The sequence below is a fragment of the Clavelina lepadiformis genome, chromosome 1, assembly GCF_947623445.1.
Source record: "Clavelina lepadiformis chromosome 1, kaClaLepa1.1, whole genome shotgun sequence".
In the NCBI taxonomy this organism is placed as follows: Eukaryota; Metazoa; Chordata; class Ascidiacea; order Aplousobranchia; family Clavelinidae; genus Clavelina; species Clavelina lepadiformis.
Genome location: NC_135240.1, coordinates 27,628,329 through 27,681,195, shown reverse-complemented (window position 1 = coordinate 27,681,195; position 52,867 = coordinate 27,628,329). Strand labels below are relative to the sequence as shown.

Sequence of the window (52,867 nt, the reverse complement as noted above, 5' to 3'; positions counted from 1 at the left end):
TGCATATGTAAGAGGAACCGGTGTCCTGGCCTTCAAAGAAACGGCTGCAGCCAGATATCGCTCTAAGTTCTTAGAAAAATTTCTTCAATCGAAATTTGTGGTTAACATTAGCGCTGGATCCATTCATATTGTCTGCTTGCCTGAGACAGTTTGTACGGCAAACAGTTCATTGATTGTCTAATTCTGTTGAAATTTACCTTTCTATATTTAGCTAGTTCCCTTTAAAATTAGATTTCTTTTCATTTGACGGGATCTCGATTAGAATTAGGTTGAACGGAATATGCGACCTGAAGAGTGCAAGCCAGGTCCTTAAAAGGCGTAAGCGTCCGGTGCGAAGGTTTAACTCAGCTCCAGTCGCGGTGGGGCATGGAACGATGCCTTATTTCGACTGGGAAAAAGTTGTAAGGAAACATCGGAAAGATTGCGAAATACTGACCCGACGTTCTGCGGGGTGACAAGTCAGGCAGGAGAATTGCAGCACCCGCAGCGAGTATGTAGGAAGGTTGTAACGTTTGGCCGGATTAAAAAACGTACAAGAACTGATGAGTGATATTTCGATATGACTCGATCGGCATCGACTCTTCGTCTGGTTGATGGTGAAACTATAGCTTTAACATTCAGCATCATATGCATCAATGCACTGCAGGCGCTTTACTGCAGGCTGTTTATCAGGAGTGCTAATTTCGCCCGAGTTGTTTAAGTTTTAAAGCGGCGAGTGAATCGATTAGGATGACGTAATCTTTAATTTCAAGTCGCGCTTGGATCGACAAAAACTTGACAGGACAAAAGGGACTTTACGACAACATGTATTGACACGAATCAAACGCATTGGGCCAGTTGTCGCGATAGTGAAAGGGGGATAGAAAGTAAAGGTGGTTTAAACGCTTCGCGTCGGCGGCAAGTGACCGACAACAAACAAAGCGAAAAATCGACGTAGTTCTAGTACCAGGCTTCGAAGCAGTTCGACCGCAGTGGCGCTTTTCGTTCAGGGCGTGTGAATAAAACCAAGCGTTCTGTCCATGAGTCAGCAGCGGCAGCACGCGCGCGGAGTCGTCCCGAGAAATTAGTAAAAGCGAAGTGACTTGTAATTAATCTGTTTTGAGCGCGACCCGCTGGTTAGAAGGCCTGGTGTTGAGTTGCGGAGCGATAAAAGTGATCGGAGCTTCAGAATTAAAGATTCCGAAACTGAGGCAATAATGGTTGACTAAGTGTGAAATTTAAGATGTTGCTACTTCACAGAAAGGGGCCGTCACTCTAAAATTAAGATATAAACAACCTTTCCCTTATACGGGAAAGGTCGCAGGCGTAAGCTTAGTGGGTCGCATGGTATGGGCAATTAGTAATAGATTTGATATGTCATTGAGTTACATTCTTAGATGGTGAAATAATCAAAAGCCCCAACTACGGTTTGTTTTATTGAGCGATTGGGTTGTTTGTTCCGACAATTAGGGGTTATCGTGACCACATTTCGTGTCCCAAATTTGACCGATTATATTTATATTGAGCTATGAGTAGGAAGCAATAGATCAGGCCACCATTGTTACGCCAGAAATCCTTTGACTTCCACGAAACAGTCGCTGGTCAACAAACTCTTTACTTTTGAGTCAATCTATTTTTTACCGTTCACAAACAAAGGGTGAAGAACATTTGTTGGTTGTCGGTATATCAACAGAAGTCTATTTCTGGTTGCCTGTTCGCCTGTGAGTGTTTCCTTTGCCTTTATACCGGGAATATGGCGACTCATATAAAGCGGCAACAAGAACATACCGAGCTCAAAGCAAAGTGTTTAGCCAGACAGCAAAAGCAGTGATAGAGCGTTCATTGATGGAAGTGTTTGGTGAGAATCCGAGGCAGAGTTCTAGAACAGCTGTTGGTGACAGGTGCGCATCTTTTTGGTTACTTTGAAATCTCCTCACCTTTTAGCGCTTCTCAATTGATTGTTTACCCACTTTTCCCCCCAAATTTCAAAAAGCGCTCCCGTAAACGGGCGTGGGAATAGGGCAAGTTGCAAGTGGATTGTAGAACTTTCTTAACTGGAAAAACGAAAGGCTCCCCGCCCCTTTGTCTTATCGAAATTTGTTTTTCACCCACGTCAATGGGTAGGCTTATACCTATATATAGGACATGTCTTGGCGTACGTGCTTCTACGTTCGGTTCAATAAACGCGGGAGATCGCTTTAAAAGTTACTGCAATGCAAACATGAGAAATCGCAGTTTTGCTTCTTCTGCTTGAATCGACTTATGTCTCAGACCGAAGCGCAACCCGCAGGGCCAAGACTTTTGCTCGTCTTCAGAAGTAGGTTTTGTTTTAAGTTATGTCGACATATTTAAAAGGATTCTGATCTTTCATCGAAATATTTCTGGTTATTTTAATGCCCGCTATTAAGATAGGATTATTTACAAAGCTCGCTTCGTTTGCCAATCGCCGGTAAACCACGCGTCATAAAACCGTGCGAGGCGCCACCTCAGGTCGACCAAGAAGCAAACGAATCGTCACCATAGCGACTTTTACTGCTTCTTGGCACGCTTGGGGCTTGCTACGGTAAACACGTAAAAGTGCTTCGGGGTTAGACAAGGCTTCGCACGTTTATTAGATACGTCACATACTTTGCGGTTTGAGTCGAGCGCGACACTGTTCTACATTTAATAAGCGCTGGGCGGAAATTACTGTAAACAATCAAATGAAGTCGGTTTATTGAGAATCACTGGCACGTGCCCGATTTGTCTCTATCGCGTTCATCTCGTCTTGAAAATATCCCAAATTTGAGTCACGTCGCGATAGCATTGATCCTGTCATTTCTCGTAATGGGTCGAATTTGAGAGTCGCTTCATGCGTCTGTGACGTCACTGAGAAACGCGGAAATCAGCCATTATTAGCCTTTTGTTGAGGAGATTAGAGCGCGAGGTCGAAGAAGAAGGAAAGTCGAACAAGCGGGCTGGATGGGGGGAGGGGATCACACGCGTATTAATATTGTAACAAAGTAACGACCCGGATTAGTTTCCCTGTTAAGTGTTCTCACCGCGACCACGAGTTTCAGATCGCGCTTTTTCGTCTTTTCGTCGGCGATGACTTTTGTTGCGATTTTTTTTCGCTTCGCTCTCGACGCCTACTTTAACGCGCTCGAATGATGTTTTGATGAAATAATTTTATTAATAATATTGATTCGACGACACTACAAGCTGCTGATTTTTTCAAGTAAACTCGTGTTGAGACGAAGTCTGTTTCTAATCGCAACCAAAGCAACCAGGAGATAACAAGTTATAACAAATGTTTTAAATAGCGATTTAACACAGAAGCAATTATTATTTCTTCGGTTTAATGTTAAGAAACCGCGAGATTGTTTACGTCAGGTGAAACGTATATCTTCGTTTAACTGATATTTGCGTAGAAACAGTTAAATTTGAAAGACACCGTTATCTTCTTTTAATGTGGCGACGTGGAAGCGACCGAGCTTGTGCTAATGTGGCGACGTGGAAGCGATTAGTTGAAGAATAAATTCAGATTATCCGCTCAATATCAGACAACATCTGACTGCAAAATCACGAGGACTTCATGCGCGCCTTATCATGCCAATTTTTTAAAACATCAGGTTTTAATTGAACATTGTGTCGTCATAATTCATCGTTGGCGCCAGATGGAGCCCATTTTAGCGCCCATTATGAAATCAGCTATTCACAGATAAGGTATACGTCATTGGTTATTTTTCTGCCGACGACAACGGCCAAAGAGCATTTTGTGTCCGATTCAGAAGACGGCGCGGCCAGGTCAGTGAGAAGGCCGTCGTCCAGTCTATCGACAAGTGAGAGCGCGCGGTTGCGACACAAAAGGTTTAAAAATTCAGTTATTCGAAAAGAAAAGGCAAGAATCACAACTTTAGTGACGAGGAATTCGTTAATTGTGACGTCACTGGTACCAGAGTTGGTTGTCAGTCAACAAAAATAAAATGGAGCGATTCAAAGAATTTCATTCAAGGTTGGGTCGAAACATGTCATAAAGAGACCGGAAGAAATGCGGCTTGTGACATCACAATGGCTTTATTATGACATCGATAAAGACGCCTTTGTCAAAATCGAAACCTTAGTTAAGTCTCGACGCAAAGTCGTCGCCGAAATGCAGACAAAACACGGTAATTATTTAGCTAGAACTTTGCGTGTGAGCCGCTCCAGGTAACGTTGAGATTGTAAGCATTTTCGAAATTCGACTTCTTCAAAACTTAGCCGAGGCCTTGTGGCGTTTCCGATTTGCAGGTTACGTGACAATTGCGTATTATCGCGTTAAAATGTGTTTGAACTAAAATTCCTGGGCGTGATTTTGTAAGAATTTGATTGTCTGCCAAGTGAGTGCGAGTTCAACGTCCCCGACAGCATGGAAACAATAGAACTTACCGACATTATCCTGTGAATATTGCAGTCTTGTTTGCATTGGCAACGTCAGCACCTGCACGTAGAATAGATCGGCAAATAAGGTGCATGCCCTTGCGTGACGTAAGAACGTGGGAATAAACGAACGCAAAAATCGCAGTGAAATCGGAAAGAAATTAATCTGTAGGACTTTTGTTTTAAATTGATTTTCGTGAAATTTTCTTGTAAAATACTTGCGATGGCGAATATTCCCTTTTACACCAAAGTTATCGAGGTTATATTTGAAGATCTCAAGTTGCTTGATAAAGAACGCCAGAGATCGATGCTGTAGAAATTTGTAGCAAATCGTCCACCAGCATCATGCCATGAGCGTGTTACAGCCTCGTTCCAATAAACCTGCGTCGCGCGTTGCTCGATTCAAAGCAGCGTGAGGGGCCCTCAGTGCTGGCAAACAAGCAGTGTGCGAGGTGTTGATTAGAAGTTGGGAGTCGTCTGTATTGGAGCGCTATAGTTTGGCTCAAACCAACACAACGAGGCAGAGTTGATAAAGGTATGAATCATTGCAGTGAAAATTATATGCTCAAAGCCCAGATGAGATAAACTTCAGCTTCACATACAGAAGCGTTGAAAGCGTGATTCTAATGAAAACAATTATTGGCAATTCTGATGGAACTATTTCATGGCCGTGGTACAGAAAGCGTGTAATGGAGTGACGGTAGGTTTCAATCGCTGGACCGTTTTCTAAAAACCCTGAAGTTGAATTGTTGCAAATTGCGTTTTTTTATCACTCCCCACTTATCGAGCTCATTAATCTTTACCGAGAAGTTTTCTTTAAAAGTTTTACTTTAAAAGTTAGATTCGGTCGGTCACTATCAATAGCGCAGGTGCACAAGATTGCATCAACTCCTACACGACACAAACATTGACGTCGTTTCGAAGTAAAAGTTTCCTTTAACTGGAAGCGTTGGAAGCCTAATAGGCTTGAGCATTGGGAAAGGTTTCGTCTAATCAAATGTTGTTGCGTTGACAGAGCAGCCAAATCTATTTGTTCAAAAAATTACCAACAATAGTAAGTCTAGCTTAGCACGCTTTAAAGGTCGCGTCTGACCGCGATCGTTGGCAATCGTCCAACAATTGCGCCGAAGTCCCGCTGTGTTTGCCTTTCAATAAAGTGTGACGTCATTAAACCAGCAGTATTTATTTGAAGATGTGCTGGTTGCTAATTGTGAATTTTAAGGTGAATTCCTGGCGTATTTTCATTGGCTCTTGTTATTATTATTGGATTAATTCGCAGAAAAACTTTGCTGCTGTAGAATTGAAACATAAGTTGATAGAAAGTGAGCGAAGAAGTCTCCGTAATATGTTTGTGTTAAAATAAAGCAATGAAAGTTTGTCTGTTCAAAGATAAAGGAACTATATGACCTCATATTACAGAGGTCACAGAGGTTTTGTTCCGTGCGAAAAATGTTGCCTGGGAATCAAGGTCAAAGGTCGTCGCTACCGCGAAACATTTTGGGTCCAACGCATTGTACTAGTTTTGAAGTTCAATCAACCAGTTATCGTACGTTTCCATTTTTTACACTGTATGTCAGACGATTGTCGTGAGTCGTTTTTTTTTCGATTGTCAACAGAGCGAAAACGCTTCCTTCCATTTTGCAAAGTGGTTCAGCCACGTTCTTGTCTTCTGCGTCACATGAATCACTCAGCTATGACAACGACATTGCCAGTTATGATTGATTTAAAGATGTTGATAACTACGTCAGACCCGGACAGTGGAGCATACCTGTAGGCCACTAGTTACTAGTTAGAAGGAATGTCGAGTAAAATTTACCAAAGTAAGTTTTTTATAGATAGACCGGTTTTTGCTCGACGACTCCGTAGTGTTTAGATCTCGACCGATTGGTGGAGAGATAACTCAATCACGTTGTAACTGGACTGGAATTCCTAGAATTTCTCGCAATAAGACTTCGAATAGCTCGACACTAAGAGAGTAACGAACGGCACTGCTCTCCATAATAACAACACGAAGGTAAACACGATCCTGGTTTAGAATTTTAAAAACAGCATAGAAAGTCGTACTCGCTTTAGAGTGGGAGGGTCGATAATTAAACCCGTTCATTGTCGACCGAAATGTAACATTGTACCATCAATGGCGCATTCAATGAAAAAACAGAAGGAAATAAATTGCTTTGAAAAAAATGTTCTTTGTGACGGAAAACTGACATTTTTGAAGTCACAATGGAGTCGTTCGATCGCTGAAATAAAAAACAACTCCAAAAAAAGTTGTTTCATTCCTTCAATTTCATTTTGCATACATCGCTTTCAAGTACTAAGATAGAACTCTCCGTTATACGTACGAACACCATCTCAATAATTATTGCTGGCAGATGAACACAGCATTGTCTTTATCAAAGTTGCACGATCTCCGTATTTGAATGTCAAAAAGGTTTGAATGTTTTTCAGCGCCCTTGACGTTTGTCCACGTTTCAACAAACATTGAAGTAAGCGGACGTTAGGCGGCTCCCAGTTGTTAAAATTGTGAAAATCAACTTCCAGTAAAGCGCCTTTGTTTTGACATGATTTACAATTTATTTTCCTAATGGTCGTGTTATATTTTCTCCAAGTTTGTACAGATCGTACTTGCTACGTTTACGAGGAAATTCAATGTCAAGCTGGAATGCTTGGTAGCGCGGTAAATAATTGATGCCTGCTCATTTCTGTGGTCAATTATTTTCTAATCCGCGGCATTAAACCGTAAAACATTTCCGCGGCTTAATTTAAGCAGCGAATTGTGTTTGCTCGTAACCCTTGTCCGACCCCAGTCACCCAAAGGCGCTGGACTTAAACCAAATAATTATCAGCTTTTCTATAAATTGATTGTTGTGCTTTTACAGGAAATAGGCGGCTAGATGATGAAATAAACATGACTGGTATTTTTCGGATCAGAAGCTCATTTTGTTTCATGGAATCTTGCCTGGCCAGCACGTAAATTATTTGACAACGAGGTTGTTGTCGTCGTCGCCTGTTAGCCAGTCTCGTGCACAGATATGTGTGCGGCCTGCCTTCAAAATATATGCACTTGCGTCCGTTTCTTAATTTGTATTTTGATCGGGTTTCAGCTTGTTTGCTGCAGCGACCAGCGCCAGATCGCCCCATCGCGCCATTCTCTGCCGTCATCCAAGAACTCGAATGACCTGGCTGAGACCAAGATAGTTCCCAAGTACAATAGAAATCAAAACAATTACCCGCGCATGGAGCAAAGAAAACATCGCACCGTGCGGGAACAATTTAACGCTAGGTTTAGAAGAACCTTGCAGCGCGATATGCGCATCATTTATTCCGATATCTTCGACCCTTCGTCTTACGAGCAATCGACAAGACGCGATCGACATCCAAGGAGTGCTGGCGATGACCCAAACCGTCGCCTGAATGAGGACTTTGAACATTCTCTAACAACCGGCGATGCAGTGATTCGAGGGCCGGTCACACAAACCAGAACATACGATGGTTTGGCACCGAACGACTTGTCAAGTAATACAGGAATTAAGCAATCGATTGACCGGCGTTCTCATTTCAATCAAAGTCCTTCTCGAAGGAAGGCGCATGGACGGAGCCACTCAGGCCGAAGTCGTGTCTTGGGCGACAACAATCGACGAAATTTGGCAGAATTCCAACGCGGACCGAGAAGTAACCGGACCATTTTCGGTGACAAGGGGCTGACGGAGATAGATTTGTGGCTTCGCGATCTTGACCGAATGCCAAGAGGAGAAATCCCAGATGATGTCATCGATTTGATAAAGAAAAAACTTTTGGAATTGAAGAATTCTTCTCACCGAATCAGTCGCCGACGTCACGTCCGGCGTTCGGCACCAGGAAACGGCGGCTCCGGCGAAGCTACAACCTGGGGCGAACTTTTAAGGAAACTGCAAAAAAATACACTGACGCCGTCGCCGAACAGAAGAAAACAGCGAAAGAACCGCAGGAAACATCGCGTTTGGTCCGACCGACCAATAGTTGCGGCAGAGCCCGGTGCAATTGGCACAATTCCACAGGAAAGCGAAGACCAATCCGCCGGGGACGGAGGAATTTTGGTCGAGTTCAAACTCCTCTACATTCACAAGTCGGGAAGATTCGTTCGAATCGACCAGAATGGCAAAGTGGAAAGCCGTTTACGAGAAAAGTGTGACAATAAATGTATGTATGTTACCATTTAGCATTTAACATTTAACAAGTAACTGTATAGTGATACGCGGTAGTGTAGGGATCTAACCTAGACCCAAAATTAGTTGTGGCGCATACTAACGCATCGACTATGTTATTGCGTCATTAGTTCGCGTGGCTTGGTTGAACATGGCCGTTTTCTCCACTTAAAAGTATTTGCAGTTAGACCAAACGCGATCTTTCAAAGTTGCCCTTTGTAAAAAATGATAATATTTCGTTGACATTTTGGTGACAAGTTATCTTTGAAAGAACGAATCAATTTATCATGGGGCAAATTTTGCTCTTTGTTTTTTCAACTCCTGGTGGTTCCCGGTTGACGTGCAATCTGCAATCTGCCCATCTCACCGAGCCAATTTCTACGCAAAACCTCTTCGTATTTCTAGTCATGCAGAAGCAGTATCCAGGGCGCCGTAAACACACGCAACTTGCGAGCAAATTGACCGAAGTATTGGACAGATTTACCAGAATTGAGCCCTGAACAAACTCGAACGCTCGCTCGATACATATTTTGACTCTGCTTGTTTCTCTACTCAATCAGTCGATTCTATTTTGAGCAATGTTGACAGTTACTTGAAACCTTCCGCTCCCGTTTTTGATGTTTTAAAACAGGATGATGTTAATATCCTTCAATTGATAATATTATAACAAGTTAATGATAAGAGCACACAGATGTTACTGCGCCAGGTAAAACCCTAAGTCGGTAGATCGCTAGTAAACGATTCCACTGTAACGAGGACGGTTAAGGTTATTTTTAGAAAACGTGTCGCGTCCCTACGAAATCTTTCCGCAAACACCTGTTGCGTCGGGCGTGGCATCAAATCAACAACTCTTCCGTTTTCATATATAGCGTGACCCGACGCCAAGCCACATCTTTTGATGTCCGTTCGCTTTGATAATGTTGTTACCACTTGGAAGCGTCACTTTTTATTATGTTAATTTCCTCAAGGAACGGCAAAAAATGTCGCCCAAAGCGACAATTCTTTATATATTTGCTTTATTTTTCTCGATATCCTGACGTAGCAGAGAAATAATTGTTTTGACGTCATATTGGTCAGTTTGGGACAATTATATAATAATGGCCTAAGCGGAGTCTGTGTAGCAGCGAAGAAATTTAATTTTAAAGATATTTTGCTTGCGGTAATGAGGTTTGTTGACTGAATGTCCCAGTAAAATTTTAATAGCGATAACTTTGTCGAGGGAAAACAGTCGCCTGCTGCCGCGACGGCTTAATCAGGGCGGGAAAATGACAAATACGTGATGAAAATGTTAAAAAAATGGTGTCTACGTATCACGAGACGATGGAATATTTCGAGAAGCTTCACTCAATTCAGTGGCTTTCGTCGACATAACTGTGACGTGCAGGCCCCGTAACACCTGCCCCTCGATAGTTTTCGATCCAATTAAGCGATGGAAACAGAAGCACTTAACAGCCCCCCTTGCCATTTGTGATAATGACAAGTGCTTATTTCAATAAATTCATATCGTGCTTCCAATCGAGTAAGCGATAAAACTGCTTTGAAGTGCCCAGTCAGTTTACAACGGAGACAGAATTGTCGGACGCGGCTGCATTTCCCACTTCTCTATGTGAGAAGTCTTTTTGAACAAAATTGAGCTCGATAAAGCCGTTGTTACAAGCCGCATCCTGATAAACACAATTAAAGAGGTTCGGTGAAGAAGAAGCAACTGAAGTAAATTGGTTCGCGACTTCCAATTATAGCGCACACTTTTTTCAGCGCACAAACAACTTCAGTTAAGGGTTTTATGTCTTGTACGACTGGTCATTGTAATCGTTTAAAGCTGGCGCAACGATAACAAGCAAACGGCTCATATCTGAAAGATAAGCGGCCTATCGTGTCTCCTATTATGTACGACACGCGAAACAGCGGTGCATCGCGCGATTTCAAAAGACGACAATCGATGCCACCATGAAACCCAACACAGCCGAGCATGTTTTGGCCTCTTATCGTCCTCCGCCTCTTTGACAAGAAGCTCCTGCTTGTGTGACGTCACAAGTGTAAACTTTCTCATAGAACCCCACTTGATGTTGGGCACGCATCACTGAATGACAAATAGCGATGTTTGTTTTTATACGTCACAATTACGGGAACGGGCCGGAAGACTATTTTGGTTTTTGCAAAAAGTTTGCGGCACCTGTTACATCGTTCTAGAATGTCTGGAACGATTTACGACGTACCGACGTAACCCTTTGAACTTCAAGTTCACCCGCCATGAACCCCATTGTTCAACGCTTCCTCTCCAAAACGTGATCCGCCGTTAGGTGCATGAGAAAATATCGCTTAACTGGTGTTTTCTCAGCACCTGGACTTGCATCTATTGCAGTTTTAACCGGGACCTCTTTAACCCAGGTGTCATCCGTTTCAAGACGATCGACCTAAAGCACGGGGACATCTTCGTTCAAATCAAAGGCGAAAAGAGCGGACGATACCTCGCTATCAACAAAAGTGGGCGACTTTATACAACGGTCAGTGAATCATGTCAATACGATTTATACGCTACTTGTATAAATGCAACAAAAATTTTTACTACTTGCGCAAATCTTTATGTGGTTTTGATGAAATTATTTTCATCGCTCACTATCTTGCTACATAGGTCAGTGCGAAAAATCCTGATACACACTTCATACACTTCTTCAACCAATCGATTGGCGACACCTACCGGTCTCGTCACGATTACTTCCTGGCCTTCAGAGGGAGTGGGCGTCCGTATCGACGCTCGAGATTCAAGCAACCGCACAAACACTCCCATTTCCTCGAGCTCAAAGCCGACAAGAGCTTGGTCCGCGCTCTCAAGGAACCAGATGTTCCTTTGACGGTTACGTCGTCATCAAAGCGAAAATGTCCGCGGAGCTGTAAAAAGTTGACTGGTAAGACGCGGAAGAGTTGTCAGAGGCGGAGGAAGCGATGTAGGCAAAAGAGGAAAGAAAGACGAAGACGGAGAAAGAGTAAAAAAGCAAACTCAGGATCATCGCGTTCCAGAAGATCGATTCTAGGATCTCGCTCTCGTAGAGTCCCTAAAGGCCTGATGAGAATGCTCTTTTCACGAGTATCGACAGCTCGCCGAGAAGGGACCCAAAATATTTGGACTTCGGGAGAAATCCCTGACGTCAGCAGTAACTTCGATGCTCCACTCGATGTGACGTGACGTCATAGGAAGGAAAACAATGAACTAACAAATAATAATGCGACGGCTCTTAATAGAAATCCAGTTAATTGAGTGCGGTTGGCTGATGGCGTGTTCTATTGTAGGTTCGTGGTGGGCATTCCAATGTAAGCGTGGGTTTGAGTGCGGTTACCTGGTGTGCTATATAGGCGGCTATACTCGGCGTATAGGCGAGTGAACGACGCACATTACCTCAAAAACGTATAAAACTGAAAGAATTGCTTGATTACGGTCTTTGCTATTAGGGTTATTGCGTGAAACGTGACGTAACTGCTCTCATCCGTTGAATGCTAGCAAGACGTACTTTTCTACTTGTTTTTTGTTCAGTATTTGCTTTATTTATTACCTTTGTACGTTTGTTGTCATACACGTTCCTTACTTTCCTCGCTTAATTGTTGTGTTCTTTGTGTTCTATCTTGCCAAAACGTTTATCAAATTGCTTCTTGTTGAAATATTTTAAAGAATGACGCAAAAGCGATCAGGTTTGCGGTTGAGAAAACAGAAAGAAGTCGACGGAAAAAGCTTTTTCTTGTTATCTCATTCTCAAACTGACGGCAATCTTTTTCTTATAGCTCTCCAGTACATTTATCTTGTTCGAAGCCATTATATGTCGATTTTTGTTATCTTTGATATGATCTTAAAACAAGATGAAAAGTGTTCGAAAGTTTTTCCCTTTTGAACAGAAAATGTCCTAGAAATATTTTTGATATTCTTCCACAAATTATCAATTTACACCTTTATATTTTCAATGGGCACTTTGCCAAATCACCTCTACACTTCAGTCGTTTCGTCTTCTTACTATGACGTTATTATTATTACTATTGTTATATTACCTATTTTTCTATACTGTCGAACGTTTATCCTTATGCGGCAAACTAGAATATGAACGTACAAAAATAAAGACAAAACCAGTCATTATTTCCAGTTCGGCAATTATTTGAGGTGCAGAAGTACCGGGCCATCTAATAACATGTCTCGCTGTCAACAGGAGTCGTTCGAGTTGTTATTTGTGTCAAGGGCGTTTACCGAAATGTCATCAGCGGCATCGAATTCTCACTGATCCGAAAAGATCGGTGCTATCACTTTTCAAACTAGTTATCGATGAGATGACATAATTTTGAGCAATTGAGAAGCTTGCTCCGTGACGTCAGCATTGTGTAAGGATGTTAAAATTACAAAGCAATTCGTTCCTATATATCAGATAAGTTTAAAATATCATGAAATTGGAGAACTTTTCCTCAAAAGCTTGAGCTTCAAATTTTGACGTAAATCTCGGTGAGCTTTTCAGTTGTAGTGTAGAAAATATTATTTGAGAAAGGAATTTTTTGGTTTTGCGTTTCTTGAAATAAGTTTTAGATTTTAAGTCTATATAGGTCGCCACTTTACACTAAATCACTGTTAACATTGAGGCTGGTTGTTTTCTATGGCAGAATAATGTTTTTACCTTTAAGTTTAAAGCTGCCCAAGTAGCTCAATTAAAAGAATTACTTCGCCTGTGATTTCTGTATTAAGTGAATATTCGCTCCTAGTATTATGCAGGTGTTAATGTGTTGCGATGATTCGTTGATGGAATCAGAATAAGTTATTGTTAAACATTATTGCGTCAAGACTGTTATTGTTACTTGTTCTTAACAGTAACACTTATTAATAGCGCTACTTGTGAGTGGCTGCCTATAAAGACTCACACTGGGCTTGTTTTAAATTAACAAAATACGATGATGAGTTACAAGATGTCATTGCTAAAATGGCAAAGGAATTTCATCTTTGTCTTGGTATTAAGCTTGGGAACAAGATCAGAAAGAGTTATTGAGGGTTCAGCCGATTACACGCTTATCCCTGGAGCAAATGGTGAGAATTTCACTTGGAAAAGCTTCCGTGGATTCCTGTTTGTCTTGACATTTTCTCTTATGGTGAAATTTCTTTCTTTAGGACACGAGGTAGTTGAAGCTGTGATCCAAAAACTAGAAACTTCAAGAATATTTTCCGATGATTTTCTCTTTCTGAGGAGACTTGCCTATGTGCAAAGCAGGGACGGTTGGTAAATTGAACATTCTTGTTGAACATCTTTGCGAATTCTAAGTTAATGAAACTCCAAACCTGGCTCAGTTTAACCTCATGTGACGATACTGTAGGTACGGATTTAGAAATTGATTATGAGAACTTCGGTGGCATCTGGGGTTTAGAAGAGGAGCAATTTAATGCAACAAAATCGCATTTACTTGGTGGACAAGTAAGCTCTATTACAACAGTACATAGTGCTTCAGACTGAAGTCAGTTGTCGCCGGTCTCAAAAAATTTAAGAAATTTTGTAAATATTCTTTGAACAGTATTAATTCACACCATTTTATTGTTTGCTATTGTTATAATTTCTGCAAAACGGCAAAAAACTTTTGCTAAAGTCTTCACATAAAATGTGTCAATTATCCCGCTTGCAGCTGGCTGCTGTTTCGCGCGTTTTTCGCATCACTTGGGCCGACGTTAAATGGAGCGACCTCTTCCGTCCAATGGTCTCCGGAATCGCGATGAGACTTTATTTAGATTTAATCTTTGACGTCATTCCGCGCGACATCGGCGCCCAAGCGTTCTACTGGCTGCTTCACTTTCGTCGAGGGGAACTCCCGGACCCGGAAACTCCTCCACCGCTTCATGTTTACGTGGAAGCCGCAGAAAGCCATCAAATGAATCAAGGTGACGGACACTGAGCACTTGATAAAATCGCGCCCAAACGCTTCATGGAACCTCGGCCGAATTGATCAGCTTAATGATTACTTGCTTTCATTCTGTTGATAAATTAATTAAAAGCAAGCGAGGATAGCTTCATGCGAATATAATGATCGTGTTCGGATTAAACAGACAATATTCTTTTATATTGTGACAACGGGTCGTGTTTTATGACGTAATGACCAGCCTCAGTTTATGTTGATTTGATTAAACTTGTCTTTGATAGAGTTTAGGTGATATCTTTGCCCGAAGCACGTTTAATATCGTTTAATATGAAATTGATTTTCTTTAAATAATTCATGAGTCCCTTTCCATCAACATTGCAGGTTGCTCCGAGCAAAAAGTTGACCTCATATTTGCCATCGATGGAAGCGGAAGTGTAGGAGAAGACAACTTCCGGCGCGCGATGAGTTTCATCGAAAACATTGTCGAGCCCCTCAAGGTCATTAAGAATGGGTCAAACCGCTACAAGCGCGATATTGTGAAGAGATTTCATTGTCCATCAAAGCTTTGCTTAATATTTTTGTATTCTATGGAAAATGGAAATGATCTAGTATTTGCAAATTGTTTTTGTTTTCATTAAAATGCAACAATATTAATAAGTATCAGCAACTTGCAACTTTTTCGTATTTCCAGTACATCTATATACTTATATTACATATATACCGTATGTCGTAGGTAGATATCGTATCTTATTGTATTGTAGGCTGCTTATAATATGGTGTATTAAGTATTTTATATTTTCATGTGGCATGTCGTCATCTTGGTGTGATATATTTCAGGTCGACCCAAACGGGGCAAGGGTAGGACTGCTTCAGTATTCCGGGGCTCCGAGGATTGAGTTTTACCTCCGACAATATCTCAGCAAACTTTCACTACGTAGAGCAATTAGCAGGTTTGTCGCCGCTTCTTCTTGTAGAAGTCGTTTGTTGAAATCTGCATCTTTTATTTTCTGTATTCATCCTTTGCCCCTTTAATATCAGGAGTTTTATCCATTTAACAGCCCAGCATCCTGCTAATATTCACCATTATTTTGATCCTATTTCTTTGTTATATCCAACTATATCTTTAAACGTATATGTCTTATATTTGCGTTCAAACTGATTTACGAAACCTGCCTGGAACCATTTGTAGGGTTTCGTACCTGGGAGGTTCCACAAGGACTGGCCGAGCCTTGAACGCGGTCTACGAGCGCATGCTGCGAGTGAGCAGAGGAACCAGACCCGACCTGGACCTCGTTCCCAAGATTTTGATCATCGTCACTGATGGGAAAAGCCACGACGACGTTCGAAGTGAGTTCGATTCCAGCAAAAGGCATAGATCTTTTGCATTGATTGATTGATTGATTGATTGATCTGGTTGATTGATTGATTGATTGATTGATTGATCCTAGGCATTGCTAGCTAGCCTAGACGAGTTCTTACTTCAATTAGCAATACCACTGCGTTGCACGAGTGGATCTTTTGCTTACTGCCACCATATACTCTTTGTTACGTTTAGGAGAAGCCGAAAGGTTACATCTAGTGGGTGTCAATGTATTTGCCGTCGGAGTGACACAAGATGTCAACAGAGATGAGTTGGTGACGATTGCAAGTGGAAACCCAAGCACTCACGTTTTTGAAATTAATGATTTTAGGTAAATTCTGAATTGGTTTCGGTAAACTAAACTTTAGGTAACTTTTAAGTGTTGTCGTCAAAGCTCCAACAAATATCATGCATCACAAGACATATGACAATATATATTTCCAATATAACAACATGCATATATATCCTATATATACACAGAATAAATTATTTACATAAATTCTTGGTGAGATTAAGAACCTAAAATAAAAAATTGTCTTTTTGCGTCATCTAGCGGATTAGAATTGTTGCAAAATGTCCTCCAACAGAGGTCGTGCCGAGAGCCTGCAGCTTGGCCGGAAAATCAGGACATTGTGAAAAGTGAGCAAAAGCAATTATCTTTTCACAAGCACACCTTTGTCAATACCATTCTCTATTATCCGTTTGGTCTTTAGGTATTTTCTTGCCTGGCGAAAAGAAACATTTAAAAATAAAAGTATCAGAAAAGGGAATTACCCTGCGCTTGGAAACTACCAACGGTTCACTCATTATGTTTGGATCAACGTTTATAACCAACCCAAACGAGGTACGAGCTCTTATACAAACAACTTCGCTGAATTTCTTTTCTGTCACATTTTTAATTGTTTTAGGCGCTTCGACATTTCCTACTAAACATCACCAACGATAGAGTTGAAATTTTTTTCAATCCGTTTTCCGAAGACGCACTTCATCTCGAACCGAATCCTGCTGTAGTGTCTGATATTGGAGGATTATCGCGAACCATTCTCTACATCACAGTCGCATCCCAAACTACGCATCCCATAGAGGCCACCATCTACCAGAAAGCAGGTTAAGCAGCATCCAAACAACTTAAAGAATTTATTCTTTGGGAATTCTTAATCTTCTTTGATCTTCCCTTCAGGAGACCACACAGCGCGAAAAGACAAACTGTCCAAAGCACAAACGGTTGCTTGGAGTTCTACATCGCCAATAGCAACCACTACACCCAGGAGCTTGTTAGCTGGTTTGGAGGAACCAAACCAACTTCGAAGTGACTCTGGCAGTGAATTTTCCGATTTGTTTTTACCTCCTGTGGTATCAACGTCAGAGGCCACGTCAAAGGCAAATTCGCCAGTGACTACAAAGGCATCCACACCAGATGAAGGGTTACAAGGTACCACATCCACAATCGATGACATAACTTCAAGTGCTGAGATGTCGACAACTTACGGTCAAGTAGAGATTGAAACACCATCCGATGAACTTTCAAGCGAGGGTCAAGATGCGAATGGAACTACTTCGGCAGACACAACAACAACAATAACAAGAACAGGGTCTTTCGAGAAGTTTTCTGCAACAATCGAATCTTTAACAACGGCAAAAGTAAGTGATAAAACGACATCAGCAACTGTAACTAACCGGACATCAACAGAGAAATCAACAGTAGCAACAGGCGCTGTTGAAAGAATTCCAGCAACCTCAACATCTACTACAACAACAGCAACAGAACCCATGAATGCAACAAGCATAAAACCAAAGACAACAACGTTGCCAAGATTGAACACTACAACCCTGCAACCAACATCCGCAACAACAGCAACAATACAAACAACAAGAGCAACAGAACCAACACCCCCTCATGTCTGTCCTGCTCAATATTCCAATTCTTTGAAGAAGGGTGACTTTCTGCCGCCGCCATTCCAATTTGAAAACGGTCAGTAAATATCAGAGGAATTGTCTTGTCGTAAAGGTTCCTTTGTTAATCTTGGCCAATTGTATTGAGCAGGTTGCTTTTCCACAACCTACCTGGTCAACTTTGCGCAACATCGCAGCGAGGAGAGTTGGCTGAAGATCAACAAAGCAATGAAATGCTTGAAAGCCTTCACTGCCTGCATGTGGGTCTACATGGCTGAAAGGTAAGTCTAAAGTTTGACTCAGAAATAGAATACTCCTTGTCTTACACACGGTTGATATATTCACACAGCCCAGAACACGAGACGACGCTCTTCCAATATTCACTACCAGATGAAGAAGTGGAAATCAGTTTTACAATCCACTCAGAAAACAGATTCCGATTTAAAGTGAACAAAGAAAAAACAGAGGGTAGGTGCAACGGGTAACTTTGTATTTTAACTTGCTTGGTTCGAATATCAGAACATTATCGTCATTCCAGATGGTATGTCTGTATTTAAGACATCATTTAGAGATTATTTAATATGAAAAATTCCTCAGAAATGGTGAACAATGTGGCTATGTTCATGAGAGTGTTAATACAAAATGGTCACTTTCTCTTTAGGGAACTTGCCAAGTTTCGATCCTACAACATGGAACTTTTTCTGCTTTTCTTGGGAAAACGCGAAAGGCCGCGCAATGATTTACATCAATCGACAACGTGCCTCGTTTTCCCGAAGAAGAATTTCTCGAAATCTCTTCATAAAGGAGGGAGGAGAACTGATGCTTGGAACGGAAAAATCTTCTTGCCTCAACTCACCTGACTGCGCCCAACACAAGTAAGTTTGAGTGAAGCAGTGTGGAGCTCAAGTATGGGGGGTATAGTCGATGATGGGCTTGTTGAAGCTACAATAGTTGCAGTAAATTAATATCACGTAAAGCTGGTCCGTTAAAATCTTGTTTATGTAAATGTATGAGGTGTAAGAAACTTGTACAGAAATATTATAAACTTATTGACATGACATCAGATTTGGATGTCATCTTCGGCTAGTAAACTATAGTTTGTTATGAGCAATCTTATCATTCATACATTCTTCTTTTACTTCCAAGGGGAAAGTTTGTTGGTTCAATCTCAACAGTGAACATGTGGTCGTTTGCTCTCGCCGACTTCGAGATGAGATTGGCATCAATCTGCCGGAAAGTTTTCGGAGATTTGATATCAGCGGATGCGCACGACATAATTTCCGGCGGAGACGGAGTAAAAATTACTTCAAGAAACTGGTGTGAGATTTGCCCAACTCCTCCTCGTTTCTTTTAAGTGGTCATGACTGCGATCAGCTGCAAATGTCGCGACTGATCAAACTGAAACTCACAGATGAAGATTCTTCAGGACTTTTGTTTTTTATTGTTTTGTTATTTTCGAAATTCGACAGATAAATCCCTTTATGTTTTGGTATTTATCTCGTCCAATATAATAGCAATGTATAAGTGGCCACTTTACTTCGCAACAGCGGGCACTTATTTGTCATTTGTCCAGTTATGCCCGTCGTTAATTGAAACAGTTTGTAAGAAATCAGACAAGAGCTCTATTGAAACGCTGCCAGCTACTTGCCCACCTCTTTACTATCGATTAAATTATTTATGCACTGGCCAAACCATGGTCTCAGTAAAACGCATTTTAAAGAAACGAAACGCGCGCGACTTGCGTTTGTGACGTTTCTTTATCTAATCGAGCAGATGTCGTTTGGGTTGTTGAAAGCTAATTTTTAGTCTGCTCTTGTGATAGTCGCGCGAAAGGAAATTGCAGAATGATGAAAAATAAACTTAAATGGTTTCTGTAAATTGAGATGTCGGTAAAACGACCGTTTTTGCATTGGTTTTAAATATCTATAAGCTCTGGTTAACGTAGCGAACGTTTGCAAAATAACCGGTTTCGTAAAAAGTACATTTTTTGCTTATCTCTAAAATTGAAGATTTTGAATTGAATTTAAGTTGTGTAAATGAGACCAACAGTGGAGCACTTCTCAGAAGTTCCCTGATTGCTTTATTCGCTGATTACGGGTTGCGCGGAAATTAATTACTACGCCACTGCTTGTTTTGACTCGATTTGTGCTTCAAGTTGCTCTTTTCACTTAGAAAGAAATAAGTCGGCATTTGGCCTCTTTATGCTGTAGGACCATCAAAGGCCGAAAACAAGCATTAAAGCTGGGACAATTACTAGCTTAGTTGGTCAGTCATGGAGTCTAAAACCTTTTATATCGTTTTAAACAAAGAACCAAGTTGTATATTTCGATGTAAATTCGAGCTTCATTTAGACCCGAGCGGTGACAAAAAAGTTGCTTACGGCGCTTTCGCTGGGAAGAGAAAGTGAAGGTGATGTTCAGGTTTCGATATTTATGTTTGAATCAATGACAATTATGAAGAGTGGAAACATTTTCATGAAGTTTAGAAATCTTGGTCTTTAATTCAATCTTGCTTCAGGTTTCAATTTTGTTCTGTCTTTGAAATGTGATCAAACTTACACGTTCATAATCAAGCACACAAACAATATCACGTCTTCGTTGAATAAACTGGTGAGATGACTGGACTATGATAAAATAGTTGCTTACGGCAGTGATTACGCATTGCTAGTCCCCATGTAATCGGTCATACGTAAATACAACTACACAGAAACCTGAATGATTGACTTGATTCAATCTTACTTCAGTTTCGGATTGTATTCTGTCTTTGAAATTTGATCAAACTTTCCGTCATTATCAAGCACACAAGCATCATTACGTCATCAATTATCATCGTTCAATACATCGATCAGATCCACACGGGAATTAAACGTTCGACAAGAATTTCGCTGAATTGCACGTCCATGATAAGGTCACTACCTTCGTAAGGTCAACGTTGTTGTTGTTGAATAAGTTGAGTAAGTTCGTCACTAACAGCTACGAATTGCAGTGTGGTGTCGTAATAGTCTGCTTGCTTATCGTATGACTTCGTCAATTGGTGCAATAGATCGGTTTACATCCGGTAGTTATAAAGTCGAAATATGACGTCATATGTTTCAATCCGTTCGACGAGACGACAACTTGATTATGGCTTAAAAGCGCAAGGTTATACGAGTGTGTAGGAACAATATTTTGCTTCCCAGCGCGATACGTCGAGCAGCCTGCATCTGTCAAAGAGATCAATGTATTTCGATTGACAGAAGTGTCACAAGAAAGCAAATTTTGATTTAGTGCGATGTTGAAAGATTGGTTTAAAAGACAAAGATGTATTTAGCGGAGAAAGTCCAACTACAACGGTTTGCTCCTCTTATTTGCACCATATGGGAGCTTAATATGAAATTAGATAGCAGCCTTGAAACATTGACTTATTTGTTCATTTTCATAACATTGTGGTTGAATTGAGGTCGATATATGTCGATAATATAATTAATCGAAAAATCCACGTAAAGTGCTTTTTAAAACATTTCAATAAAAACTAAGAAGTATCAAAATTAAAAAGATTGCAAACTACTTAGGAAAAATTTGCTGTTGGAAACTTGTCCTTTGCGAAACACGATTGTCGGCTAAACGGTTGTTTGTACATTTGGGTACTTGAGAGTTGTTAATAATACCTTCTTATATCAACACTATTACGAGCGGCTTGAAACACAATGCAATCGTTGTTACAAACGACTTATGTCGATAAGTCAGCGATAGTGGCCCGCTATATTGCGCGTCTGACAATAGAAAACGAACACAGCGCGGTTGTAAGTGATGGATCTGATTCTGAGCTCTGGTTTATGTTTCTTGAAAAGTTTTAGCTTTGAAAAATTTTGATCCTCGATTCGATAATGACACATAAAATGGTCAGACCAGTGCAAGTAACCACGGTAAGTATCGTTTATTAACCGTGGTTTAGTTTGATCGGCCGCAAATGAAAATTGTGTGTTATGGAAAGCGAGAGACTTTTAACCTTTGACCTTTTTTTTGCATGGCCTAAGAAATGATTGCAGCTTTGTGACATCACATCTGTCACATCTGCAACCCTGTGAGAGATCATTACATCATCAGACAATCGCAAAGTTGTACGTCTGTTCATTCTAGAGTAGTGTTATTAGTCGTCGGTCATTTCAACAGCGCATTGTGTCCAGGACGATAAATAATGACCGAACCTTTAATAAATTGAGCGCGATCTATTCAAGGCGTCACGTGTACCTGTCATTCAAACTATTGATCACGTCATAATTAGAATCTTCGCCACTACGTAGACATTTCCTCATTGAACTATCTCTGGCTGTCAATCAACAGGCTTTCAAAGTTCTACTTGTACTTTGCCATATAGTGAAAGAAATAACTCATTGTCGCTCTCACAATATGTCTCCTGTGATAGACGTTGAACATTTTACGATGATTTAACATCGTGTGTCGTTGTGATCAGCTCAGCACAGCTAGTGTAGAGTTAACTCCATAGAAGCGTATCGTAAAATCTTTTCGACAAACATTGGTCTCTTCCAGGCATTGACACGGAAATGAAGTTTGTTGTATTTGAGCTCCGCGTTCCAAGTAAGATGTTGCTCGATAAAAGCCGGGCAACGTATATGACGGTAAACTTCGTCACATAGATGCATTGTTCCTATTTGAAATGGCAATCATCAGAGTATGATTGCGACTTTATTCGTTGGAGAAGTTTGTAGAACTAAAGGCGTAAAACATCAATCGAAATCGTGCGAATAGTTGAAAGCTTTGCAAGTTAGAGAGAGGTTCTAACAATGAAAGATAAATAGGAATATTGGCTCGCGGTTCCTTTCAAGTTACCGTGAAACCATGTGGTGTGGTTGCACAGCTTTGTGTTAGTGAATAGCCTAGCAGGGCAGAAGCTGGTAATGCCAAACACTGAGGAAAATTTCAATTGCTTTATAATAGTTGCTAAGCATGATTATTTAGACTCGGTAAATATTTAACTTTACCAAAGACTAACTTTGCTCCATCGCTGATTACACAACGTCATAATGGGCATCGGAAGCTCGGCCCAGAAGAGAGTCACAGCCGTGGAGAACGGAGCCGGCAATAAAGTCGTAAATCAGTCGAGTCGTAAAAACAATTTTTGGTCAAAAAACGACGCGCGATCGCGATCTTGGAATGAAAATAATAGCCGGGATGATATGGGCTCAAAGCTTGTGAAGGAAAATTTCGAACAAAACCTTAATAACACAGGTAAGCGGCAGTTATTGGTAGAATTCATTTGTCCAATGTTTGTTTTCAAATGAAAGTTTGCTCTGTTTTGGGCTGATTTTCAGAGATACAATTGTTCTGTTGTAAATGGATATGTAAATGAATTTTTTGTTATCACACTTGTCGTATTGTAGTCGGACTGTTTGGCATTGAGCACTGAGATTAGTTGTGTATTGTTTGAACAAGCATACTTTCTCTAATAACTTACCAGAAGTAATAAAGGGAGCACCGGTATAAAAACGAAACTCAGTTTATTGCAATCAATATTACTTTGAGCCACGTCAAGAGGAGTCACCAGCAAGGTTCGCGCGTTTTCGTTCTCGTTTAAAGCAAAATCGTTTGTCATAAACACAAGTCTTGGTAAGCGATTGTTTGACGAGACGTTCCAAGGAGCGCAACGAATGTTTAGAGCGAGAAACTCAAACAAAGGAATGTTTGCTCATCCTTAATCAGTTATCAGGAAAACTCTGTATAGCCCGACTGCCAAGTCACATAAACTTTCCGATCGGGATGTTAAATTTACCTTCGCCTGTGGAAAACATTTTATTTCTTGGATAACCTGGTTCTATTTATACTCCGTAGCATGGTGTAGATGGAAAAGGTGGAGAACAAGTTATTTTAAAGCCGTATAAAGATCGTATAGTACTTGAGCGCTATTTCAAAGACAAAGACAGGTCAACTAGAAAAGAGCGTCGATGTGGGGTTATTTAGATGTTTCAGTTAGACTTTATCCAAATATTTTTTGCAGACAACTTTCATCCGGAAAATATGACATCACAAGAGAAGCATTTTGGAGAATGGAAACGTCAGATGACGTCAGTCGTGGAAAGACTTCAAACGGAATCGGCTGAAAAAGACGCAAAAATAAATAAGTGAGTTTAAATTTGAAGCTTTGCCTAAAAACAGAAGCTTGCATGACACGACGGGCTGATTATTCTTATGTCTTTGCATCATTGCTTCTGTTCCATATTCCAAGCCACTTGTGTATAACTTAGTTATTTTCTTTGTTAATGGCGTATGATTTAAACCAGGTTATTAAAGCAAGCGAAATCTGCCACCGATAATTACGAGAAACTTCGTAAGAGTCACGGCGTGGACCCTGGGCAACAGCTTATTGAAACATTGATGGTGATGACGTCATTCTTTGCGCACATGGCCGAGGTGGAGTTTGTAGTAATTTTAACTGAAGTAGTTTTTCTTTTCATTTGAGTAGAATCAAAATCAGAAGCTCCAGCAACGTCTGAACGAAAAGGAGGAGGTGATCAGATCTCTGCAGAGGCAGCTGCTACAATCCCGAACCGAAAAGGACTCACAGGTTTCCGCAACATCATTTCTTCTATTTAGATAAAACGAACGAGTGGAAATATTTTAAACACGATCCACTTTCCATTTAGGTCTCCGTTGTCAAGGAAACCGTAGAGATGGTGATTCGCGAGAAGGATTCTGAGATAAGGAGGCTCAAAGCGCTTTGGAATCCGGCTGATGGAAAGACTCCTGATTTGTCGTCGGAAGATGAGCTGGTATCTAGGGTGACGAAACTACTGAACTCGCGAAACCTGGAACCCGGCAAGAAAAACACTCGATTTGGAATTTCGGCAGAAAATCGGAGTTCAAAGAATCTAAACATAAACGTAAAAAATTACTTGCTCTCTGTCTAAACGTATGATGTTCAAAACAAAACGTTTTACCAAAGAGTCGGTGATCTACATTGCTGAAGTTCAGCTTTACTTAGCAGTAACTTTGCTTTAGGTTCAATTGGGAACAAAGACGATTGCAGAGAAAGCTTTTATAAGAAAAGCTTTGAACTCAAATGTCTTCCTGAAAGGACTCGACTCAAACCAGGTCACTCAGCTCATTGAGTGCATGTCGCACGAGTCCATTAAGAGCGGAATGAACGTCATTACAGAAGGCGAATACGGCACTCACCTCTTTGTCCTGGAGAAGGGGCAGGTAGGTTTATCCAACATACTCGTCTTGGCTTTAGCCTCACATTACAGCAAGGTACAGTTTGTAACTAACATTCTGTAGGTTGAAGTTTATCACTCAAAATCAGGGGAGCACGAGCACGTGGCCGCTTTGAAACCAGGCACAGTGTTCGGAGAGCTGGCGATTTTGTACAACTGCAAGAGGACCGCTTCGGTAAGGGCCACAACAGACACCGTATTGTGGTCGCTTGAACGCCAAAACTTTCAGGTAAATTTTCTGCGAGTGGAACATGAGAATTGAAGACCCAAAATGACTTCCATACTTTTTGCACCGTTGCTAGTGAAATACTGTTAACCAGCGGAGTTCTTTTGATTGCAGTCTGCTGTGAAATTAAGCGGACAACTGAAGCGAGATGAATATGTGCGTTTGTTGAAAACAGTCGACAAACTGAAGTCTCTGTCCGATAATAAATTGATGAGGATTGCCGACTGCTTGGAGGAAGCGACGTTTCAGAGAGGAGACTACGTCATTCGACAGGGCGATTCCGGGGACACGTTTTACGTCATAAAGGAAGGAAAAGTCAGAGTAACGCATTTGGAGGTGAGCATGCAATTCCAGTTATTACCATAATGTTTGCTTATGACTTTAAGATTGAGTGCATCAACTGTGTTGTTTTGAGAACGTGTTTGTCGTTACTACAAATTTTGTTATTTTATGCCAGGAATCTTCAGTCAAGAAGAAGAATTTTGAGGAAACATTTGTCTGCTACCTCGGAACCGGTATGAGCCAACTTAAACTGGTTTTATTCTTGTTGTCTATGATTTTGTGTTGAATGCATTGCGCACGATTTGTAGGCGAATACTTTGGGGAACTTGCTCTGTTAACCGAAGATAAGAGATCGGCGAATATCATCGTTGAGAGCGAATCGATCTCTGTGCTCATGCTCGACAGACAAGCCTTCAACTCGTTGGTCGGATCAATCGCTGATGTGAGCGCATCGTATTTTATTTCTTAACCTTTCTTTTAATTTTCGTCAGTTCAAACCCTGAGCCTGGCCCTTTTCAATTTAACATCACTGCTTTCAAGTTTCTTCAAGATTCTAGGCCTATTACTTTCCATGTCATCCAAACGTTGTCAGTGCTTTGTTTTCAGGCGTCGAGATCACCTTCACATCCGCATGTCATTCCCCTGGAACCGGCAGATGTCGACGCAGAGACTCCTTCGAATCGCCTGGAGACGTTGCGCGAAGAATCCGAAGAAGGTTTTAGCTCTTAGTTGAAACGTGATCATTATACGCAGCAGGAACATCAAATATTTTACGTAGAACGAATCTAAGAGCTAAAGCAGTGTATAAAGCTTTTCTGTTCATTCTACATACGAGTTGCACTGTCCAACATAATTCTAATATTTTCTTTATACATCTACTACAACCTTTACGATTTTCGTCAGACATACCTGATAGCATCGACAGTTCCAGACGAATAACAATTTCAACCGGGCTCAACAAGTCAACCGAGAATATCGTCAAAAACACACCACTCGACAAATTGAAGGTGAGTACAGATTATTCTATAACCGTTGCTTTAATTAACGAGTATTAGTTAGCAGTCAACTAATTTTATTAGTGCAAACCAGTCCCACTCAGGCAAAATAATCCAACTTTTGTATTTCGCAGACACTAAAAGTTCTCGGTCAAGGTGGTTTCGGCTGCGTGAAGTTAGTGCGAGTCCCAGGTCTTCTAAAGTCTGCCTTTGCGTTGAAATGTATAAGGAAAGCAAAAATAATCAAGACCGGCCAACAGCAGCATGTGTTGGCTGAAAGAAATATTATGCTGGCGATGAAGTCTCCATTCATTGGAACTCTTTACCGGTTGGCTCTTTACTCTTTGTTCTAACCAGCAATGGAGTTCTCTTTAAGTTTTTCAAACTTTTAAATTTGTTGTTTCTTTGCTTTCCGATAGTTTCCGGCATTGTCGGTTGTGATCATAGCTGCCATAATAACTGCCCAATAATTAAATAACCAAATAACTAACATCCATGAAATTGTGGTGTAGCGTAAATGTTGTTCTTATAAAATGATTCACTTAAAACCTTGAAACGAATCGTTACTCGAATGAAATAAATCAGCTAAAATAACAGCATTCCGCTAATGAATTTTCAGTTTGCATTCCCTGACGGTTGCGTAACTAAGCGAACCTTTATGTCCTTCGCCGTCTTCTGTTATCGCTGTTTGCCGAGTATGCTAAGTCAATTTTGCAGTAAATTGCTTGTTGACCAATCGAGGTGTGTTACTTGCATATTGGTGATCAATTCTTGTATTCACAGAACTTACAAAGACGACACTCACGTCTATATGCTGATGGATGCCTACTTGGGCGGAGAGGTTTATGGAGTTCTCAAAAGACAAGGAGCTCTCAACGACGCGAGCGCGAGATTTTGCGCTGCCTGTGTGCTCGAAGCGCTCGACTACTTGCATCTGCGAGGAATTGTTTATCGAGACATGAAGCCCGAAAATCTCATGCTTGACCACAAGTACTGGCGTTATAAGATTTCGATGCAATTCAAGATTTGATTTTGGTTTGATGGAAAAAGTTTTCGTATCTTGATTTCCCACGAAAAATAACAGTGGACCAATAGCAGTTAAAATATAAGAGATGTAATCAGTTTGGATGTTTGCTCAGTTCGGTTCATTACTTTACACTTTTTCTTGTATCAAAGGGGATACATAAAACTGGTTGATTTTGGTTTTGCAAAACGAGTCCGCTTTGGATACAAAACTTGGACCTTTTGCGGAACTCCAGAATACTTCCCTCCAGAGATTTTAACCAACACAGGTACATAGTGTTGTTATAAAAACTTAAATCTTACTTAAAATAACATCATCTTGTCTCCAGGCCACGACTTTTCGGCTGATTATTGGTCGTTCGGGATCTTAATCTACGAACTGCTGACAAGAACGACTCCATTTTTTGCCGGCGATGACATGACAGTTTACGAGAATATTCTTGGCGGCATCGACGGTGTAAAGTTTTCAAAACGCGTTGGAAAAAGCGCGGAGGTGACGCCTTTTGACGTGACTTGGTGACGTTTTTCCTAGATTTCACCAAATTGGAGTTAAAGCTTCACTGCATCTACTGATGGCGCTTTATAAATATCCCGTATTTTGCGCAGGTACTAGTTCGAGCTCTCTGTCGACTGGAACCGCGGGATCGTCTCGGATACCAGAAAGGAGGAGTAAATGACATCCGGAAGCAGAGATGGTTCCAAGGATTCGATTGGCAGGGACTCCGAGCCGGCAGGATCGACGCCCCGTTCAAACCGGATGTGAGAAACCCGATGGACACGAAGCACTTCGACCACGTCGAGGAGGACAAGGTGAATATAGAAGAAGATTTGAAGATCATTGCCAAGGCAAAGTTTGGCTGGGACGAAAACTTTTGATGACGTCATTGCATGCGTCACGGCTATCGACATGGCTCGTCACCCTAGGGAAAATAAATTCAGTTACTTCCTCCAGCGTGAAAGCTAACTTTACGCGGTTCGGTTTGCTCGTTACAAGTTAATTTGAGCTTCAAATGGTTTCTAGGCATGAACTTGGTCATGAAAGTTTTGGCACATGATGTTGGCTTTGTATAAATGGAAAAATTAATACGATAAACTTTAACCTGTGGCAGTGAAATGTTTTAGTTTATTTCAAACTTTGCCGTTCAAAAAGACTGTTTCAAACTAATTATAATTGTAATACTGTAATTACCAATCTTAAAACTACTTACAGTTGCATTAAAAATGGTAATTAATGAACTTAAGCATGTTTTCAATCGATCATATGAGCTATATATATGCCTCTTACGTGATGTTTATGTAAAGTACATACCTTACATCATTCACGCCAATAAGCGATAGATAAATTATATGTAGTGTCACTTTCCTGTGTCTTTCCTTGATTTGCACTTAGTTTATAGTGTTAAGATGTAATGCCTGTAGTTTGTATTGTTTTAATTTGTTTACCAGTAAAACGTTTCCAGTTTAACGTTAGTCACAAACAAAGTTTTTTTCATTTCGTGATATTTTTGTAGCTGACTTTGATATATTTAGACAATAAAACTGCGCATAAAAACGATGAAAGTGATGCATACATTTATAGCAATAAGCAATATTGGAATTTTTCGTACAAACTATAAAGTAAGTTTTGAATAAAAATACATCAAATCCAAACACGAGTTACCGAACGTAGGCCTATGACAAGTGTTAACCTCAACTTCACAACGGAATATGGGGATGGCAGCTGAGTAAAACGTCGACATAAGTGTTTGCCAGACACGAAGTTTTGATGATCACTGCAAACAATCTGGACAGTTCAGGGTTCCCTTCTGACGACAGGTTCCACACTTTAGCGAAGCAAATCTGTTCTTCTTCTTGTATGCTTTGCCCTTGCACGAGTGACACACAATCAGGCCGGTGGTGGCGCAAGTTGGGCATTTCGAACGAAGATTGTATTTCTGTGGTTACAACGCAAGAAGTGTGATTGTTTCATTAGCCTGAAGTAACCAAAAAAACATGCCACTTTATAAGTATAACAAGAACTGGACAGAATGACATCATTACTGGAAACTCTTTGAGTCTTATCCTGAGGTCCCCGCAGTCGCTCATTGCTTGCAAATCGTCGCCACCCTATGTCAACAAAGTGCACATATCAAGTAATACACTGACTGATTAGTATCTGTGTATATAACTGCCTCAACATGCAGCAGAATCTTATAGCACATACCCCTACGTAAACCCCATCGATATACACCCTAGGCATGTCAGGAAATGGAGCCCCCTCCGCTAGCTCAAGTCGTTTGTAAAGATCCTCTTTATGTTCAGCGCTTTCGAATACGTCGCGATCCTAAAAAGCTCATTGCGTTTATAATTTTACAATTTTCCGTGATTTTGCGTTCAGGGCTGCAACAACTTGACCCTCACTTCAAATTTAACGCGGTATGCTTTGAGAAGTTTTCGAACTTGTTCACAATTCTGCGCAATCGCACGATGCACGCCCAAGCTGGTTGTGTAGACGATAATTTTCCCTCTGTCTTCTGGGTTTATCTGCAACACAATTCTGTCTTTGTTGTATAGTATACTCATAGCCTGCTTACAAAGCCCAACCGATAAAAGAATGAATGGGAGTTCCCCATTTTCGATACCAAATTTGAACAGAGAATGTTTGAAATCATTGTACAATCCCAGACAAACAATTGAAAACAACACACCTTATCTTGTTCGTCAGCAAAACTAAAATGTTGAATTCCAGCCTCCACGCGAGCTCTAACGCCTCTAATGTCGGCTTTCTGATCAAGAATGACGTTATGGTCACCGGTAAACGCCCCAGCTACAGACGCTTTATCACCTGTCAAAGGCAGAAGTGGGTTAATTCAATGTTATAAGTGTGAACTACAACGCATGGTTACAAGCCAATATACCTTACATTTAAAGTTGAACTACTCAGCTATTACAAAAATGCTAATTGGCTCAGTTGCTGGCTATTATCTTCCCATACGAAATAGACATCAAACGTCGCGCTTTGAAGACCTACCTTTGAACGTGCTATTTAATGAATAGTTTTCATCAAAATCCTTTTGGTCTTCTCTTGTTATAACAAACATAGACTGCTCGACAACTTCGCTTTTATCAGGTTTCTTTTTCTTCTTGCTGTGTTTCGATTTTTTCGTTTTTTCACTTTTCTTTGGACTCGTTTGGCTTTCAAATTTTCCCACTTCAAAAGGATTGCTGTCTTGGCTGCGTGATAATGGCGGTTAAATTTTTCCCGCCGGCTATTATGCATTAACAAAATACCATTGTGACGTAAACATGCTGCTCAGTGTAATCAATTTCGAAAAATTTCAAACGAGGCTATTTCCAGTCACAGGCTGCAACTTGTCTAGCACCAAGTTGCAGGTGTGGATAGAAGTAGGATAATTTATTGTAGGCTAAGGCGCTAAGGCTATGTTATAAGTATGTTTAGGACATTGTAACGGATAGTATGTTGCTGAGTTATGGTTGAAAGATGAAAGCAAACTGCAGATGGAACAACGTACCCCAGTATTTCGCAGAATCTCGCATAGTCGGTGTGGTCGAAAGTTTCTTCGTCTTTATATTTTGCCGGGCTTCTGCAAAGGCATGCAGGTCAGTTACATTCCATTACTTTGATGATAGTGCAATTAGGTAGAGTGAAAGCTACGTACTTTAGCGTAGGTAAGTTAAGATAAGTTTAAACTAGTAGAGCTAAACAAAGCCTATGCAATCGCGCATGGTGACACAAATGGTTTGCCCGCGATGCACGCACAAATTGTTCCAGTTTTGTACGGTACTTGAAGGTGGACAAGAAAAGTTTTAAGAAATGATTGAGTCTAAGTCTACCGCCACCTAATGCAGTTGTGAGGGCCTGCAGGCTATAAATTTTGAAGCAGTGAATTGCAATGAAAATGCCAATATTTTGTAATGATAATTCTGAGCTTGATTTACTCTTGTTGCTTTAAAACTTGTGGGTCTTCGTTTGTCCAGAAAGTCCCTTCTTCCAGAACATGAACCGGTTTCGTGACGTCATCACTCAAGGCAGGCAACATTTTAAACCTTTGGAAAAATAGGAACCTGTTAATATATTTACGACGTGTGTATATTTCAAGTTAGACTTCTAGGTTGTAGAAAACGCGTCGCACCTTATAACACGTCCACTCTCGGCAATCAATTGCACAACGCTGTCGTGTGGTGCGTCGTATGCGTTGACTCCGTTCACGCTGAAAATGCAGTCGCCTTTCTGTATGCCGGCCTCTTCTGCTGGGCTGTTGATCTGAATTTTGTAAAATGTCATACTTTAGCACATCGGTTTGCTTGTTTATCTGATATTTCTGCTATGACGTGGTCTGTATGTTCCATAATCCCTATGATGCTGCTAAACATTTTGGTAAAAATATGTTAACGTTTTGCGCCATTTCTCGTGATGCTTCTCAAGCGTTGGCAGTGACCGTCAGTTTTGTCGGATAACCGGTGACATCATCAACACAATGGCACAGCGTCACATTTTCCCCCGCTTAAGTAACCGCGATTTTTCAAAAAAGGAACTGACTTTGAAAAACAATGCCGATTTTTGTAAAATTGATGACGTCGTATGCAGAATATTACGACGAATATAATTAATTACAGAACTGTCACAGAATGGGCAAAATACAAGCTCTCCCTGTTTGAAAGTGAGTTTTACCCTCACTTACCTTCACGTCGTCGATTTTACAAGGGGCTTCTCCTGACAACTGTATTCCCCATGGCTCATTGGGCTTTCTTAGAACTTCGACTGTTATACAATCCATCGGGGCTGTTCTGTAAGCACTAAGACAAATTACCGTTGTTGTTAACTATAAGGTTGAACTTACATATAGTTTGCCAGGCACTCAGTTAGCTCTGGCTTCGCTGCCGGTAAACAACTTAAATCAAGCAAACTTATGAGCCATGGTCTTATTTTATCCGGCCATAGAATCATTCAACTACTTCAGCTAGAGTACTGCAGTTAATCGCAAATTACAGCAACATAAATCACTACGACTTAGCCTAATGGCTGTTTAAAAGAATCACGAGAGTTTCTTAATCTCCTACAGTAAATAAACAGCTTTTGAACTTGTTACTTTTTGCAATAAACTGAACCACTGAGCAAGTACATATTGCACCCGCTGCTGATGAATTCAGTGGTAGACGGATAAAGACTATAGTTAAAACTTTCACACAAGCTGTCATTGATGCCTTAGAAAAGCGATATTGGTTGTAAGTTGCTCTCATTAGCTTGTAACATCCAGTGCTGTTTAAGTTAATTCGCCTGGAGCGATCGAATCAGACACGAGCGACTGTTTTCTTATACTTGCAAGCCTTGTCCACTGATGTCGCTAGAGCAGTAATATTTTGACAGAAAGTCTTCAGCGATCACAACGATTTCAGACAATTGAAAACGCGACACACGATTTTCCGTTTGTATTGAGAAGAAAGTAATGAACCAAAACGTGTAAAATCATTATATGACTTCATCCTTTCCAGATAAACATTCATTCAAATATTAAAAACATGAATAATGTTACGTGCAGTAATAATCATCAACTTATACATACAAAATATATTGCTTGCCAAAATATACAATCACACACAAACAAAGCTAAGGTAATGGTTTTTGGTGGTGCAACGTGTAACAAGAACAGAAAGTTTCATGCAAGGCACAAGATATATATCAAGTACTTGGTCTCCGGAATAAAAATATTCTTTCCTTTATATACAAGTTAAAGTAATGTGCTAAAAGTTTTCGTATCAAATCTGCATAAGTTCAAGGTCAACATTTAAGATGAATGATGATTGTGCTAAATTGCCAGAAATATATAGGCTATGGGATTCTACACAAGGGAAGGTGGCACTTATTGTAAGACATACAAGGCTTGGAAAGAACCTCAAACAACCCTTTGAAGAAATTGGTGGCAACACTAAACCGAACGCCACTATTTACATGCACCTGTTCTGGACAGGATCGTGGCTGTAGACTACTGTACATGATTTCATGCATTCATCTGCACTGCTTCAGGCGTTGCAGCATATAACAACTATACGGGAATGAATGGACTTTACAAAATCAAAGTGACCATTTCACCGTATGTAGGTTACATAGCCTGTTGTTAAAGATTGGCGGTTAGGTTAGGAGAAGGGCTATTTGAAAAGTCTATTTAACCTATTGTGGGTTTATTAAATTTAGATTTAATTTAAAAGGTAGATTTAGGTTAGGTTTAGGTTGCTATGTTATAACATGTAAGTTGGGTTAAGAAGAAACTGTGAAAACTAGCTTTGAACGCACGAGTTTTTCGGTGAGATAGCGGCAACCTTACAAAATGTGGCGACAATAGTAGCCAAGAGCTTTGCACTTTTCACAGAGATGTTGCGGATGTTCCTTGCTTTGGTCTGAGACGTCCAATCCATCGGGTTTTTCAAGTGGCCTCTGTAAATTTTACTCCCAGTTGCAACAAAGAGTTCGCAAACAAAATGCAGATAACACGCATAAAACAAACAAACCGTTTCTACTGATTTATCGAGACGCCATCAACGTACGTTTCGTCTATCAGTTTAAATTACGACATAAAGAACATCACCTGTTTGTGGGGGTAGACGTTGATATGACATTTGATACAATCTTGGCCCATGTTAGCCCAGCTGTTTCCACTCATCCACTTTCGTTTGCACTTGGGACATTTGTATTCTCCGAAGCATCTCTTTTTGCCTTGGTAAGGCGTCAAACCCTCTCCTTTTGGTTTTGCCTGACAATAAACAATAGGTTTATATAAGGTCAGGGGTTCCCAAACCTTTTACAATCTCGCACCACTTGGGCAACCTGTATAGTCAACACGTACCGCTTCTTGCAGAACAGCTAATTTGATCGAATCTTACTTCATTCAGAAGAAGAGTATACATTACCATTACCTGCATTATTTTACACCGCATTACGTGCATGCAGCATGCTTGCAGTTACGCTGCACACCTGCCTGCATTACCGCCAGTACCTTCATAGAATGACTATGAAGCTGTGAGAGAAGTAACGGTTATAAGCAACCATTTGATCTAATATCTATAACGCTTATGAGAAGTAACTCTCTCTGCTGACATGACCTGTATTAAGATCGTACCGTTACGAAACAATAGGAATTCATAGAACAATAGGGCTTCAGGAAAATTTATTTATTTCGTAACAAAACCCGATTGATAAACTAGAAAGCTGTGAATCCAGGTTGGGAAACCCTGATATAAGGGAAAATATTGCCAACAGCAACGTAACAATGTATATTGTTCGGTAACACCTGGTTAGGTTAGTTCCATCGAACTTACATGAGGGCAGTCTCTAATGAAGTGACCCTTTGTAAAGCAGAGATGACACAGGTAATTTGCTGGTGGTGGTTTTGTACAGGGAGGTGAGAAACCCAAAGAAAGATCGACGAAGCCTTCTAGAAGCTCTCCGATGCTGCCAAAAGGAGAAGATGACTCTGGACTGTTACGTCACAGATGACGTCATGTAGATGAAGTTGAACGCCATGCACATACAAAAGAGTTTTACTGAAAGTGAGAATATTATTTCCGCATTTTTAATTTTATTAGTTTAGAAAGATTGTTGAGTGGATGCTGAGTAGGCTATGCATCGTTTCACATGCAATGAGAATATTATGACAAAGTTTAATTAACAATCCAACCATTTCATATCTAACAAAAACAGGGAAACTGTAACAGGTATGAAGCGTTTTAATGTAATTGGTAACAATCGCGATGATGATTGACGAAAGTGATTTAGCTACCTGGATGATAAACTCGAAAATGTTTCCGACGATGGAGTCCCGGCAATGTTCGGTTGAATGAAAGGAAAACCGGGAACCCAGCACATGGGCGAATATGGGGAAGAAGCCTGGGACATACACAATCATTATTGGACGTTGTTTGTGCAAAGTATTTCAAGAGTGAACCTGTTTCGGTTTACTCGCAATAGCGCCTCTGTTTGTCTTTTATGGTGATCGTCACACTGAACAGCAAACAATGAGAACGATACTGAACCCACAATGCCGTCTATCTAGGAACTTGGCTTACGCGGAAGCGAAAGTTTGTAAATAAAGGAGCCGATATGTAGCTATTCTTATCAGAAGCATAAAGTGGCTACACTAATCTAATCTCCCGCTAAGAAAGCGGTTAGCCGTAAGTCAAGCTTGTAACCGCCGAGTATCACTGCTCAGGGCGTTGATTGCCGTTGGTTGCTTATGAAACGGTCCTAGTCATGGCACATTTTGAACTCTAACAAACGAGACTTGATCTTTGTAACGTTGCCGTTCAATGGCGCTTTACTTGTAATAAATGAACAGCAGAAGTCGCTACGTTCCTTCGGGAATTACCGACACCGCGACCGGGATCACGACATATGGCCGTGAACAAACTCGCCGGCGACAACTGGTTGTGGACAACTGACCGGCAACAAATTGGCCGGCGATCAAATTAACCGTGACGTAAACTGGCCGGCGATAAAATTAACCGTCGATAAATTGGCCGGCGATCAAATTAACCGGCGACAAATTGGCCGTCAAAAGGTCAAAATTCTAATTCACTATCTAGTCGCTATCTAGTCACTATCCAATTTAGTATGTGTATTGCAGTCAAGGTTGCCACTCGTAGAGTTTTTTGGCCCCTTATAGGGTGTAGGGTGACCCTACGGGTTTTTCACCTTTATTCATAGATTTCCTATTGTTACATGCATTTTCCCGGTCTAGACGAGTTGTTTGATGAGATTATGAAACAATGTGTTGTAGCCTATCTCATGTAGTAACAATGGACTCATTGCAATAACAATGGACACTTTAGTTAAGTAAATTGTCAGATTGAAGCTGTACGTCAGGACTCCCACGGTCAATTTACCTCCCGGTCAATTTTCATTCCGGTAAGTCTGTTCCCGGTTAGTTTGTTCGCGGTCAATTTACATCACAGTCAGTTTGTTCGCGGTCAATTTACGTCACGTTCAGTTGACCCCGGTGAGTTTGTTCGCGGTCATTTTCCCGCGGCCATATGTCGTGGAACCACCGCGACCAATCCTATTACAGGAAACTACGATTTAGAAATCCTAAACCACTGGAAATTGGCTCTCATTTCTCCATTTCTACTTAGTTCTTAAAGGAGCGCGATAAATACATCTACTAGTGATGGATTGGATTGAACTGAAATTCCTTTAACAAACACGACGTAATGAGTTAACAAGAAGTTACAACATGAGCATAATAAACAGAAATGGGTTAATTCATTTTTCACAAATGATTTCATTCGGTCTGAAGTTAGTGGTTTCGTCCTCTCAGTTGGACAGTAATTGGCTTGAAATTAATTATAACTGCTGTCCAACTATTACTCTATTGTTTGCCTAAAATCTCAAGAAAGAGTCAACAGATAAAGTGCAACTGTAAAATTTGCAAACGACTTACTTCGTCCTGCGACTAACGACTTACTTACTTCGTTATTCTGGCGATCTACAGAGTCATGCTGGTTGAATTGAAGATGATTCGACATGAAACCATGTTGCGCTTCAGTTGACGGCTCTTGCAAGGTGAGGTAAACCAAGTTGAGAAGTTGCGCAGGTTGCTGAACCGATGCGCTTGTGTCGATTTGCGAAAGCAGAGACATATCGACATCTAATTTACATTGATATATTTCCTATGTCCTTCGTTAGTTTTAAATCCTAGAAAAACAAGTATTATACCTGTACTAGCTAGCAGTACTAGCCTGTACTACTAGCAGTACTACTATTACTACTACTACTACTACTACTACTAGTACTACTAGCAGTACTAGCCAGTACTATTTTGCGTCATCGTAGTGAACGTGTTGCGTTGTGTGTTTTAGCATTGTTGGATATCTTGGCTGCTCCACGTTTTGATCAGCATTTTGCTCATGGCTCAACCACAGAGCTCAAATCTAAACTTGTTACCTTTGTTACCAGCTGATGCTGCCATTTCGCAGTGATTAAAACATTTCAAAATTTGTTTGATTAAACTTGCAACGATATCTATGCAATAAATCTTTAAGTATTTGTAAACGTTTTTGCTGACTGGATCTAATAATGTTTACAGCTGACCACCAAGCTGGCTTACACGACGTCAATCCTACCGCGTAGTAAAGAAACCCTTTGCGAGTTGCTATAGAGCAGACATGTGCAACCAGTGGCCCGCGGGCCGCACTGCGGCCCGCCAGGTTGTTCCGTGCGGCCCGCGTGGTGCTCAGCAAAATGTTAGAACTTCATACTAGCCATCTTCATACTTCATACTAGCCACAGTTTTTCAATAAATTGTCGCACAGGTGTGTCGTGGACTGCATTAAATCTATTTCTTAACTACATAAACTGCATAGGAAAGTCGTTTTACGATACTAATTTTTTCTGAAAAAATCATGTGGCCCGCGTTGTCATTCAAAATTTTGTATTTGGCCCTCCAGTGAAAAAGGTTGCACATGCCTGCTATAGAGTTAAGCCAACCTGCCTCCCTCCTTAATCGTCAATTTCACTTTCAAAGCAGTTCAGGTCTGTAAGCGAGTCTAAACTTATCAAACAAACTGGGCAGACGGGAATTTGCCGAGTGATAACGAAAGCGCTGACATGTTTCTACTATCAGCTGCTGCTCGTTTATTACAACATAGGAAGAAATTTGTACCAGCTTATGTGAGACAGCAACTGCCGTAGCGATGTTTCAACACCGTCATTCTTTGCTAATATCGTAACTGCGTACAGGGCTGACTGTTGCTTTAGCGGCTTATTTACGTTACGAGTCTGCATTACGCCTGTAGAAGTAGGCAGGTTTGTCTGATGATTAGGTCATCGGCAGCTGAGACCACGTTGCCTATAGTTGCCATAATAGGACCCGACAAATGCTTACTTAATTTTTCCGGTTGAGTTTCCCATCGCACTCTCTGAGCGCGCCCTTTGGAAATTACCTTTGATTAGCTGGCACTGATATCCGAACAAGCCTGATTTTTAAAGCAATTTTCTGCGGCTGTGTACGCAATTGCAGCCTAATCCGTATCTCCGCTATAAGTCTGCCGATTCGCTTTTCAAAAGAATGTTTTTTCACCTCCCAAGAGATCTTCCATATTATACTAGCTATCACTCATTGTAATAGTTTCTTTCATGACTGCTCTTACCAAGGGAGTCATCTAGTTGTTTGCCTGCTCACATATCAGCGAGTGAATTAATTCTCTCATGATCGCTTACTACTACTACTATACTATAGCCATGAATCATTGAATTCATTATACGCAGAATTTAAAAAGCGATGTACGCGGTCATTGTTGTGAAATAAGTTTCAGTTGTCTTGAATATATCTTAGGCAGAGTGAAATGGCTTCATTATGAAATAACACCAAATTTTTGCAAAATAACCGCGAGTGATTCATATTGTATTGAAAACTAACATGTTTAGGACCTTACACTATCTCGAACACCCCTGTGGTGCATAACGACAATTGAAAGCATGACAACTGAATGCTCTGACTCTTAGTGAAAGCTGAGTGTCCTTCCCAGCATGGACTTCAATAAAATAAGGGAACGCCAACAAAACTTCTATTTCAAACGCTTGATGTAAGTTAAACGGAACAATAATAATATCTGGAAAGCAGAACGTTCTCACTCCAGTAAGTACTAATCAAAGTAAGTTAAAGAAGGCCGCACGGATAAATGAAAACGCAAAGTAATTTTAAAGCAAAATGTTCCATCCGTAGATACTAAACCATTATTGTCGTTACTTTTGCGCTAAAAACCTGCAGAGCATAAACCCTTCCAGCCAACACAATGAATTTCTTATCTAAGGCCTTGTTTATAGCAAGTAGCGCTTGGTCCGATGCTTCTTTTTAAATTGAGATATAAACCAGAACCCTCACGCACACATACGTCACGTGACTAAACTCTCTTTTCACGTTTTTGCAACTCCATGCGTAATTCGCAAGTTGCTCAGCTAAGTAAATTGAGGTCATGATCGTATAACGTTAGTGAGATTGTGTCTTTCTGACTTGCAAGTTGGAATGTAAAGTTTATAAAATTGTGCCGAAATTACTTGAATCATCAAAGATGATCATTAGATATCTGAAAATGAGTTGAAATATACTTTTATTGCAATTCAAAATTCCTGCAAAAATGAAATGTGTGACGCGACTTTAATCATTTCTTGAACAACGTGTAGTTCCTCGCGCCCTTTCTACTTTCTTACTTTGAAATGTGCTTGTTTTAACATACTTCGTTTGTTTAACTTTTATCGGCCTGTTTTTGACACCTAGTGGCCTAGTACGTGAATATTCTCAGACCTAAATTTGTTGAGTATTCTGCGCACATCACTCTGACAAATGCTGCCGAATTTTCTGTAAATGAAATCAAGTGCTGATGACTTGTTACTTAGTCCAATAATTTATAGCTTAATGGCAGCAAAAGCAAACTTTGCTTCGAGTTGACAAATTTCATTGACAGTAAATTAACCCTGGTACTTTATGCGAGCGCCACACTTGACTGCTCCAAAAGCGAAAATATTATCGCTAGGTGGTGGTAAATATCATTTTTTAACCAACTTCATTTGTTATTCTATAATCTATAGCCTGTGATAAATTTTTACACTGGGTTGTTTGTTTAGCAGAAGACATCACAAACCGTAAAGATTAAGTGACAGCTTGCGATTGTAAGCTTCAGATTTTCCGAAATGTCCAATTGGATTGAAATATTTTTCCAGTTCTGCAAAGTAACCGTCAACTTGCAGGTTTCAACATACAAGATACTTAATTTTACCAGCAGATTTGCGTAATTTGGTAACATTGGCGTCTTGAAAACGGTTGTTGCTAAGATACAGCTTGGACTAAACCTTAATCCACTCCTTTTAGCGTCCGTATTTAATGGATAAACAACAGATTAGAGATTAAAAAGGTTAGTTTTGCGTTTATTCAACGCTATTTATAATGTTTCTTGCTTTAAACTGCATCTGGTTGGATGTAGTTAAACTTTTTGAGATGATGATTCACAGAAAATTTCATTTCGGTCGGTAAACCAAGCACTAAATACTACGATTTCACTCGCCATTTTCCAATTTTACTGTATCTAGCTGTATGATGTAGCAACTGCGAGTGATACAGAATTGTGGATACTCGGTTTTCAATAAATTTCGTGCGTTTAAGAACTTAAAAGTCTTGTAACAAGGTTGCTATAGCCTAAAGCGCAAGTCTTATTTTAAAGTTGATATCATTCACCATTTAGCATGACCGCGCATATGCAATGAAGTTGTAAAACACCAAGACATCATCGGTCACAACACCAAGACCTTTATCCCCAGGGCGCATTTAGCATAAATTCCTATTTCTTCACGGTCACTTTTATTTGCAATCACGTGAAATTTGACACAACTTAAAGACCTGAAAGAAGTTAAAGTTTCACAGGGAATGAGCAAAAGGAAGGTCAACTTAACCACAACAAGCAAACGACGACAATTTACCAAGTTTCCGGACTTTACCAACTGACTAATATAGGTATGGCCGCAACATTTACTTTCCCATCTTGTCTAAGAAGAACTGATCACCTTAATACAACATTATCTTATCAATGGATATGTTAATTGTGCAATGTACTCGAAAAGTCTTTCGTGCAACTTAAAAGTGAAGAAAAAGGGACACTTGTTAATCTGGGTTCATACATTTAACAGTGATGTAAATGACACGTTAAAGAAGCTTTGCGTAAGGAATCCAGGTTCAATCAAAGAGCAGAGAGAGTTATTGTGATTAGCGAATGGAAAAACAAGTTCATAAAATCATCCACTTTGAGGATTATGATTTAACAAACCAAGAAATGTTTGTTGAATAACTGCCAATTTCAAATCACAGTCTTAGTGATAAAATACGTAGGAAAACGAAATACAGAACTCAAGTCGAGTTATTTTTTGTTCGCTCCGATTTTGCGAACCAGAAATGAGAAAGAATCGAGTTGAGTCCAATTCGCTCCTTTGGGTTCTTCTGAAGCAAGTTGGCCACTAGGTCGCGCGCTCCCTTTGAAATGTCACTCGGAAACTTGGTCGCTTCCCTTCCCAAGAGAAAAAATAATGTCAGTCAGTTTTGCGGAACAACCACATTGGATATCACATGCAAATTAATTCGAATTATCCCGCCGTAACTGCCTGATAGCTCACTTGAAGTGGTGCGGGCTGTTGAATACTTAAATAAATTTTGCTGGAAATTAGGTGTGTTGCCGTGTATATTTGTGTAATTGCCACCTTTAGGATCATTTTAACTACGAGGAAGTTGAGCTTGCCAAGACACTCGGTTTGCCTTCGGCGACAGCATCAATTTGTTATTGAAAGATATGATTGGGCATCAGCAGCTTAGTTACCGGCGACTGTTGCGACATGACCCTCGTATAAACATCCACCGCAACGCTTTGCTTGCCGTGAAGGGCTTCCTTGCATGTTCTGGGCAAAGGCTAACGGCATAAGCTTCTCACGAATGTCATGTTGCAAGTTATAGGTCTGTTGTAAAAATACGACACGACAAGGTGTAAAATGTTATAGGTTTTACACCAAGTATCATTGCTTTTTACGGTTTACGGAAAATGCTTACTTGGTTGTCGTAAAAGATTTGACTAGCGTATTCATAACACTACTTGTTGCTTATGCGCATATTGAGAGTGCGAGCCGAGAAATAACTCGTAAGAGTCATGTATCGTGTCATCAGAAGTTTCTTGTATGTCTATTTCGATGATATCTTGCTTTAGCCCATGGCATTTACCGGACCGCAATGAGTTATATTAGCTGCTCATAAACACGTAGAATTATTCGCCTTTTTCTCAATAGATCGTGTTCGTGGTCGTATTTCGCTCATTTAACTTTGTAAATCCACTCGTCTAACCAGAAATAACATACTCATGCAAAAATATGTGTCACAAGTTCATTTTAAAACATCATTAGTAATACCAGGCTAATATCAATAAGCAAACACTGAAAGTTCATTCGAGATTATAAAGCTTTATGATCAACGGTACATGATTTTTATCAGCGAAATAACTTGCAAAACTGAATGAATATGCTAACAACTCCAACATTTAGCATTAACTTACTTTTCGCTAATTTCCTTCGATGAACGAAACGGAAGTGCTCCACACAGGAGAGAATAGAGAAGAACCCCGATGCTCCAGACGGTCATCTGCTCCCCGTGGTACTGCTTATGCAGGAACCACTCCGGGGCGTAATACTCAGGAGTTCCGGCAAATTCTGAAAAACGATTTAGAATTCGCCAAACTGGTGTCCATGAACTTTGTGGGCCGCCACACTTGTGATGCTTTGCACCGCCTTACCGTTGTAAGGCCCGCTCCGAACGTAATCGCCGCATCCCAAGTCGATCAGAGTGATGTCCATCGTCTCCGGATTAAGGAGGACGTTCTCCAGTTTCACGTCACGATGCAGAACACCGCTTTTGATGCAGTGCTGTAATGACGTAACAAGTTGGCGTACAATGTGCCTGCAAGTGGTGTAAAAATTAATATTTTCGCCAAGCAGGACTTGTGGATGCTCAACCTGTCCATTACCAGTCATAACACGGTAAATACCTTAAACAATTTGCTCTTTGTGAAGGATACGATCTCACTTTAAAACAGTTATTACGTGTTTTACTCCAATTTAAGTCGTATTATAGGGGACGCGTATAATAAGGCCTCTAATGAGACGTAGCCCATAGTGACAGGCTACAATTTTGTCAGTGCTTAAATAAAAAAATTGGTAACTTGCCCCGTTAAATCGTTCAATTCATATTCTCTAGCTCCGGTTTTAAAATGTTTTAAGACAAACTTGTTTATAACATTTTACGCTTTAATCAAATCCATCACCACATGAACGTATCGAGATCGTTTCAACCAAACGTACGAAACATGCAGCATGGTACAGGTTCGGCATAAACCGTCTCTTCTGCGAGGTAGATTTATACTTGACTTACAGCCGCACAAATTTAGACGATCACCTGCCGTAGCTTGTAATGGTCCAGCACGATTTATTTCTGCAGCGTGGTAATAACAGGTGACTCGTCTCTTCTTGTTTCTAATTATATTTTAGATTTGATAAAACTATAAACGCTTTTAGGCATAAGTTGGATAAAATGACCACCGGGTATTTTAAATCGCATTTTACATTTTGCCGTCACTCCTAACGTTTTCCCGGCGCTTTGCTCTTTAGTATTAATCACTACACGAATTGAACATGAATTGACATTTGAGCGATTCCAGCGTTAATCCTACACAGTTTTCGCCGAAGAAAAACAAGTCTTGTTGAAATGTTCAAGTGTTCTGATCGACAAAAGCGGTTTTTGGAATACGTTTGGGTTCTTCTGGCTCGATTATAAGTGCAATTAAGTTTAATCGTAATTAACGAAATGTACTTATAAACGAGTTGAAATGTTCATGAAAATACGACAGTACCTTGCCAGGGTTTCTTTAATTCGTTTATGTTTGCTGACGTAGTCGTACAAATCCACGGCGGGATGAGGCCGGACCATAATGAGCAGAAAAGCTTCCGTCGTTTCGTGCCATTCCACAATCTCAACCACTCCTCGACACCTCGCCTGCGCAAGACAACCTCTCATCAAAAAGCTTCGCGATGGTATTTGTCCAATTCACATCACAATTACAAGGACGGCTCAAGAATGTGGCACATTTTTAATTGAGCAACGCATAACACAAGTTGCATGTTTTCCAATCACAATTGAAAGTGTTTTGCAAATTGTTCAGTTCCGCAACAACATGTTCATTTACAAGCTTGTAACTTACGGCAGTGCTGTGGCAAGCAGTTTCAGGACCATTTACGCTGTATTTTACGTGCTATCAGATCGCTACATTTGAGTATTTTTTCCACAAACCTCGTTGACTTGGCACAGCAAAGATAACTCAAGTGGAACGACCTTTCCCCCGAGCCAGCCCCAGCGGTTGGTGCCAGCCTTTGATATGCGTTTGATGGCAACCCTCAAGCCATCGTTTCGCCGGTATCCAGATATGACCTGTCGATAAGGGTAAAGCGGGATTTATACAACGCTGAGATACATTCTTTGCTTCAATTACACCCTGACTTTATTTACCTACGACCTTATCGCACGGTAAATTTATACGAAGATTGGTCTTGTCTTACCGTTCCATTTTGTGTGTCGGAAAGGACATTGTGTAAGGAATATAAATCCCGAATCGTGAGGTTTCTTTTGTCGCTGTTGGAAGCCCTTTTGCTGATTTGCTTAAGCTGTGTCGCCTTCTGTGAAGTCGGTTTGTCTTTTGACAACTTTTGTGGCTTTTGTGAGACCAGCACAAGTCTATGATGCTGCCACAAGGAGTGGCCGCTGTCCTCCTCCGCCAGTGCGCTCCCGTTCGAGCGTTTTGAATGTCTATTCCGGAATTTAGCTTCGAAAATTTCTTCCTGAGGCGAGTTTGAGGAATAATCTTCCTCCCCCCTCTGCTTCTTGTCGTGTCTCTTTATCGTTGCCAATTCTCCGCTCATCTTTGGATTCTTCTGTTTCTTTCGATCGATTGCGCGCGTTTGAAAAGTTGATGACGTCGACGCCGATCTCTGTTGAATGGGCTTCGCGCCAACGTTTCTAGACTTGGAGCTAAATCCCTTGGAGTCATTCCAGCTACTACTTTCACATGATGACGTCGGTGTTAGGTCATGGGCCCTACCTTGACCACTGTATTGGATGTCATGGCGACCACCCGAAGAGGATCGTTTTGAAGATGATTGACAGGATGATTGGGAGGAGTGGATCGACGTCGAGGAAGATGAAAAGGTTGATGAGGAGGAATCCGTTGACACGGACTTCCTATTCGGATGACGGCTTCTAGGCTCGTGGCAACCGTTCCTGGGATAATCGCGACTGCGTCTATCAGCTCGAACTGTTGTAGTGACGCCATAAGCCATTGTGTGCCAGTTGGAAGTTTCAACCATTCGATTTCGTCGCCTAACATCGCTCTGTTCTTCCACTTTCTTTACTGTCTTGCTTTCTGAAATCGGAACCTTCCTCTCATGCTGTTTACTGTCCCCATAGTGCGAACCGCTTCGTACGTCATCGATGACCTTGTTCTTGTTTTTCTCCGAGTGGTGTTTGCTTGATTTTGTTGCTCGATAAGGATGTTCGTTGAAGTCGACAACGGTTTTAACAGTTCGGCGCGATTCTGGCCACACTTCGCCGCTCTCCGGAATCATGTCGGTGATATGACGTCTGTTGACTTCGCGGGAACGAGCACTTGTCGGTCGCATCGCGTCCGTCTTCGACAAATCGTTTGTTTTGTTCAAAGGGCGTCGATTTGAGTGATGACTGCTTTTGTATTTTGAAGGAGATTGTGAGCGCTCGTCCTCTGAAGATAAGTTTTTCTTATTCTGTCTTCTTTGCTTCTTCAATTTTATTTCTTTGTGGGATCCAACGGAGCAATAATAACCTTCAGACTTTCGATCAACTTTTTCTCTTTCTAAATCTTTTTCAAACGCTGACCGATGCGGCGGCGACGACCGCGTCAGATGCTTCATTTCTTGTCTATTTGTTTTCACCAGATCTCTGTCGTCTGCTTGCTTTCCGTCTCTTGTTCGAGTTCTCGACTTCACATGCCTGCGCTGGTGATTTTCCTCTTTCATTTCACGTCCATCATTGGTCAAACTCGATTTCCCTGCGTGCGCTGCCCTGCCTTGGTTCTTATGATTTGTTACTCCGCCGATCGACAACTGCGCGTTTTTGCTTTTATGACCTGGAGCTAAATGTTGCTCTCTTGCCAAATCGATCGTAATAACGCGACAAGGTGAAAGCGGTTTGTCGGCTGTTCGCGACGTGACCGCGCTATCATCATTCTCGCTGTGTTTCATCGAATTTACTTGTTCGTCCACTGCTGTTAACACGAGCTCAGACTCTTTTGAATGCGATGAATTAGAGTTGCTTGATTCTGAAGAAGTAGAGATGCGAGGTTTCGAATCTTTGCTCTGTGACGAAGTGCGGTCTTTATTTTTGCTGGGATGACGCGAAACCTCGGAAATGTCATTGGCGTCAAGTGTCGTTGCATGAACGTTATCGGCAGTCGTTTGAGAAAATTGGGGCACACCGTTGAGTAAAGTAAATTGCCCCTTATCGGAAATATGCTTTGATGGATTTGATTTCATGCTTTCGGTAAAACCATCTTCGTTGGCATGTTCGTTTTTCAACGAGTTATTTTCGCTCAAAGTATCACGGGTCTCACAATCATCATCTTTTCTTTCTTGTTGAATGCCATTGCTGACATCGGGATCACCGAAGCTCATTATGCTCACCTTACTGCGCAGGATCTCTTCCTCGTATTCGCTGTCGTAGATGGAAGTCTTCGATCGCTGTTTGCTCGATTTAACTTTTGCGCTTTCTTCTTTGTCGTTTTCTGCTTTTCTTCGGTCTTTTGATCGTTTCATTTTCTTCCTGTTTTTTTCCGGCTTGGAACCTTCTGACTTGTAGCGTGAGTTCTTCTCACAACTTCCACCCTCACTATTTCGCAAGTGTTTGTTTTCTAAAATTCTTTTCTCGTTTGACAACTTATGGTGTCCTTGGAGACCGACAGAGTTTGTCGCCATGGGAACGTCACTTTTCTCTGTGACGTGATTGACGCTGTCTGTAGATAGAAACAAGTCCTCGGGTCCTGGGTGATGATGAAAACCATTCCTGATGATCTTGACGAAGTCTGGGTGTTTGCTGACGCGTGCATTCGTCTTTAGTCTGCAGGTCTTTAGAGATCTCTCTTTACTGTGAACGACACCGTGCGGAAGATGTAAACATCTTGAATTGGCCACTTGTGCTGAAATCTCTTCTTTTCGGTCGGGGTGGTCGCGATGTTTTTGCGATTTCGATTTTCGATCGTTGCTTTTCTTTTTTTCTTGAGTATTGTCTTCGTTTCCGCTGCGTTTATGTCTTGTCGCCTTATCGCGCATTTCTTTAATTCTGGTTTGGTCTAAAGCTTTGTCGATGGTGCAAAGATGGGTCAGCATGACGTCCCAGTTCCGATGCTTTACCGCGTTCTTTGGAATATCTCCCCCCATCTTATTGGACGCTTTCTGTCCACGTGACTTGCTTGAGCTCTTGTCCTGTTTCAAGCGATCATCATCGCGAGTGATTTTCTCGGCTCTCATTGGCATCTTCCGGCAGGATGACGGCTGGAGGTTTTAACTTGGATGCGTTTCAGATTGATCTTCGTCACAGAACCGGTTCACATGTTGTTTTTTCACTAAAATGCTGGTTTGGCATTAAGGATAGATTTTCAGGAATTTGCCCGCAAAAAATTATTTCCGAAACCTTCTTGCACAAGAAAACGATTTACTTTTGAATTTGTCTTAATCCTGAAACAATTGTTCATATTGTACAAAATTACAACGTTGCCTCAAATTAATACAACGACAAAAAGCTGTGCAGGATCTATCCTTAAAAGCATAGGTAACAACGACGCATGTCTCTACTCTTGATAAACCGTGGTCCGCGTTTAACAAGATCTTATCCTCACTTACCTGTACCGCGTATTACTCAGAACGTAGCTAAAACCTGTTTTACTGGATTACACATCTTTCCATTAACCAACCGGGTCTTTAATAAATACATGTCTATTACACGGTGTTATATGATGAGACGAAGTTAGCTTGGATTTCTGCCACGTTGTATAAGCAAAAGTTTTAATTTATTACAGTAAACCTCACAGATTGACACGCGGTTACACTTTGTGCATTCCTAGCATCGTTGATTTCCCACAAGGTACTTTTAACTTTATCACGTACCTACACGCAACACGGCCAAGTACGCATTGGCAATATCTCGGCTTTCAATAGCGTTAGTGCTGCTCCCATCTTCCCCCATACTATAGGGGTCCCCAAAGTATGGGTCGCGACCCAAACAAGGAAACACCCAAACGAACTTAGCTATTGCAAAATATCATCAATACAATCGTTATTTTTGCCTGTTAAAATACGCTGTTTGAAGCTTGGGCTGCGAGATGTTCACTAAACTCGGATTTGGGTCGCGCTGAAACACGTTTGGGAACCGCTGCTCTATAGAATGCCACCTGGCAAGTTAAGCTTTTATTCTTTGTCACGAGACATCTGGCCGAGATTAATTTTTAAGTGAGCTTGTGTATCTTGCCTTTTAATCTATCGGAAATCGATCGAGTTAAACCCTGAAGTCCAATAGATTTCGACCCCGACATTGTATGGCATCTACGCCGTTTCATTTTGTGAAAATAAATATTTTGCTACGTGGATGAGGTTGATGCGAGTGACATTTCATTTACAAAAACTGGCAGCTGGGTTTATAACCTCTTTCACGCTGGTTCCAAAATTAAAGAAAGATTATATTTTAAAGTTTCAGGAGTGAAATAATATCAAGAATGAAATCAAACTCACATAGTAGACCGTAATCTCCCGGGAATCGGCGAGAAATTGCTCGCCGAAAGTCATCAATATCATCCGAGTTTATCAACATTACGAGATACCAACGCTGCCTACCTCAAGCTTTGCTAAAAGGTAGAAAGCAATTTACGGTGACTCGTCGGCTGTTACATTAATTAAGCGTCTGTCGGTGCTTAAATGATTTCGCTTAAAAATTGCACAACACAAATACGCCATAAAGTGTCAGTAAAAAGCTTCATTTGATTTAGAACGGAGTCGAACATTTTGCGCTGCGATTGAATATTCAACCTCATACGTGACGTGACGTCAATCTCTATTTAACTTTGCGCGGGAAAGACCAAATTACGTAGATGGGTTGTAATAAAGTTAAGTGCACCACGTAATAAAGTTAAGTGCACTATACTGGCTACATGTAAAGCTGTTTTCTTTTAGACAGCTTACCCTAATATATTATCCATGTAGTGAGTTCAAAGTAAGTTCAAATTCCATTAAATGAAAACATTTTAGGGCTTAAAGAGGGGTTCTAGAGCTAATTTTTATCGTCGCTTTTTTCTAGATCTTCCTTCAATGAGCTGAATGGATATTACACGAATATTCTTATCGATAATGCAGCAGAATTTAGCTGAAAACTTGCCTTAGCTATAACTTCCTTGTAACAATTACTACCAAAGCCCTACAAAGGCAAACCCTTTCACTTGTGAGCTGCTTAAGTGCAACAAGCGTGTGTCGAAACGTCAGACATGATGTTGGTTCTCAGCTGCATCGCAACTATACAGAGCTGGGTCAAAACAAGACCTCGCTTTTCCTTGCACGCATTAGCGAATATGAGTCATTGAAAATATTTACAAACCTTTCCGAATTAAAATGCAGCAACGCAGTAACTGCAGATGCTGAGATGCTCGAAGCCGATGTTCACATTTAACAGCATCGGTTTTGGTCAATTTTTGATGGTTTATACTGACCGTATTGTTTTCCTTTGAAACTGTATATTTATACATACATTATACGACCTGAGTCTTATTTCTCACTACTAAGATCTCGTATATATGTACATACAGGAGATACCGGTACATCATTCTGCGTATATCTTACGATATAGAAAATATTCCATAAGTGTGTATTTTTAACACTAATGCATTCGTCGGAATCTATTTTGAGGTTTAACTGTCAAGTCAATAAAGTTTGCAAAAATCTTACACAACTTTCTCACCAGTGGTTTGTTTACGTAATAAAATAAAATTGATGTAAGCCGATGGCGCCTGTGACGTTTGGCGGTGTTCCTGCTACAACTCCGACATGCCAAGATAAATCGTGCGAATGTTAACTTTGAAAGAAAAAAACACTCAACTTATCAACTAGTTATCGCTTCTTTAACAACAAAACAAAGCGGGTGTGATGTCACAGACCGCTTCTGTCACTTTTCTGGCGGCGTCATAAATGATTGATATCCGGTGACGTGATGTGGCGTCTGGAAGACGCAAGCTCGCCAGTGACGTCCAGCAGACCTTTTTTTCGGGGAAACACCGACCCATATATAATTGGGACCAAATTACGTGTAACTAGAAACAGCAATAATTGTTGGTGAACGTTTTCGCGCGTTTAATTCTCCGATGTATTCCTATGGATACAAAACTAACAGCAGCTCGAGAATGAGACGGTACTGAAGCATTTTGAGGGGTTTCTTTTGTTTGTTTGTTCGGTGCAAGACGGTAATAAATTTATGTGACGTCACAATTACACACAATTTTACATCACCATTTATCACGTCACAATTTATCTGACCGTCCTTCCGTAGCATTGTTCTGCCGTGACGTTCCGATTCTAGGATCCACGTCACGCAGTTTTATCGTTTAATTTCAACTTCCTCGCAGACCAAAAACCAGATAACTTTTATGGAAAACAATATTGTGTTCTTTTTGTTTATTATAAACCAAATCGTGTCGATATTGGCCTCAACATATTCGCGAAAACTTCAATTTAAAAACAATTTGTCTTGGGACTTTTTATCGTGCTATGCTGACGACATTAGTGACTTTGTAACGAATACTTATCAGAATTAATACCAAGTTGTAATTTAATTGATAGCGGTCGTTCTGCTCATGTGGCTCACACCGCCTTTTCTAACCAGGTGTTAGATTAATTCGACACTGGACTTACAGCACCTGACGTTTCGAATTGCCAAGCTGTCAATTTCCTGGTCGTGTAAGTGAGCACTTAGTGGTATGCGTCGTTCCAACCGATGCAATGATAAAATATCACGACTTTTTCTAAAATAATCCGGCAACAAAGCATTGACTTTTACAGACTTCCTTGCTCAGATATATTCCTGAATGTTCCGGCCGGGTATTTCTTTCGAATATTATTATGATCTGGAGCGCCTCTACATTGTGACGTTTAACTTGACTGACAGCGCTTCTTTGCCCTGCCAAGCCTCTTTAAGGTTGGTTGGTTTCGAAATCAAGAACGAAATACGCACGAAAACGAAGAAAAAATTGCACGATAATTTACAAAGCTGCAGATTTCAGGACTTTCCAATTCTCGAAATATTGACGCTCCCCGCAATGACTGTTGATTTATGAGCGAGATTGCATAAACATTTCGAAGAATGACCATCGCGTGATGAAAGTACAAGAACGAGCCAATCTATCAGAGTTGTAACAACCAATTAAGCTCACTCATACCTGCGTGTGTGAATGTCAAAGCTACCTATCGCCTAAGGCCGATGTTTGATCAGTAACCTCAACCTATAATATTTTTTTCCGGTCAATGCACTGCAGCACAAAATTCTCTCGGTTTCTCCTGCACAACCTGCCCTCTCAATTACGTCGATTATGACATCATTCCGAAGCTTTGATTGCAAGTGACGTCTCATGCGTGTGACGAATTTCGGGACGCCACGCTAAAGTAGAATGCGCTTAAATCCATCAAGTGTGCCCACAGTCATCAATTTAAGTTCTTCGATTATTCGAACGCGGCAGTGGTACAACCGTCTGTCATGTGTGGTCCTCTACTTGAGTGTAGATAAAATATCTGTGACAGAAAGCACCGCAATGATTTTCAAATTCTCTTCTCGATTTTCTAAACCTGATCAACGTGTTTGGTACAAGTGGTAGTCGTATTTTACAGTACAACATAACCAAGAATTTAATTTACTATCCACTTAATTCGTGAGAATCACGTGTAACTATTTTTCAGCAGCAATTAAGCACCAATTAAGCGGTACAGTCAATTCATGTCAATTGGTCAAGTTGATGGTAAGTAGGAAGAACAATATTTGACTTTCCTATGAAATTAAATATCTACCAACCTTATGGATAATGCAATTAAACAATCAGCGACGAAGGAGAAACCTTAAACTACTGTGGGGTCACCATTTCCATACCTGAGCTATTCCTGTACACCAAAAGCGCTTTAATTAATCGAATAGAGCGTCTCAAGTAACGTCTCGCTTTGCACTCCCTTGTGTGCTGGAAATCTAACTTGAACGCGATTTAAAATGAAAAGTCTTGTCACGGTAGAGCGGGCAGCCATGTTCGGCGAGTCTCGCTTCACTGAACATTCTTTGCTGGGTCTTGTACCTTGCGGTCAGCAGTTCGCGTAAAATGCAACCAAAACCATGTGCAGTTTATTCAGGAGAACAATTCGACGATGGTACTTGCTCGACGCCCTGGTTCGCCCGAAGGCGCATTCAATCTCGACGCCGACGCTCGTACGCAACAGTGGTGGAACCAGTGCGCCGAGCATTGTGGTAACTAACCCGCTTATGTTCATAACATGCTAAGTCATCGTTTCATCTTTGTCAGATAACACTCGACCTAATCAACGCTTCGAGTGGACAATTCATGCAAATCATCTTCCTCTGCATGATAAAATGGCGCGTTTCCACGTTCGTGGACCCCTGTGTTTCGTTATAGACTGTATGTTTACATATTGGTGTTCTCGGTGAGCAGTTCCCTATTCCGACAACACCATGGAACAGCTAAAAATGATCAAACAAGGAGTCTAAGGACAAAGATTCCGACACCGTAATTTTCACTGTCAAATTGTTACTATAAATTATATATCTA

General features: G+C 40.8%; 6 protein-coding genes across 8 annotated transcripts; 3 read left to right on the top strand and 3 right to left on the bottom strand.

Annotated features, from left to right (window-relative positions):
- The first annotated feature begins 7,260 nt into the window (after positions 1 to 7,260).
- On the top strand, positions 7,261 to 12,675 carry LOC143469815 (uncharacterized). Its single transcript, XM_076967647.1, has 3 exons — positions 7,261 to 8,556; positions 10,950 to 11,065; positions 11,194 to 12,675. The coding sequence occupies exons 1-3, from the start codon at positions 7,410 to 7,412 to the stop codon at positions 11,743 to 11,745; spliced, it is 1,815 nt and encodes a 604-aa protein (XP_076823762.1). The 5' UTR covers positions 7,261 to 7,409; the 3' UTR covers positions 11,746 to 12,675.
- A 675-nt stretch (positions 12,676 to 13,350) lies between these two features.
- On the top strand, positions 13,351 to 20,096 carry LOC143444331 (uncharacterized). Its single transcript, XM_076943523.1, has 16 exons — positions 13,351 to 13,611; positions 13,693 to 13,797; positions 13,896 to 13,993; positions 14,199 to 14,451; positions 14,811 to 14,926; positions 15,267 to 15,379; positions 15,619 to 15,776; positions 15,985 to 16,120; positions 16,343 to 16,428; positions 16,503 to 16,633; positions 16,698 to 16,896; positions 16,970 to 17,761; positions 17,834 to 17,963; positions 18,032 to 18,150; positions 18,344 to 18,557; positions 18,829 to 20,096. The coding sequence occupies exons 1-16, from the start codon at positions 13,479 to 13,481 to the stop codon at positions 19,034 to 19,036; spliced, it is 2,991 nt and encodes a 996-aa protein (XP_076799638.1). The 5' UTR covers positions 13,351 to 13,478; the 3' UTR covers positions 19,037 to 20,096.
- Positions 20,097 to 20,821: 725 nt separating this feature from the next.
- Positions 20,822 to 28,881, top strand: LOC143444332 (cGMP-dependent protein kinase 1-like). 2 transcript variants are annotated; one of them, XM_076943524.1, is made up of 17 exons: positions 20,822 to 22,910; positions 23,677 to 23,800; positions 23,960 to 24,056; positions 24,142 to 24,243; positions 24,323 to 24,559; positions 24,678 to 24,878; positions 24,957 to 25,121; positions 25,233 to 25,454; positions 25,576 to 25,633; positions 25,709 to 25,842; positions 26,007 to 26,115; positions 26,304 to 26,407; positions 26,530 to 26,723; positions 27,179 to 27,385; positions 27,572 to 27,687; positions 27,748 to 27,911; positions 28,025 to 28,881. In XM_076943524.1, exons 1-17 carry the CDS (start codon positions 22,706 to 22,708, stop codon positions 28,292 to 28,294), a joined length of 2,709 nt encoding a protein of 902 aa, XP_076799639.1. In that variant the 5' UTR covers positions 20,822 to 22,705; the 3' UTR covers positions 28,295 to 28,881. The 2 variants fall into 2 exon arrangements, with proteins under 2 accessions (XP_076799639.1, XP_076799640.1); XM_076943525.1 differs by lacking the exon at positions 20,822 to 22,910 and adding an exon at positions 23,225 to 23,602.
- Positions 28,882 to 29,121: 240 nt separating this feature from the next.
- LOC143444333 (uncharacterized) lies at positions 29,122 to 32,650 on the bottom strand. The gene is made up of 10 exons (XM_076943527.1): positions 32,101 to 32,650; positions 31,552 to 31,682; positions 31,358 to 31,465; positions 30,931 to 31,002; positions 30,429 to 30,631; positions 30,106 to 30,242; positions 29,819 to 29,941; positions 29,622 to 29,741; positions 29,459 to 29,524; positions 29,122 to 29,352 (listed from the first exon to the last, which is right to left on the bottom strand). Exons 1-10 carry the CDS (start codon positions 32,194 to 32,196, stop codon positions 29,188 to 29,190), a joined length of 1,221 nt encoding a protein of 406 aa, XP_076799642.1. The 5' UTR covers positions 32,197 to 32,650; the 3' UTR covers positions 29,122 to 29,187.
- A 183-nt stretch (positions 32,651 to 32,833) lies between these two features.
- On the bottom strand, positions 32,834 to 37,101 carry LOC143444334 (zinc finger CCHC domain-containing protein 24-like). 2 transcript variants are annotated; one of them, XM_076943528.1, is made up of 5 exons: positions 36,878 to 37,101; positions 35,194 to 35,300; positions 34,733 to 34,892; positions 34,003 to 34,167; positions 32,834 to 33,851 (listed from the first exon to the last, which is right to left on the bottom strand). In XM_076943528.1, the coding sequence occupies exons 1-5, from the start codon at positions 37,046 to 37,048 to the stop codon at positions 33,738 to 33,740; spliced, it is 717 nt and encodes a 238-aa protein (XP_076799643.1). In that variant the 5' UTR covers positions 37,049 to 37,101; the 3' UTR covers positions 32,834 to 33,737. The 2 variants fall into 2 exon arrangements, with proteins under 2 accessions (XP_076799643.1, XP_076799644.1); XM_076943529.1 differs by having other exon boundaries at positions 34,733 to 34,865.
- A 3,643-nt stretch (positions 37,102 to 40,744) lies between these two features.
- Positions 40,745 to 49,286, bottom strand: LOC143452846 (uncharacterized). The gene is made up of 6 exons (XM_076953984.1): positions 44,544 to 49,286; positions 44,278 to 44,415; positions 43,841 to 43,983; positions 42,728 to 42,891; positions 42,491 to 42,644; positions 40,745 to 41,461 (listed from the first exon to the last, which is right to left on the bottom strand). The coding sequence occupies exons 1-6, from the start codon at positions 47,541 to 47,543 to the stop codon at positions 41,305 to 41,307; spliced, it is 3,756 nt and encodes a 1,251-aa protein (XP_076810099.1). The 5' UTR covers positions 47,544 to 49,286; the 3' UTR covers positions 40,745 to 41,304.
- Between the last annotated feature and the right edge of the window lie 3,581 nt (positions 49,287 to 52,867).

Coding starts and splice junctions, on each gene's coding strand:
- LOC143452846 (XM_076953984.1), bottom strand. CDS start 47,543: ATGCCAATGAGAGCCGAGAAAATCACTCGCGATGATGATCGCTTGAAA. Junction 42,892..43,840: donor ATTAAAGAAACCCTGGCAAG/GTACTGTCGTAT, acceptor CACCACTTGCAG/GCACATTGTACGCCAACTTG. Junction 41,462..42,490: donor TCGAAGGAAATTAGCGAAAA/GTAAGTTAATGC, acceptor TCTCTTGGGAAG/GGAAGCGACCAAGTTTCCGA.
- LOC143444332 (XM_076943524.1), top strand. CDS start 22,706: ATGGGCATCGGAAGCTCGGCCCAGAAGAGAGTCACAGCCGTGGAGAAC. Junction 26,116..26,303: donor GCGCGAAGAATCCGAAGAAG/GTTTTAGCTCTT, acceptor GATTTTCGTCAG/ACATACCTGATAGCATCGAC. Junction 27,912..28,024: donor GCGTTGGAAAAAGCGCGGAG/GTGACGCCTTTT, acceptor TATTTTGCGCAG/GTACTAGTTCGAGCTCTCTG.
- LOC143444333 (XM_076943527.1), bottom strand. CDS start 32,196: ATGGATTGTATAACAGTCGAAGTTCTAAGAAAGCCCAATGAGCCATGG. Junction 29,742..29,818: donor CATACCGCGTTAAATTTGAA/GTGAGGGTCAAG, acceptor TGAGCTTTTTAG/GATCGCGACGTATTCGAAAG. Junction 29,353..29,458: donor TAAGACTCAAAGAGTTTCCA/GTAATGATGTCA, acceptor TTGTAACCACAG/AAATACAATCTTCGTTCGAA.
- LOC143444334 (XM_076943528.1), bottom strand. CDS start 37,048: ATGTCTCTGCTTTCGCAAATCGACACAAGCGCATCGGTTCAGCAACCT. Junction 35,301..36,877: donor TAGATCGCCAGAATAACGAA/GTAAGTAAGTCG, acceptor TGTATGTCCCAG/GCTTCTTCCCCATATTCGCC. Junction 34,168..34,732: donor TCATTAGAGACTGCCCTCAT/GTAAGTTCGATG, acceptor GTTTATTGTCAG/GCAAAACCAAAAGGAGAGGG.
- LOC143444331 (XM_076943523.1), top strand. CDS start 13,479: ATGATGAGTTACAAGATGTCATTGCTAAAATGGCAAAGGAATTTCATC. Junction 13,798..13,895: donor CTATGTGCAAAGCAGGGACG/GTTGGTAAATTG, acceptor ACGATACTGTAG/GTACGGATTTAGAAATTGAT. Junction 15,777..15,984: donor AAGCCACGACGACGTTCGAA/GTGAGTTCGATT, acceptor TGTTACGTTTAG/GAGAAGCCGAAAGGTTACAT.
- LOC143469815 (XM_076967647.1), top strand. CDS start 7,410: ATGTGTGCGGCCTGCCTTCAAAATATATGCACTTGCGTCCGTTTCTTA. Junction 8,557..10,949: donor AGAAAAGTGTGACAATAAAT/GTATGTATGTTA, acceptor TCTTTAACCCAG/GTGTCATCCGTTTCAAGACG. Junction 11,066..11,193: donor GTGGGCGACTTTATACAACG/GTCAGTGAATCA, acceptor CTTGCTACATAG/GTCAGTGCGAAAAATCCTGA.